Here is a 72,089-nt window from a genome sequence, read left to right on the forward strand (position 1 = left end):
TGGTTTAAAAGATTTGGAAACACAAATAGAAAAACAGACAAATAACCCCGACATCAATGGGAGACAACATAAACCTTGAGCTGCCTTCATTACTAGTCGTTGAACATGCAATGCCAGCCCCGGTGACCCCACACGCGTGTCCTAGTGCTTGCTTTGAAGGAACAAACATGTACGCTACGTTATGCCAAAACAGTTGTAAATGATTGACAAAGGTGAAATCAAACTCAAGATGTCCATTGATGTTGACAATTGAGATTGATAAATGATTGAACATACGAAGATGATAGAATAATTCAAGAACCATTTAGCGGCTTACAATTCAAGATTCTTGATATTTCAAGCTTTTTAATCATATCTAGTGAACCTTTAGAATTTATATCATGTTGATCTAATGCTAAAAAATTAAGACAACTCATTGATACCCCACTAAAATCTAAAATCTATGAGATTTTAGTCATCATTTGAATTCAATAAACTTTGGGCTAAAGAAATATCAAGTGTTTCGGGAAAAATAGGTTTAAAAACAAAAACGTGGACGGCAGGATTCGAACCTGCGCGGGCAAAGCCCACATGATTTCTAGTCATGCCCGATAACCACTCCGGCACGTCCACTTGTTGTGAACTTTTTACCATACCTATTTACTAGAATCTTTATGCAGTGAAACTTTCAACTATTTTACATCTCACAGTTCTTAAACTCTATCAATACTTTTGCTATTTGTGAGATTTATGGGGTTCGGTTGTTATTGTTGCATTCAACTATTTTACGTATTTATATCCCGGTATTTAGTTTGATGATATTTTACGAGTTTATGATAATAAGTTAATAAACTCAAATTGAAAAGGTTTTAACTAACTAATTGGACATTCGAGTCACTTAGCCCGAGCTAAATCAAATCTAATAGAGTTTTTGACGAGATTGAGAATGAATTACGGCTCCAGAAGCTATACGTTTATTTAGTTATGACAATTGCATTTACAACATTCAACTTAATTTTTGTATCCAACATGCATCTTATTATACAATTCTTGTGTATTATTATATTGTCGTATGATTATTTACAATCGGGTAAATTCTTAAAATTTCATACTACAATCAGGTAAATTCTTAAAATTTCATATTGATTATGTCGTTCTCAACGTCTAGTTGATACCATTGTTATCATCGAAAACCACTTTCTAAGCTTTTGGATTCGATTTTACATCTCGTTTAGAAAAAAAAAAAAAAAAAAAAAAACTACTAATGATCGGTGTCATACAACACAAACTTTATATCGTTTTGTTTGTATCTCCAGTGAAAAAGGAGTAGTCAGGGTACGACAAAGCAGACCTGTTACATAAGCGAATACATATCATGTGGGTTTGTACCGATCCACTTTCGAGTTGTCGAGTGACGATTGCTCCATCTATTAAGAAAGGACGTGAGGTGTACTCTTTTATCTGATGTGCGCTATAATATTGTATCCTTTCAAGCTGTCGAGTGACGATTGCTCCATCTATTAAGAAAAAGGACATCAGGGATACTCTTTTCTCTGATGTGCGCTATAATATTGTGTCCCATTCTAGGAGTGTTATTCTAAAAAGCTTTTATTGGTATTGCATATTTGAAAGAAACTTTAATCATGTAATCCTTACAAATTATACATAGCAATAGTTAGTGTTGATAACGTCGTTTAAGCTCTCGTCGGTTTGATTTTGCAGTCGGCTTTTAATGAAAAAACAATACTCTTTGGAAACACAAATATAAGAAAGATCTATCCATCTTTAAAAGACAATGCATGTTCTTAAACAAAAGCAGCACATAACAAACACTACTACACTGTTACATAAAACTAGAAGTCATTGTGTTGACAGTGCAAAAATGCAGACATAAAATCTCAATACAATAAAGATAGTTTTATAGGAAAAGAAAGATCAAAGCCTCTAATCAACAAAGGCCCATCACACCGAATTTCCATATTTCGTCTTTTTAAATCAGAAGTTTCTCAATCGCATCCTGCAAACCAAACGAAAACACTTTAGAACATATTCACGCAAAAAAAAAAAACAGAAGCGCGTAAAAAAGGAAGATAAGACGAACCTTGAGTTGTTGTATTTGGGATCTCAATTGACTGCCTTCGTTACTGGTCACAGAACATGCAATGACAGCACGGGTGACCCCACATGCGCGTCCAAGTGCTTGCTTTGAAGGAACAAACACGTACGGTACGTTCTGCCAAAACAGTTGTATATGATTAATAAAGGTGAAATCAAAATCAAGATGTTGATTTGTGTCGACGTTTAGGTTGACATACAACGACGACAGATGAATTCAAGGACCAATCAGTAGCGTATAATTCAAGATTCTTGATTTTTCATCATTTTCAGTTAGGGCTGCAAATGAACCAAACGTTTGGCGAACAGTTCGTGAACCGTTTGACATGAAGTTTGTTTGTGTTCGTTTATTAAACAAACGAACACGAACAAGAAATTTCGTTCCTTTAGTTAAATGAACAAACATGAACAGAGGTCTCGTTCGTTCATTTATGTTCGTGAACGTTCGGTAACGTGTTTGATAGTTCATTAAAGTTCTTATTTTTCATATTTATTTAAATACTTAAAAATTCCGACAAATTAAATAGCTAATAGGTGTCAGTGTATTATATATTATGTTCACGAACGATTGTTTATGTTCTTTTGTTTCCATTTGTGTTCATGAACATTAGTTTGTGCTCATTTGTGTTCGTCAACGTTCGTTTTTTGTTCGTTGCCTAAAATTAACAAACAAGCACAAACGAACACGAACAAGTTCATTTCCTTAACAAACGAACACAAATATAAAATATTATATACCTTGTCTTCAGCAAGAAGGGGAAGATGAAGAATAATTTCGAGAGGCTCAGCATCGGCCGCCATCACAACAAACTCAGATATACCCCTGTTAAGAGTCTTTGTAGCTGTAAATCAAAGATTAAAACAAAATATTAGTGTAATAAATAAATAGCAGAAACTAAAAGATAACACTCTGACCAAACCTAACTATCTATTACTTAAAAGATCCAAACATAAAAAATAATTAATATTCATTCACCAAGAAAAAAAGATTCAAATTTCAAACAAGTACAACATATAGCTTTCATATATATTTTCCATGTGTTATTCAACAATTTCTTTTTAACAATGAGTTAATTATTGTTTTCGTCCTTGTGGTTTGTCAAAGATCACTATTTTAGTCCATTAGTTTAAAAATTGCGATTTCAGTCCCTGTGGTTTCACTTTCGTAACCATTTCAGTCCCTGTGGTTTCATTTTGTAACCATTTCAATCCATTATTTTGTTAAGTACGGGACTGAAATTGTTACGAGGTGGACTGAAACGGTTACGAAAGTGAAACCACAGGGACTGAAATCGGAATTTTTTTAACTAATGGGCTGAAATAGTGATTTATGACAAACCACAAGGACGAAAACAGTAATTAACTCACTCCATAATTATCAACTTAAATCTATTTTTTTTTACAAATTAATGGACACAAATTCATCCAATTATAAACAACTAAAGCACAGTTTTTCAATCAACAAATTACCATTTTCTACTTTAAATGTTTTATTTTTAATTTTTTTATTTTTTTTAGGAGAATCCTTAGTAATCTCATTCATACTTCTCAAGTTAGACGGGCAACACGCTGCTGCTGCGCCGCCACCCCTTTCTGAATTGCAAACCCTAATTAAACATTTATATACTTTCCCATCTCAATTAAACATATCAAAACCCTAAATAATTATATAAAAAAAAACAAAAAACAAAAATTGAAAAAACAACAAACGTTGACCAAACAAATACAAACATTTGACCTACACAAAATCTCCAAAACCACATACAAATCAACTTCCACAATGAAAAGTAACATAGTAACATACCCATATAATTAAAATAACTAAAATCACCAACACATATGTCAACTGCTTTTAAATGGCTAAAGATTATACCTTCATTAGCACCCTTTTTAAGCTGCTTATAATTAGCAGCTTGTTGAACAAGATCCAATATTGTTATAGTAAGCTGAGCATCAGCCAGTGGGTACGCTTTCGGGTTCACAGCTTCTCCTGTCTGCAACAACAAATCAAGATTATCAAGAACAAATTCAAACTCTAATGGATTAAAACATGAAAAATTGGTATAAAAATATGAACTTTTTGAGATGGGTACCATCGTTTCGGCGAATTGAAGCAGGGAGGCTATTAGGGTTTTGGGGTTTTACACTTTTTTTGGGTGTATAAAGGAGAAGGGTGAGAAGGGTTTAAAGGGGATGCTTTTAGGTTTTTTTGGGTGCTAAGGGTATTTTAGTCTTTTTGTGATAATATGTTGATTGGGTTGTGACGGTGTCGTTTTGTATCTATCGCAATTTGGCAAGTTGTTCATTTGATTTTGATTGTTTGGTTGTGGTTCTTGTGATTGAAAAACTTTTTAACTTTAAACAAGTCGTTTTTAAGATTGAGAAACTTTTTTAACTTTAAACAAGTCGTTTTTAACTCTTATATGAGTATTTATAAGAATCAATATTATAATAACAACCTTATGTTAAATTGTTGTAGATGGTATCTCTGATACCCTTGTTTTAGAATTGAACATTCTGATGAGTTTTTTATAATGTTTGCAACATTTAGGGCATGTTTGGCTAAGCTTATTTAACTCAAAAAAGACTTTTTGTTAAAAAAACTTATTGACTTGTGACTTTTTGAAAATGAGTTTTTAAAAAAAGTGTTTGGATCAGCTTATTGGGTGGGAAAAGCCAAAATTACTAAAAAAGACATTCTTCATATTGAAAAGTTGTTTGGTAGAGGGTAAAAAAAGTTGTTTGGTAGGTGGTAAATTTGTAATTGTGTTGAAAAGCTATAAAAAGTCACAAATTTCTGACTTTTCAAAAATGACTTTTTCTCCCTACTGAAAAGCTGTATTGAAAAAGACTTTTCAATTAGCCAAACACAATTTTAACTTATTGACTTTTTGAAAAGCCAATAAGTCAATAAGTTGGCTTAAAAAGCTTAGCCAAACATGCCCTTATTATAGATCGAGAAAACGAAAAAACGACATAACATCATCCTCCAAACCATTTTCAACTGAAACGGTCTCCTTGCATTGTTGCAAAGGTTTAGAGTCAAATATAAATTTATAGCAACACTTTGTATCATACTTGAGTTATAATATGATTATGAGTCATACTTCAATATTTATATGTAACTAGGTTATCCCCCGGGTGCTATCCGGGTTGGAGAAAACTATTAAGATAAATATTAAGTGTACAAATAAAATAAAATACAAAGTCTCATGTTACATAAATTAGTGATACAGTGGATACACAATTTAAAGATAGTCGAGTCCCTTTGAAGATGCATGTCCTTCGAGTTACCAAAACCTTTCCCTTAGTAAATTGAGTTCCCTCTAAAAAAAAGAACCAAATTATAAGTGTTTATGTATATAATATAAACTTTAGTGTCGATACTATATAATATAAACTTTGGTGTCGATACTAAGCTTGCCTAAGTAGCATTGCCTAGGTACTGTACCTTTTAAGTCAGTCTTGTACTTTGTCTCATATTTATCGTCTTTTAAAATGTAAGGCATTTAATCTGTATATTAAGAGACCAAAAGATGTTGTAAACTATTTAAATAATATGTACATAAAAAGAGTAGCCACCACATACCCGAGACCCCAACACGCCTGCAGCATCCAATAACAAAATCCAGTTAGTATCGATCGTTTTGTTCAAAGATTCAATTTTGACCCAAACCCATGTTACATACCAGCACAGGAAATAATGGGGATGTGATCTTGTTGTGGGATGATTTGTATTTATGAGTATCCAACATAAGAAATGCAAAAAGTGCACTTGCAAGACTCATTTTGTAAAGGTTTTTTTTCCGCTCTTTCTAACACCACTTGCTTCAACTCAAGTCCATTTTGGTCATAACCCATTTTGACCCGAACCAACTGATGTTTTTTAGATGGTCCATATCAACCAGAAAACCTATTAACCTGTTCCCAAACCGATCGTTTTGCCAGGCTTACTACAAGTTATTAACAAATCCTGCATGAACAAATGAAAGCTTACAATTTGAAAAATAATGGAAGCAACTGTGATGGTCCAAAACCGGCCAGCGAATGAATCGGCTATAAAGGCCCCGAGCAAAGGCGTCAAACTAAAGTTTCATGAATTTGGGAATTAATAAAGTGATGCACCAATCTAATAAACTATTGCAAAACGAAAATCACAAAGTTTTTAACAAATCGAAAGTGCAGGAAAACAATTTAACAAAGCTTCAACCTGCATCAGGATGCAGCGTATCTGGATCACCGGTACCCACAAGAATGTTAGTGACACCCGTCATCTGGAACGACATGTACGCATAGAAGTAGTATGGTGCAAACATAACAACCGAATCCCCATCATCACACAGAGTGAGAACAATATTCACAAAGGCATACAACAACGGTATAAAAAACTTTGTAAAACGCCTTGAAAGAATTTAACTAACATCAATTCAACCTTAAATACCTGATTCGCGCCAGCAGTAACCATCACTGAAGATTTGCATATATTATTTTCTTCACGCAACTGCAATAATAAAAAAAATATGAATATAAAGGGGATATTACTGCATTTCATATAATTGAATAGTTGACATTTTGACCTTTTTAGTCAATGCTTCCCTAAGCTCAGGAAGACCTTCATCGGCACCATAACGACTAATAGAAGGCTCCCATACAAGTTTTTGCACCTTCTCTAAAGCCTATCGGGGTGGTTGCCAGTACACAACACCCTGTATTTACAAGAAAACCAATTGCAACAGTCATATAAATTTTTTCTTTTTTTTTGGAAAATTCAACTGTGAAAGCAACAATCTGGAAACACTGAGTGCTCATCTGAACAAATTAGCTTTAATTTCAATTCAAGTTTTTTTTTATATTATGCCTCAAGAGTGAAGACGCTAATTTATTAAAAAACTTATTTAATTCTTCAAGAATTCTTGGTAGATGGGTCTCCATGATTGTTATAGCAATATGGAATCCATTTGACAAATTAAAGATGTTCTAAAACTTGGAGCTCAATTATGTCATTGAATTTTGTGAATTTTGGAAAAACAAAAAGTTTTTGAAATAAAAAATCAATAATATTCATGATAACAATCAATACAAAGGGGAAAATAAACCTGTATTTTCAGGAAAACTAATTGCAAAAATGCAGAACTTTTTCTTAAAGTTCAGGTGTAAAAACAACAATCCTGCCAACATAAAATTCAAATTTAAACCCGATTGGACCGTCGATGAATCCTTGATTTTAGTCGATGAATAAAACCTATAAAACAACATAATCATAATAACAAAGACTAAAAAAACCTATTTTTGCGAGAGACTAAAAATGAATACCAAATCTGACCGGAAATAAAATATATAAACCAAACTCACCTGAATGACGGGTCAGGACTAAGGAGTCACCGGAAAATACCTATGCCATCGAAAAACTCGTTTGTTCTACCGAAACCGAACACAAACATCACCAATCCTATAATTACACCTCATGATCAATCAAGATACACCAACACACAAATTTAACATAAACCACTCTAATACTCACTGATCTTATTCCAATTCTTCAAATCTATTTAAAAACAACTTAAATAAAAAAAATAGTCAATTAGATTTGATTCAAGATTCGAATTCTTTCTCGATCCTATTAAAAGACGAAATAAACACTAATAAGATAACCAAATAGCTATAAAACGACATAATCATAATAACAAAGACTAAAAAAAACCTATTTTTGCGATAGACTAAAAATGCAGAATTGAAACATTGAAACCCTCTCAGCCACCATAACCATGGAACACGATGACATCAGCAGCCTCCACATTCGATCTGTAGCAGCACCCGATTGGACCGTCGATGAATCCTTGATTTTAGTCGATGAAGAAAACCTATAAAATGAAATAAACGAAAAGAACAAACGAAGAACAATCAGTAATGCCAATCTGCAAATGATTATGGTTTGTTTCTAGTTAACTTTCACTTGTTCTAGATCAAATCCAACATTAAAATCAAAATCAGATAAGTAAACCACAAAATCGAAGTACAAAATAGAAAAAAAAAACGAAGAACCATGAAAGACCACACCGCAGAAAAGAAATCAGGTCGCCGGATTCGGAGCGGAACCCTAGCTGCCGCAGAACCGACATATGCGGATTTAAGGATAATGAATTAGCAAAGAACCAAAACCCCCAAAAATGTAGGGATTGAAAGCGTATACTAACTAACCTAGATTGATCTTTCTCTTCTATTAAGATTAGAAAAAAAAAACTTATTGTGAAAACACACGAGAGATGAACATTAATAGTTTGCGAAATCAAAGAATAAATATATGAAATCTGATAGAACTCTAAGTTGGAAGAATACACAAACCGTGAATCTCTTGTTGATCTCTTGATTGCAAAGTTTTGATACCTAGGGTTTAAAAAAAGAAGAGAGTGTACTCAGCTCTTTCAAAAACGCTGATGATCTGGTTATGTAGAGAGAAACTAATAGAGATAATGATGATAAAAACGAAAACTTACATTGATGAGATTAGTATTGTAAGATTGATAAATATTCAACCAATTGATCTTGATCGGTAGGAAATGTGAAGGAGAAGATGCTCTAGGGTTTCAATTAATTTATGTCTTCTCACCATTCATAAAACGAAAACATTTTGAAGAGAAGATCAGTTGCTTGGAATGGAGATGGAGAATGGAGATGGAGGCTCTCTAGGGTTTTGGAAAAGAAACATAGATATCGTACAAATGGAAGTCGGGTCAAAATTAAAGGAAATGGATCCCGCGGTAACCCATATACACGAATTTTTATGACCCGAATTTTGGAGCCAAAACCAATTTCTAGATTGCCTTAGGTGATGCCACATCATTTTGCAAGCCCCCATATCATGACACATAAGCCCTCATTTATCATGTTTATTATATATAATAGATGTGTGTAATGATTAAACCACAAGTTTAATGTCAAAGAGCATCACCGAATTGAAGTGATTGTTAGATATTTTACTGTAACCGGGATTGACTTGATGATCAAAGCGAATTATAATACACATCAAGCAGGTTAGGAGGTGCGGGAGTGCACACTTGTTTGAGTCGGTTAGAAAGTGAGCCGGCTCGGCTCGTAACGAGCCGAATTGGCTCGCTTTGGCTCGCTTGATAGCTCAGCTCGACTTAGTTCAGATTATTTTTTTATAATATATTTATTTTTATATACATTATAATATATTACAAAAAACTTATTAATATTTATATGTATTTAGGCTTGTGATTTGATATCCATGTCATATTTGAATCTTAATTACCTTGGTAATGAACTAATATTGTATTTCACTGAAATTTAAAACATATTTTTCATTGTTGAACATGATTTTGGCTTGTAATGTATTAGGATAAACTTATTTTGAATATGTTTTTTTTTTGAAGTATTGAAAAATATTTTAGGCTACTGAATTTTGAAAGCAGTATATTATATTTTTCTTTTTAAAATCGAGCCAAACCAAGCTGAGCCGAGCCAGCTCGGTTTAAAACCAAACCGAACCCGAGCTTAGATTTTCAGCTCGGTTTCAAATCCGATCCCGAGCTTACCCTGGCTCGGCTTGGCTCATGAACAGCCATAGGTTGGGTGCTCACTAGCGTCTTAGTGACCCCAACTTTCTTATTAAACCCGATTTGTTGAGATTATTACATATTTTGAGCAAATTCATGTACACGATTTTCCATGGTTATATGGAAATGTATGCTTGAAGGAAAGGCATTGTACGGTATGTGATAAAACATAATTAGACTAGTGGGTATAGAGAGCCTTATTCCTAAGGGGATGGACCGTCACATCGGCGCCACGTAGGAGTGGCTTGGAGGGGATGGACCTCAGGGGTGGGGGATGAACCTCTTTATGTATATATATATGTATGTATGTATAGTTATATGTGAGAGAAGGGAGGAGAAGGGAGGCCCGTCGAGATCGTCTAGAGGGAGCCGGAAAGGACGGGACGGGGCGAGGGGGCGGCGTGGGGGACCTGTGCCGGGCCTAAGCCGGCCCCCATACCGCTTGGTCTTATAGGATAGCATTGACTATTTGTGTTTGACGCTTGATTTACATAAGCAACATTCAATGTATTGTGTGATGTTGGTTAAACCTCTTATTTAATAATTGAGAATATCATTTAATCTAGAGGATATGAACATTTACCTAGACCATGAGCTTCACCTAAGTCGGTTTGTAACTTGCCCGGTATTGTTGAGATCAAAGGCTTTCATTAAAATCAAAACGGGTCAAGATTTACACGAGTTTGAGGTTTAAGGACTTTGTTTGCCCGTTTGCAAGTTTTTACAAACACTTCACATTGTTTGAAACCCGTAAACTGATATTCGGAGTGGGAGTTTGATAACAATTACCATTGCAAGGCAAAAAGGTTAAAAAAAATTGGTGTAACTAGTGTACGAATACGCTGGGCGTATCCGTACACCGACTTGTAACTAGCATGTGAACAGATTCTTTGTTCATTCCTTCACTTGGTCACTTTCAAGTGTATCTTTTGTGAAGTAACTTGATGACACTTTGACATGACTTTCTTAAAATCATTAATAAATATATATTTCTATACCTTTTCAACCTCAAAGTAATTATAAAAAAACTTTGAAGAACTTGTAAAATCGAGTTATAATGAATAAATACATAAGCATTGAAAACATAATAATTAGTAAATTTCAATCATTGATGTTGCATACGTAATGTTTAGATGTATATGTCTATAAAAAACACGGTCTTTTTAGGTCAAAACAATCATAATCCTATATAATTGTTTTCTTATAGATAAATTAACTAGGTTATAACCCCGTGTATTACACGGGTTGAATAAATGAATGTTATATACTAATTGATAAAACAATATATATTTAAAAACCTCCTTTATTGCATGTGTTTCAATTTTGTGTCTAGCATTATATATACTATGGTAAAAGTTTAAAGTTTATTAGAGATAATTACATAATCGAAAAGACTAAGAGCAAATTTGTATATATTACAAATAAAAAGTAGGTGACTGTCATATTATATAGAAAATCAAATAAATAATATTATAAATGAGAAATATACATTAAATTTAAACTAATAGTTAAGTAGAAGAGATTAAATAAAATAATATTTAGTAGGAGATTATCTATAATTAATTATAAGATATTAAACTAAATAATAATTATCCATAAGATATTAAAGTAAATAATATTTAGTAGGAGGGTTACAGAATGTCCCCCTTGTTGGGCTAGGCTAAAGGAAAACTGTTTCGGCTGGCAAGATTGTGTTGAAGGCAGAATCAAAGAAAGTTTCTAAGCAATGAAAAAGCTTGTGTTGAAGATCAACATTTGTTCATTTCCCTTGCCTTTAATACTTTTTGGTTCCCTTGCTCCTGAAGTTGTCGGGTTCCCTAGATAAAGTGAAGAATGTCGTGCAAAACAATTTTCAACGTCGAGGAATCAAAGTTTTGTTTTCGATAGAATTGGATTTGCTATTAAAAAAGGAGTTACGGCGCAGATTGTTGCATGTCTACATGCCATTCTTTTGTTATTTTATGTATCTATATAAAATTATTACTTATCGGTGAATTAAAGAATTAATTTTAAAATAAAGAAAAAATAAATTATTAAAACTATTATATTAATTTACTGTTGTAAAGATTAATAATATTGTGTTTTTAAATACATATTTAAAATTAATAATATTATACATCTTATCTAAAATCTAAATCTATTATTAAGCTAAAAGATATATTACGTAATATCTTAAGTTGATTAATATCAAAACTTAATAATATTGCTTTTTTAAATACATATTTAAAAAAATAGATTAAATTAAAATAGTTATCCATAAGATATTTAAATGGTATAGATATAAAATTTGTATAGATATAGATTAATAATAAAAATTTGTATTAATTTAGATTAAATATTATTATTATTAGTATTATTAATATTTTTAATCAATTAAATGAGAGAATGACAAGTGTCCCAAAATAGGTTTCTTTTATTATATAGTATAGATATGCCAAAACGTGTTTATTATTCATTTAAGCAAATAATCGTGGGAATTTTACAATCACCTATATGACTTAGCGGTAGAGAAATACGAGACAATTAGACAACTACATAATCGTGCTTCATGCATCATAGTTAAAACTATATTTATACTTGTTTATAGAGTTCTTTTATGTCTTTTATCATTTTGGTTTGGTATTTATAAAACCATATGTTCATGTTACACATTTCTCAAATAAATAATAATTTACTCTTTATTAGGGTTTTTCACCGGGTCAGTTATCGATATAATCGATTTGTTCAGATTTAAACTTTGTTTTTGTCCCTAACGAGTTGACGCTAATCCGCGCGTTGCGGCGGTATGTTGATTATGAATGTCATATGAGAATGTGAAAGTTCTTAAGTTAAAAAAAAATCTTTATTTTTCAATCTCTCTCTCCGACCTACAACACCACACTGACACATTTTACTTTAAAAGACATCAAGTGTTTTAAAGATTGTCCAAACTTTGCCGACAAAATTGAACCGAATATGTTTTAACCCAGGCCTAAGATGTTACATTTTGTAAGTAGAAGATTACTTGAAAATGTCATTGGTGAAAATTTTGGATAACGATTGCTATGGTTGTAAATGAAGTTGGTGAAAATGTTACATTTTGTAAGTAGAAAATACAAACCAAAGGTATACAATACCCAATTTAGCTCGACCCCCTTTTACCCATTCCTGACCTGTGTTGACCCTTTCATCAAGCAAACTCCAAGCTTGAATGTTCCTGGTGATTTTTAATTCCCAACTCTAACTACACATTCGCAAGACTTTCGATACTCCAACTTCCAAGTTGTGGATTTTTTCAATTCCACCTAGCTTTCCCGTCTGGATGATCACACCTCTGATCTGAATATCATCATTTGTCCCGTTAAGCATCTATTTTCTAAAACCCAATATCACCCTTTACTAGAAGTTATAATGTAATTCATGGTTAAAAAGTCAAATAGACTTAAACTAAAACAGGTTATCATACGTGGGTTTACATGGCAGCTGGTTTAACCAATTATCCCATTAAAAAACTGTCAAACCATTTACAACTTGTTAACTCGTTTGACACGATTACATAAACAGGTTATACAGGTCATGTTCGGGTTACACAAATTTAAATGTGCTTAGGTTAGGGTTGGTGTTAACAAAATAATATGGGTCATATGCATATGTTCTGGTTCGCCATCTCAACCAATGCTACCCCTATTCGTACCTGTTGGTGCTCCGCTAGGAACAACTGCTAAGGTGCGTAGATCATAGAAGATTGGCGTCTAAATTAAGGAAAAAGGAAACTTATCAAACTTCAAATCAACACTAAACACCATTTCGATCTAGTGCGTAGATCAATATACATATGTTTCTTTTTCACAATTAAAATAATAGAAATAGTTAATCAAAACGTATACTGCATATGAAATGTCTATAAGATTCAGAATCTAAGGTTATAATTAAGTTTTTTTAATAAATAAAAAATCAATAGCATAAGGCTTTTGTAACCAAAACAGTAAAGCAAATATCAATTTATGCACGTATATTTACCTAGGTCTGTAAATCCATATGCATATGCAATAAAGAAGTAAGTATGCATAAGCAAAAGACAAAATCATTTAATTTCTTTTAAACCAACAATAAAATCATATATGACACACTCAAAATTTATTTTGAGTCTAGCTGCTCCATTTTCACTTGTCGAGAGTTATTTGATCCACTCAAAAATAATATATCATGTGTGTTCAAAATCTAAGGGTGTGTTTGGTTCCTAGTAATACAATGAAATTTAACGGAATTGGAATCTGAATTCCATCTCAAAAGATGTTTGGTTCACAGAATTTGATAGAATTGGAATCTTAATACCAATTTTTCATGTTTGGTTTACAATGAAATTGGAATTGGAATTTGGCACGGATTCCTTCAAATTCCTTTAATTAAAGGAATTCAAAATCCTTCCTATATGTGAAGGAGTTAAAGTAAATTCATTGGAATCTTTGACTATTTCGACCCGCACCGTTTCGATCCAAACCGTTTCGACTCGTATTGTTTCGATCCGAACCGTTTCGACTCGTACACCGTCAAATCGTTTCGATCCGAGCCGTTCGACCCGCACAGTTTCGACCCGTACCGTTTTTACCCGAACCGTTTCGACTCGAACTGTTTTGAACCGTTCCAAATCCAATTCCTTCAAATTATAATTCAATTCCTATACAAATTCCAATTCCAAAATATTATGCGAACCAAACGCCCGCTAAGTCTTCCAACTAATATGCATAAGCAATGTCTTGCAATTCCATTATTCAAAACGCTAATTATCTGAATCGATAAACGCAAATTCCTTTGGCCACATGAAATCATTTCTTTGATTATCTAAATCAACATGAAAACATACGTAATCGTACACACATATTAGACATACACATAGTAAACACCAAATTAAACAATCAAGCATCAAAATCGGACATAAGTATCAAACTCAGACGTTTATACATCAAAACCTAACAAATTAAGAATACTTACGTGCGAAGGATATATAAAACAGAATGAATAACACTTTAATAATCCAGAACATTAATTTGCTAATTGCAAACAACGTTAAGTTGCTAACAACCACAATTCTGTGAACATAGACTTCGATGAGGGAAAAAAACATGCAAACGGATACTTAACCCTAATTCAATTCGTAATCTCCAATCCAGACCAACCCAAAACTATTCTTTATCTAATTCTCTATGTGAACGTCAATCACGGCAAACACAAATGTGAATTAAAAAATTGGATGAATAAAAGTGGCTATTGGCAATCAATCAATTCATGTGAAACCAAGATGAGACTAAAAGAAACATACCACTTTGGTGTACAACGGTGAAATGAAAACCTAAAAGCCAACAAAAGCATGGAGAAAATGGAATTGGCGGTCGAAGACAGAGGCAAAGTAGAAGAGCATATCAAGGATGGATTATATCAATAAATGGAAAAGATGAGGGGATTCTGTTAGGACCAAGAACACGATTCCACAAACACAAGAACAAACTGCAACAAGCACACACACTCACACACTCTAAATCACAAGAACAAGAACATAAGATTTATAGTGATTCGGTCTAATCTGACCTACATCCACTCCCACAACTAGTTCTCTTCTTTATTAGGTGCTCAAAAGTTTACAGACTTGAATGAGAAGTATTTATATGGGTAACAATTAGGGTTGTTGACTTAGTCATACTAACAGAGAATACTCCTACTAGCTGCAGGAGGAGTGTAACGCATAACACCCCTGCTAGATGCAGAAGGAGTGTAACAAAGAACACCCCTACTAGTCAAATCATCCACAACCCAACAATCTCCCACTTGGAGGCTTTGACAACTTCAAAATGCACTCCATGCAACTTCATATTCATAAGTACCTTTGTAAACATTTCATCTTCACTAGTTGTGGGCGGCCTTCTCATTGGTTAACCTGAAGGCCCGTTGAAGCTCCCACTGAGCTTCAACTCATCAGTCACTACTCGTGACTCGTTCTCTGTCCCTATCGGCTCCCACTGACACGAACTGCCCGATCCTGGAACATCCTGAGAACAAACACTCTCCGAATAAAGCAGATAATCAACTGGAGAGACTTTGTCAGCTAGAATACTGGTTCTCTTAACCCACTGTCGTCTGGTAACTCTGACTGAAGCAGAACCCGTGCTCCCACTGCCACGAATGCCCCTGACTGGTTTTACTAAACCTTTTCTAGCACGTTCAACCTGAATCTGACCTGTGACTCTGGGTTTGCCATCTGCAAAGCAAACCTTCTTCTGCCCACAAGATTCTGTGAACCGGATCTTGGTCTTCTTCTGAACTGGGAGAACCTCTCCCTCAGGCGGTACACTGACCATGTACAATGAGCCTCTCTTCTTGCCACGTGCAATTACTAAATTTCCCTTAGTTACCTTCCACTGTCCACTACCGAACTTAACCTCGTGACCCTGATCATCCAGCTGCCCGACTGAAATAAGCATTTTCTTCAAGCCTGGAATAACTCTCACGTCTCTTAAAGTCCACGTAGATCCGACTGGAGTAACCAAGTCAATATCACCCATGCCTGTGACATCTAAGACTTCATCATTTGCAAGTCGTACCTTGCCAAAATCCCCAATTTTAAGATTCCTTAATGCTTCACTGCTGTGGGTAGCGTGAAATGAAGCACCCGAATCCATAACCCAGGAATCCACACTGCTCTCCACATTAAAGATCAAAACTTCATCATCTGAATGGTCTACTGCAGCATTAACTTCTTTCTTGTCGTTTGGACATTGATTCCTAAAATGTCCAACCTCTTTACAGTTCCAACAGGTCACATCATTTCGAGCCCTAGACTGGCTCATCTTTCTGTTCTTGCTGCCATTACATCTGTTATTCTCCCTTCCTCTGCCGACATGCATTAAATCACCCGATGATCCACCTGAATTTCTTCTTCGGACATCTTCGCCCAGAATAAGATCCCGCATCTTCACAAACGTAAACTTGCTCGTATCTGAAGAGCTCGTAACAGCAGTTACGGTTCCGGACCAACTATCGGGTAATGAGGACAATAACAATAGGGCTTGAACCTCATCATCAAACTTGATGTTCATAGACACCAACCGAGACAATATCGAGTTTAAGTTACTGATGTGCGCTGTAACTGAATCACCTTCCCTCATCCTAGTATTCACAAGCTCTCGAATAAGATAAACCTTGTTCGCTGCAGAAGGCTTCTCATACATGTTTGATAATGCTGCCATGATTCCTCTAGCTGAGGTGTAACACCTCGGAAATTTACGTTCAATAATGCATTGACACGTGGCATAGGCTTTGGATATGTGAAAACATACTTTAGAGGGACTAAAGTTAACAAACAGTGAAACTATGGAAATATAAGGGTCCAAAGTGTCAACAATGGAAAAATAGGCTCTACAATAACCCTACATGGTGTTTATAATCCTAAACGGATATATCATGGATCATATAAAGCGGAAAATGAAAGAAAGTGAGGAATTGCAAACTACAGGGGCTAATTGTGTCAACATGTTGAATGTATACCTCTGAGTGATCTTTTGGCAAACCCGAAGCTTTGTAATGATAAAATATACTCACTAGAATATGTGGTAAAAATTTCATGAAGTTTCGTTATCGTATGAGAAAGTTATGATCAAAACCGTGCACGAAGGGTTAAATGCGTCAACGTTGAAATTCGTGACTTTTCGGGTAAGCACAAAGTTAACCAAGGACTTTACCATGTTTGTAAATGTCCCAAGGTCCTTAAAAATCAAGTTTGAGGGTCTAATGAGCAAGATAAATAGCCAAAACCTCGTAACAAAGGACCAAGGACCAAAACATGAACAATTAAAAGGTTTTTTGTGGATCAGAAGGCCCAAGCGGCCCGCCTGGGAACCCTTACGCGGGCCGCGTGACCTGCCCAGCGACAGAAAACAACCAGCTGCTAGTTTCAGGTCTGATTTCGAGTTGTAACCAGCTGTATCCAACTCCAGAGCCTCACCAATGGGATTTCATGCATTTAGGGGCACTTGGACTCATCTTACAACATCCCTAGACCCTTGTGGCAGCTCCTAATGAGATCAAAGTTGCATAAAAGGGGTCTTGAAGCTTGCAACATTCAACACTTGCAATTACAAAAATTCACAAGACCATCTCTGGAGCTCTCTGGACATCAAGCCAACTTTCTAGTGATCTCTAAGCTTTATTAGGACTCTTGTAAGTGTTCATACCCTTCTCTAATTTGTTCTAGCTTAGTTTATTAACCGAAAGTCAATCCGTCGTAAATTTAGTTTGACTTTGTGATTAAACGAAAATGGCTCAGTCATTTCTCGAATTGAAAGTACCTACAAGTTGGTATTTATGTGGGTAACAAACCCTCAAAAGGGTATTTTCAGATTCCCACTCTAAGCATGATGATTGTCGAGTCAAAGCTTTTCTTAAAAAGTCAACAGAATGTGTTTTTGCAAAATTTAGTATAAATAGCAATGTAGGTCACATGCAACATGTTTGATCATCAAAATAACTTTGTAATTAATGTAAGAACATGTTTCATCATGATCAACTCGACAATTTTCAGTTTAAACCCGGATCGGAACCGAAAGTCTCATAAATCGACTTTTTCTTTGACTCTCAATTCTGATCCGTGTATGCATGTTTGAGATCTGCCTTAGAGCTTATTTTGGACCATTTTTATATATGTACAACTCTCTGAGATTTTACAACTTGGTTCAATACTCATCCGATGCATATGCATGTTTCCGATTTATGTTAAAAGTTGACTATTATACCCTTTTTACTATAAAACGCGATTTTTGAAAAAGTGAAAGAGTAGAAACGTTTGTTACTGATTTATAAGCATGCACTTAAAATTTGACATCAGTTTGAGGTCTAGATTAAAAGTTATGCTCAATATCGTAATTTGAAAGCTTTATGTTAAGTAAACGGCGTAATTAGCGTATAGCCTATTTAAACCCACTTTTTGATATAAAACTTTTTACCCACTGATGTAACATAATATTTTGAGATTTTTGATGATTTTTATTTAATTTTTGGCTGAGCATAACATAGGTCTCTAAGTTTAATTCGGTTAATACCGATTTTGCCCTTTTTGGCCATAAAATGAATTCTACAAATCCTTTTGACCCCAAACCTTTTTCTACTGATTTCATTTGTTGAATAAAATATTTTGAGCCTTCTGGAATGATAAAAATCTCAGCTTTCTTTTAAAAACCCGGAAATGGCTCCAAATCGGCTTTTTAAGCGTTTTTAACGCATAGTATGCACTATAATCAAATTAGACACATAAGGTTAATACCTACTGATGTTTTTAGCATATTTTTATATAATAACAGTAAGCACAAGTTTTTGAACTCAGGTTTCCAGTTTTGACCATTTGAGCCCCTGTGAAATTACCAAAATACCCCTAAGGGGCATAGTTTGGGTTTAAATGATAAGTTTCGCATATGGGTCGTAACCTACTGTTATAACATGTTAAATTAAGTGTAATTGCTGTATAAATCAGACCTGTAACTCAGATTACAAATGTAACTCTTTTATAATCTTTTAAATGACCAAAATGCCCTTATGAGGCGTAAATTGAGTTTAAATTCGTATGGGGCATAATAAGAGATATCTTACTAATAGTATAACATATTTAAGGCATATTATCTCAGGAAACTTGCATATGACTCTTACGGTTACCCGTAACGCTCTTTTAGCGTTCGGTTCGGTTTATGTAACTAGTTTGCATAAATTGACCGAAACGGGTCAAACATTATCATTTTTGTCTCAAAATCCAGAATGTATTTAGCATACCCATATTATACAAGTATCCAAACTTTTCGGGTCTAAATCACGTTCTATCCGGTCTTCGCTTAATCATGTGTTTGAACCGTATCGTCCTTAAAACTAACCGGTCTAAGCTTAGGCTTAAAAAAAGATCCGTTAGGAATCTAATAAGTTATTATAAACCTCTCTCTTTCAGCTTTCTCTCTCATCTCTCTCTATCTCTAAAAAATCAAATCAATTATATTTTTTAATTGTTTTTATAAATAGTGTGGGGCCCCATCCTTCACCCCCATGGTCCATCCCTTTTAGGCCCATCCTCACTCTCGATGATGTGGCGGGTGACGCGGCGACCCATCCTCACTCTCAATGATGTGACGGGTGACGTGGCGACCCATCCCCTTGGGGATAAGCCTCATCATACCGGGTAGCCTAAGAGTCCCATTAAAAGGTAAACAAATAGCCCTAACTTCTTAATATAGAAAAAATACGGACTATAATTTTCAATCGTGAAAGAGAATCATTGATTTTTTTTCAAGGGATACCACTTTAATTCATTGTGGCTTTACGTTGTGTTCCCGAGTTAAGTTAAGAGGAGAAAAGAAAGGATTCTCTCATTTTCTTTTCTTTTCACTCCATTTCTTTCCAAATTGGAAAGATTAAGTTTAGGCAAAAAACCTCTCATTTTCTCTTCTTTTCTCTCCTTTAATAAAACTCTGGAACAAAACAAAAAATCATTTCTTTCGAAGTCTTTTTTTTCTCTCATTTAACAAAACGAACACAGTGTTGGGCAATGGAAATTCTGGATCTTAAATATGTAAATTTATAATATTTGAAGAAAGATAAACAATGGGCCATCCACCACCGCCACAATCACACCACCATAATTTTTTTAGTTTTTAGGGTGATCAGGGCACTCGCGGGGAGTGGGTGCGGTGACCCAATTCACCGCTCGGGAACACCGACGCCATCGGTGCGGGGAGGGAGATCGGGGAGGTTTCACCGAAGAAGGAGAGAGGAGATGGTGGGGCCACCCTCATTTTCAACCAATCAATGATTTTCCTTTTTTTTAATAAAAAAACAAGTCACCTAAGAGGTGAGTGCCGCCATCAAATTGGGGTGTGAGGAGAGTTTAAGAGGGAGTTGACGTGGCATAACCTGATTGGGTGTGCGTAAGAGAGGAGACTCCCCTGAGAGGGGAGTGCCCCTCTCACCCTTAGATTTTGGTTTCGTCTCTCTCTCCAGAACTTTAACCCAACCCATAAATATTCTCCCTCATGTCTCTCTAGATCGGTTCGATGATATGTATATACAATCTCAAATATATATATTTTCAATTTCAATCTCTAAAACAAATCTCTCTTCAATGTCAAAAAGTATACATCTCCCCTCTTCATATTCTCAGGATTTTTATGCACACATAATCTAAACACATACCTCAAAAAGGGAACCAAAGGCGTCGGAGAAGAAGCGAGCACCATACCACCGCCACGGCACCACCACCGCCACAACACCACCTCCACCGAAAAAATTGTTTGTGGCTCCCATCCGTAACCGTCTAAACTTCTTTGCGGCAACCAAAAAATAATTGTAAATGTTCAGACCGACAAGTGTTATATAGGGTTTGAAACAGTGGCAGAAGGCATAGAGAGGAGGTGCGACGGTTGTTTATCAACGGAAACGACGGTTTATGAATGGCTTTTTTGGATGACGGGTTTTGAATGGTATTGTCGGTTATGTAACGGCGTGTTCACCATCATCATAGTTTGACTTTATTTTCTGGTTGTTTAAACGTGTTAGTAATCTTATAGTTGGGTTGTGTGGAAAGTCCGATTGTTGTTAAGGATGATCGGAAGTTATACCGGGACGTATGGTGGTGGTGGGTATGTTGTATGGCGGTTACGGTTTTCGTTAAAAGCAACTTTAGTTGCTTTTTGCGGGGACATTACTTGAACGGTGAGATTTGCAGGGACATGACAGTCCAATAGCCGGCTGTGGCTTATATTAATTCAACAGCCTATTAGTTGAACGATGTGTTTGAATGGACATGACGAGGTGTTTTTGTGGTCACGACGGTTACATAAGCCGGTCGTGACCCAAGTTAGTTTTTGTATAATTATATAATATAATATAATTGATATCCGAAATGACGAATTCGGCAATGCTCTTATTGACCCTAACAAATCAAATTCATTTTGGATCATTTTCGATTAAAAACCGAACAAACCAAACTCAACCAAACAAATTTTTTGCCCATCACATAATACAAATTACAAAAATCGATATCATGCTTATACACACAAGTCGACCATCAATTTCAATATATGCACACAATACATGGATGCATCTATTAAGATATACATACACTTCAATTTCAAAATATATGCTTCTATTAAGACATACACACATACACATCAATTTCAAAATATATGCTTCCATTAAGACATACACACATCAAACCATTACATACAACATCAATTTCATATACCCATGCTTATGTTAGGATGTTTTAATAAAACACATAATACATGGATGCTTTTGTATCAAACCACATATAATTTAACACATAAAATATTTAACAAAACCCAACATTTAATCAATTAATTCGGTTAAACCGAACAAATCAAATAAAAAAATCATATCCGAAAACCGATATGATATTCGAATTCCCAATTCAACTTCAGTTGTAACTAGGGATACAAACAAACCAAACGTTTGGCGAACAGTTCATGAACCGTTCGGCGGGAAGTTCGTTTGTGTTCGTTCGTTTGTTAAACAAGCGAACAAAAACAAGAAATTTCGCTCGTTTAGCTAAATGAACAAACATGAACAGAGGGCGCGCTCGTTCATTTATGTTCGTGAACGTTCGGTAACGTGTTCGTTTGTGTTCAATAGTTCATTAGTGTTTTTAGCTTTTATATTTTATTTAAATACTTCAAAATTCCGACAAATAAAATATTTAATAAGTGTCAATGTATTATATATTTTGTTCAAAAACGTTTGTTTTTGTTCATTTGTGTTAATGAACATAAGTTTGTGCTCATTTGCATTCATCATCGTTCGTTTTCATTCGTTGCCTAAAATTAACAAACAAATACAAACGAACACGAACAAGTTCATTTCCTTAACAAACAAACATGAACATAAAATCTCATTCGGGTAAGCGTTCATGAACAGTTTGTGAACACATATATTTCTTAACAAACGAACACGAACAAGGACTTGTTCATGTTCGTTCGATCCGTTTGCAGCCCTAGTTATAACCAATATAAATTCACCAATCAGATTCAGTGGGTACAAATACGATTCGGTTTTTGGTTTTCACACCCCTACTATAATATTCTAACAATTAAGAAAGGGTACAACATCAATTTCATATACATATGCTTAAGTTATGATTTTCAAGTAAAAACACATATAATTTAACATATACATAAGATATTGAGAAAAATGCCCGGATAGTCCCTGTGGTTTCACCTTTTTTCACCTATAGTCCCTATCTTTCTAAAACTACTTGAATAGTCCTCAAGGTTTTCCATTTTGTTCTCGGATAGTCCCTGAGTCTAACTTCAGTTACTTTTCTCTGTTAAAATGATGTGAAATGACAAAAATACCCTTTCCTTTAAAAGGCCAAACCACAGGGACTATCCGAGCATTTTTCTCTTATAATTATATATTTTTAATAAAAACCTTTTAATTAATATTTTTAATAAAATCTTTTAGTGAATATTAATAATTATGTAATGATGACCTAATTATTAATTATTAATATAATATAATTAATTCAAAAAACAAAACGACAATTCCACTGTCGTTGTCTTCTTCGCAAAACAAGTCCCAAACCCTAATGTGTTCAGCCGCCGCCGACAAGGTGATGACGACGATAAAGTGTGGTGACCGGCGATGATGACAATCAGAGATGATGAGATTGACGGTGACGGACAGTGAATGGCGGGTGGTGTTTATGAAGAACTGAGACGAAAGTGGTCGGAGAAGGAGGTCGATGTTGAAACCGATGAGAAACAGTGATGACGACGATGATGAACGGTGGCGGATGTTGCAGGTTGGTCGGAGATGATGACCGGAGACTTGCAAGTGATAACGATGAAGGTCGCGGGTGTTTATGGAGGTCCGTATGAAGGTGGTGGTGAAGATGAACGGAGATGATGTAAAGTGATACGGTGGTGACGGAGATCGGTTGTTCAGACGCCGCAAAAGGAGGTTGATGGTGATTATCGATGAAGATGAAGACCGAGATGAACAGTGAACGACGATAGAGAAGGTGACTGAGATGATTTTCCGAGTTGCAGGTTTGGCGGAGGTCGACGTTTACGGTTGCCGGAGATGATCGATGAAGGACGGAGATAATCTGTGTGTTTTGTAGTTGCCGACGATAGAAAATATAGAAGTGATGATGATGATGATGATCGACGATGGTGAAGACGCCGGAGGTGGGTGACGGTGGTCGGAGACAAACGGAGAAGACAAACGGAATATGGTGGTGATGAATGATGGAAGGAGATAGTCCATGTGGTTTGGCATTTTAAAGGAAAGGGTATTTTTGTCATTTCACATCATTTTAACAGAGAAAAGTAACTGAAGTTAGACCCAGGGACTATCCGAGAACAAAACGGAAAACCTTGGGGACTATTCAAGTAGTTTTAGAAAGATAGGGACTATAGGTGAAAAAAGGTGAAACCACAGAGACTATCCGGGCATTTTTCTCTAAGATATTTAACAAAGACCAACCTTTAATCAATTAATTCGGTTAAACCGAACAAATTGAATAAATAAAACTCATATCCGAAAACCAATTTGATATCCAAATTCCAATTCAGTTCGGTTTCTAACCGATCAGAATTCACAAATCAGATTAAATTATTTGGTTACGAATAGGGATGGACATTTTTCCCAAATACCCATACTGATTTTAGGTATTCGGTACATGTATTGGTACCCAAATTTATTGATTTGGTATTTAGTATATTTGGTATTGGTACGGGTAAAAACGGGTATCGGTACTGAATTTTATATAGTACTTTAAAAAAATATATTATGTTTATTTCGTATTATGGTATTTATGGTATTCGTATTGAATTTTTCTATTTGGTACCCGTATCGTATTGGTACTCGTACCAATTTTACCTATTTGGTAATCGTACTATATTGGTATTCGCGCCGATTTTACATATTTAGTACCTATACGAGTGCTCAAAAACTAAAAAAAAAAAAAACAAAGTGGTACCATAACGGGTATCGTACCGAAGTACCCGTACCCGTACAGTACCAATATATATTCGGTGCGTTATTTGGTACCCAGTTTTGTTCAAATTTAGTAGTGCTATTTTCGGTACCGATACGAGTACGAATACTGTATCAATCCCATCCCTAGTTAGGGATAAAATTGGATTTTAGGTTTTTTCACACCCATGCTATAAAATTTCAACAAAATCAGTTTTATCATAAAACCGAATCGAACCGAACCGAAAAAGTAACTTCAATCATCTTTGTAGTTTGGGATTCTTGATATAAAATTAGGTCATATCGTCAAATATGTATCACCCAACGACTCACTTGTCGTCAAACCAAGAACACTAACCTTTTCACCAAACTCCCACACTGTTCTCTCTCTCTATATCTCTGCAATTCGTATATATATATAGAGAGAGAGAGAGGGACCATCAAGTAAACGAATGAGTGAATTGGGCTTCTGACTTCCATTTTCAACAAGCAACTCGCCTGGTAATATTAATCTTCAACCCCTCTGTTTTTATTTGTAAAAAAAGCAATTTGATTTTTCAAGATTCTGAATTCTTCATAGCCTTTCATCATTTAAGATTTAATCTTTTTATCAATTGATCAAAACCCACTTATAAATTTTATATTTTTAATGTTCATGGTATTCAATTATTCATCAACAAATGGATTTGTGCCATGGTATCAAATTGGGTTCCTTAAATTCCTAAAAAAGATTTAAAAAGATTGAATCTTTATCACTTTTATCATATGTATGAACATAAACAATCAAAACCCTGGTTTAAAGATTTATTTTTGTTCATGAAATGCATCACTAAATTGGGTATTATATTATATTTCTAAAAAAAAGATTCGATTTTTCCATTTTTCCAATTTGCTATGCTATCATTGGCTTTAGTAAAGCATTATTAAGCATATTCTTAGCTTTAAAGCACATCCATTGTCATATATTTTGGTGTTTTTTTTACTAATTATTGTTTCGTAATCATCTTCTTGTAGACAAAAAAAAAAAAAAAACACCTTTGTGGGGTTTATTGCTATCTTGTTGGTGAGTTGAATGGATTCAAGAAGTTTATTGGAGAATAATGGAGATGGGTTGTTCCCAAATTCAGGAATAGGGTTTCTTTGGTGTCCTAGAGATGATAATTTATCTCAATCTGGAGCCTTTTTCGCTAGTGTTGGGCAAATGGGTAGGGGCAGTTTTGGAAGTATAAATGATAATGAAGGTGTCAAACTTCCATGTTTATCGAAGGTTGTTTCGACACCCGAATCCAGATTTATGGTTCTTGAGGTACCGAAAGTGGAGGAAAAAGGGGCCTTTTTGAAGAAGAAAAGTGGGTTGAAGTTGAAGATCAAGATTGGGAATCCGTCGTTGAGGAGGTTAATTAGTGGTGCGATCGCTGGAGCGGTTTCGAGGACGTGTGTTGCTCCGTTAGAGACGATAAGAACTCATTTGATGGTCGGGAGTGCGGGGCATTCTACTACTGAAGTTTTTCAAGATATTATGCATACCGAAGGTTGGACTGGCCTCTTCAGGGGTAATTTGGTCAATGTGATTCGTGTCGCCCCTAGCAAAGCAATTGAGGTATAGTTTTTTACCTTATATTTATAATCTTCACATGTTTTTTTTTTTTTTTTTTTTCAAAGTTCGGGGGGTCGGCCGCCCCCTCCCGTCCCCACTATCCTTCGCCATGATGATCGGAAATAGAAAATCAGTTGTAATGAACTGTGGTGTAGAGATGGCGTTTGAATCTGTTTTTGCTGCTTGATCTTTTAATAATCATTTAGTTCATGTTGATGTTAAATTTTGATCATTGAAGGCAGTTATAGATACAAAAAAATGTAGAACAATGGTATATAATTTGTGGGGGTGCAAACGAGCCGAGCCGAGCCCCTGCTCGAGCTCGATTAACTTATGAGAGCTCGAGCTTGGCTCGTTGGTAGTTTCTCAAGCTCGAGCTTGCTCGGGATCGGCTCGTTTATTATCTATTAATCAATTTATAAAATAAAAATAATATAGATAATAGACTCATTTAGGAAGCTCGGGCTCATGCTCATTCACTAAAGAAGCTTATTTTTAGGTTTGGGCTCGGCTCGTAAACATGTTTGAATAAGCTTAGCTCGGCTCGTTTACCAGACAACTTTAAATAAGGGGTAAATGTTATTAAATATTGATAAAAACTAATATTATACTAAGGCTCAATAAGGCTCGACGAGCCTTACGAGCTTCACATGCCAGGCTCGAGCTCGGGCTTGATAAACAAATAAGCTTTATTTTAGGGGCTCAATAAGGCTTGGCTCTTTTTGAGCTTTTTCTCGAGCCGCTCAGCTCGTTTGCACCCCTGCTTGAGATTTTGATAGTTACTTCTATAGCAAGTTGTAGCTAGAACTAGTATGAAACCAAACTGTTGAAAAAAGATTATCTGTACTCTTGGTTTTAAAATGCGCGCATAATGCGTGATGCGCCCAATGCACTAATGAGAGCGCGTCACAACACCTGATGCGATGCGTTTACGTGATGCGAGAATATTGCGCGCATTTCGCATAATGTGCTCTGATGGACGCAACATTGTTTCTTATGTTTTTTTCCAGATTTTATGAACTGTATTCGGTTTTTTCCATAATTAACATCTTAGTATGCTTGATTTGAACCAAAAAACACAACTCTTATCTTCTAATTACGTCAGTTGTTTTGCTTTAAGTATGTTTTTATAAGTTTTTATGTATAAATAATTTTTAACTATTTTTTTTATAAAGAACGCATCACGTACGTGATGCGCTCGCATCGCGCATCACGCATCAGATTTTTAGACTAAACGCATCGGAGCGCCACGCAATTTAAAACCAAGTCTGTACTCTACATATGCAGTTTATGAGTATTTGGAAAGTGATTATGTGCTTAATGCAGTCTTGAATCCACTATATTCGGTTTTTAGATTTTGGATAACCTGCTTCTTTAACCCCTAAATTGCTGCCATGATATCCTGGCGGTCTGCTACTCTCTTTGAGTGGCCAATGACGGTTTTTTTCCCACTTTTACACTCTACATTTTCATTATTATGATAATTTTAATGCAATCTTGTGCAGTTATTTGCGTACGATACTGTCAAGAAAAGCTTGACTCCTAAATCGGGAGAAAAGTCAAAGCCCCGTATACCTGAGTCATTAATTGCAGGTGCTGCTGCTGGAATTAGCTCCACCATATGTACCTACCCTCTTGAATTACTCAAGACCCGACTCACGGTCCAGGTAAAAAAGTCAACCCTTTTTTACTGACAAATCGGAAAACTTTCATCTAGAGGTGGCTATTTTGACCGTTTACTTGTAAATTGGTCGGTTTGAACTTTGAGTTGTGTTTTATCTCTAACGGGTCAAATGAAAAACTTTAGCTAAAATGGGAACACGTTGAACCGGCTGAAAGTTGACCAAAAGTCTATTTGAGTAAAATGCCATTTTCGTCCCAGTGGTTTGGTCAGTTTTGCGACTTTCGTCCAAAGGTTTGTTTTTCCGCAACCGGATCCAGAAGGTTTGAAATCTTGCCATTTTCATCCGGCTCGTTAACTCCATCCATTTTCTCCGTTAAGTCAGGGGTGTTTTCGTCTTTTTTGTTAACTTAAAGGGCAATTCGGTCTTTTGAATACTTGCACATTATGCTAAATGCTTGTACATAAAGTGAAAAAGACCATATTGACCTTAAGTTAACAAGAAAGATAGAAATACCCATGATTGAACGGAGAAAAATGGATGGAGTTAACGGGCCAGATGAAAATGGCAAAATTTCAAACCTTTTGGATCCAGATGCGGAAAAACAAACCTATGGACGAAAGTCGCGAAACTGGCCAAACCTCAGGGACGAAAATTGCATTTTACTCGGTCTATTTTTAATGCATACAATCTTTTAATTCATTTTCTTTATAAAGATAGATACTACTGTCGTGATAATATTGTTTTCGTAATTATAACAAACCATAAATGTTAGAAGCTAGAGCTTAGGGCTATTGTAACATGTACACAAAAAAATATGGACTTCTGCTAGATTGCACATAAGTCCCTCAAACGTAATTGCCGTAATAACTATACAAAAAGTGAAAAAAAAAAAAAACGCTTTTTAGAAAAGTGATCTGACCCGCCTATTTTGTCACGTTGTGTTTTCTTTAGAGGGGCGTGTATAAAAATCTTGTAGACGCGTTTTTAAAGATTGTGAAAGAAGAGGGCCCCGCAGAACTCTACCGAGGTCTCACACCAAGTTTAATCGGTGTAGTCCCGTATGCTGCTACAAACTATTTCGCATACGATACATTACGGAAGACATACAAGAAATTCTTGAAAAAAGATGATATTGGAAATATCGCAACTTTGTTAATCGGGTCAGCGGCTGGTGCGATTTCAAGTAGCGCCACTTTCCCACTTGAAGTGGCCCGAAAACATATGCAAGCAGGTGCTGTAAATGGGCGGGTCTATGATAACATGCTTCATGCACTTTTAACAATTCTTGAAAAAGAAGGGGTTGTGGGTTTGTATCGTGGGCTGGGCCCGAGTTGTGTAAAAATAGTTCCGGCTGCTGGGATTTCGTTCATGTGTTATGAGGCGTGCAAGAAAATATTAGTCGAGAAAGAAGATGATGAACCGTAGGTGAAGTCGAGAGATATGGTTGGTTTTGTTTTGTTTCTTGAAAGATAATAAAGATTTAGTTTTTGTTCATGGGATGTTGGTCTAATGATCCATATGTGATTCAAAGGGATACTTGGATGTTAGATCATTGATTTAGAATGAGAAATTTACATTTTGGATTAGTTTTTCATTTTTTTAAGTTTTCTAAAAACCTATGTTTGAGTAGGAAAGCGTTTAAGCTCGTTTTCTGGCTTCCATGAACGGGTTGGTTAGTAGTAGTTCGGGTATTTCTGATGGTGGTCTATTCAGATGGCGATGAGATTTCAAATGGACATACCATCATGAGCCCGTTGCGTCTTGATATGAACAAGCGTTTGCATTCTTTTGAGTTTACAACGGCACGTGTACAATCATCATTCTCGTTTTCTGGCTTTTGAGTTTCCACCGGCCCGTTTTCTGGCTTCCATGAACGGGTTGACCTGCACATTTTGACCCCCCCCCCCGGGTTTTATAGAATTTTTTGGTATATACGTTTTCGACCCCCTAGTCGGAAATCTCAAGCTTCGCCACTAAATACGTCATCAAGTCATATGATCATACATGGCTTGATCATAAAAAAGCGGCAAATGAATAATGCAATGAATATATATACTTTGAACGTTACCAAGTATATACTATTGCTAAATTCGAGTTGGAGATGAGATTTAAAATCTGTAATCCATGAACCCAGGAACCCTCTGGATCCGCCACTGCTCGCGCCCTTGAATAAGGATTGTTCAATTCGATGTATAGGTCAAAATGTGTAAATTTTATGACCATGTCTAGTCAAAGCTATGTTGTCTCATGCAAATCACTCGGTCCATACATGCTAAACATGTTAGCAACTTTATCTCTTTAAGTATTAAAAGTTTAAAACTACAAATGTAGGTGCGTATAAAAACATATCGCATGTCAGAGAACACAACATAATATTATCAAATGGTCAATCGAGCGTAAGCCAATGCGTGTGAAAAGGCAATGAAATCTTCCGTACATGTTTTTAGTTTCGAGAGTTTTGTCTTATATTTGTAAGCAGTCGTGTAATAAATGTAGTAATTGTTAAATCAACTTAAAGTCATATGAGGGCATGTTCTCTATTTATAGCAAGTCATCAAATGAACTGTGTAATGAATGTAAGAGTGGTATCCAATACGAGGTTCTCGACTATGTAACGTCCCAAATGGTCGTTCGGCTATGATGTAGCGTGACAAAATGTAGCTTAGCAAAGATGAAGATAGCCCAATATGTATTAAGACTTTATATAACCAACAAGATATCTTCTATGGAACTACTAATCAAACAAGATTGGATGTGTTTGCAATTAACCAAAACAATTTAAATATCTTGATATGTTTTACAACCCAACCAAACTAGTGGTTACCAGAAGAAGCAATCATGAGTTAACAATACCCTTAGCCTTTTGACCACTATAATAAGGATAAACAACTTTTACTGAATATCGGTACCGTACTAATACTAACTGAATAAAAGCAGTACGGGTTCCACACTTCTTTTTGGGGTTTTCAATTTCAGTATTAGTTGTTTTTGGCATTTGGCACTACCGCTACCATATTGTCATAATCGGTACAATATTCTGTTTATATTTTTACTCTTGATATCCGTACTTTTCAATACGGTACTGCTACAATACCATTCTTGTCCCTGTTAAAGAGATACTTGGGTGGTGTTTGGGATTCCTTATTTTCCCCCAATTTTTAACTTATTGACTTTTATAAGTTAATAAGTTGGTAAAATAGTGTTTGGCAAAATGAGAAAGACTTTTAAAATCCCTTTTAGTTTACTCTTGATAAGACCGTGAGGTATGGTGGGGCGTGGGTTGAGGGCATGGTGTGACACGTGGACTATGGGACACCCAAGACCAAAAGCCAATTTCAAAGGGGTATGGTGGGGCGTGGGTTGAGTGGCGTGGAAAAAAAGCCAATTTCAAAGGCTAGTGATCTTGGCCAATGAGGTTCCGCCATGTCATGTGGTAGCCCCGGCCTTAAACTCCCGCCCAAGAGGCCACGCCCAAACCCAAGCCCACCCGAGGTGGTGACTTGGGCGTTTCTTTCCAACCCCCGCCCCATGCCCCCTAGTCTAATGGGCTTTTAAAAAGTCCTTTTATGAACAAAATCCTCATTACAACTACTAGAGATATCTGCCCGCCAACATCCCCATTTCATCTCCAACTACCCAGCAATTACTCCTCTGTTCATCAATTACACCTGTTCTCTGTTCATCCGCAAAATATAGTAATTGATTGTCGATCGAATGTTGTGTTCATCTGTGCCAACATCCTCATTCATCATTAATCTTCAATTTCTTCAACTACACATCTCTGTTCTCATTAAGCTTCAATTACTCCCCCATCTACCACTCTTACATCTGCCCTATATCTACCAACAAACATCAAGCAATCGACACAGCAGCTTACCAGCGACATCACATCAGCAGGTTCGATTTGATCTGTTTGTTTTCTTCGATTTGATCTGTTTGTTTTGAAGATAATTTAGTTAAGTGTTGTTATATGTGTTTGTTGTTCGTGTAGTAGTGGTGATGATTGACGGTTATGAAAGTAGGATAGTTCGTATTTGGAAGAATTAGGTTAATAAATTGAAGTTTTATGACAAAAACTGTGTTTAATTAGTAGTTGCTGTTCTGTTTAATTAGACTAAAGGGTATGGAGAGGATGGGCTTGGAGGGGATGAGCCGCCACGTAGGCGCCAACGTAGGCTCGGCTTGAAGGGGATGAACCTAGGGGGTGGGGGATGAACCCCTTTATATATATATATATATATATATATATATATATATATATGTATAAATGTATGTGTGTTAGGAGAGAGGAGAGAGGATGGGCTAACCCGGCTGTGGGGAGCCGCTTGAGCCGGGCCGGACATGAGGGGGGTGGTGTGGGGGACCGGTGCCGGTCCTAGCCGGGCCCCATACCCATTAGTCTTAGTGTTATTCACTGTTGTAATCAAATGAAAGCACATTGAGTTGTTATTTACCAGTCATGAAACCTCCATAATATCCTTTCTTGTTCTAAATATCTAAATTATTCACTGTTGTAATCAAACGATGCAATATCTAAATTTGTTTAGCATTTATGCCTTAAGTTGCTATGTTTATATATCTGCCTTTTATCTTACTAAATTTTAATACATCAATAGACAATGACATGGGCATATATTGATATCAATTTGTTTAGCATTTATGCTTTAAGTTGCTATGCCATATGTGGCCATATGCTTGAGAGTACTACATTAACTGATGTTTATCGAATTATCGGCATTCAGTAAATGGATGAAAACCGTCAAAAAGTCGTTGGGTGTGAAACATCATCTAACAAGAATAAATCGAGATTATTGTGGGATGATTTTACGTTCAAGCAGTTTGTCGATGCATGCTTGCTTGAATATAGAAGAGGGAATAGACCTGGTACAAGCTTTAGTAAGGTTGGGTGGGCGAATATAATAAACACTATGTACGAGAAAACAGGCAAAACCTTTGAAAGAAAGCAAATAACAAACAAATGTGACAACATGAAAAAAGAATGGAAGCTTTATGACCGCTTGATGAGGCTTGAAACTGGGATTGGTGGGACGAGAAGCTTCATCGATGCATCGCCCGAGTGGTGGGGTGAGAAAATAAAGGTATGTTATACTTTTACCATCTAATAAACTTATAATCAAAGACATAATGTTAGACGTATTTGTGTTTTGTTGTAGGTAGATCCCAACTATGCATTTTTTTTATGTTTTTTAGTAATCTGAATGTAATATTATTATGTTCTAATTAGGAAATTATAAAATATGTAAACAAATTTTATGTTATATGTTTCATGAAGTTGTTTTTCAATATGCAAGAGAGAAAAAAATTAAAAAAGCTAAATCAAACACTTTTTAAAGGATGTCCTTTTTGGTCATTTTACATGAATAAGTTAAACCAAACACCTTTTAAAAAAACTACTTATTGACTTATTGCCTCATAAGCTAACCCAAACACTTTTTAAAAAAGTCATTTTCAAAAAGTCATAAGTTAATAAGTCCTTCTCACGAAAAGTCCTTTTTAACTTAAATAAGCTAACCCAAACACCCCCTGAATCTGTCACTCGATCGATTCATCTTTATTTAATTCAAACCACAACTCTCTTCGCAACTTGCTATTGGGTCACATAAAGCACCCATCTTGAGGTTTGTTACTTTTCAACTTCTTTATTTATTTCCAGTTTGCATAAATTAGGTTCAATTTGAACTTAGCTGGTTTAAGGGAAAGCGGGTTTGTAGCAGGACAAGCTATAAGGAAAGCAGAATCAAAAAAGGTGGATAAACACGCTAAAGCATGTGCTGATAACCAACATGTATTTGTCCCCTTCGCCTTCGACACCTTTGGCTCCCTAGCTCCAGAAGCTATCCGTTTGTTGACTAGGGTCCATAAGGTTGTCCATAACAGTTGCTCATCAACAGGGGGGCAGGGGTTTGTCTTTAATAGGCTAGGGTTTGCTATTCAGAAAGGGGTAGCGGCGCAGCTTGTTGCTCGCTTACCTGCGCTATTGATGTAAAGTAATCAAATATATGATTTTAATCAAACAAAAAAAAAAAAATTTGAACTTATAATATAGGTTAGACTGAAATAACATATGAATGAAGTTTAATTTAGTCGTGAATAATGGAATACCCTTCACCCACAAAGGATAAACCTATGGGCTTCTCCAAGAGCTCAGATGGATAGTTCTGCAGCTTTAGATGGGTTTAGTCGACCCGTTTAACGGGTTTTCCGAGCTTATGAACTTCAATACTTATGCTGGATGGTGTACTAGTCCTACTACTGTATATTAGTTTGGATTACTGCTGATTTAATGAACTGATGAATATATATTACTTTGGATTAGTTCCGATTAGATGAATTGATGTATATTAGTCAGGATTAGTAGCGATTTGATGAACTGATGTATATATATTACTCAGGATTAGTTCCGATTTGATGTATATTAGTTAGGATTCGTAGCGATTTGATGAACTGATGTTTTATATATTACTTAGGATTAGTTCTGATTTGATGAATTGATGTATTTTAGTTAGGATTAGTAGCAATTTGATTAACTGATTGTATAAGTACCTATTTGATGAATTGATGGATTAATGTATGTTAGTAACAATTAGTACTGATTTGATGAATTGATATATATTACTTACTGTTAGGGGTGCAAACGAGCCGAGCTACTCGCGAGCTACTCGAGCTCGGCTCGAAAAAAAAGCTCGAACGAGCCGAGCTTAAACGAGCTCGAGCCCAAGCCTAAAAACAAGCTCGTTTAGTAAACGAGCCCGAGCCCGAGCCCGAGCCCGAGCTTCGCTTATCGAACTCGAGCCGGCTCGTGAGCCTTAACGAGCTTTCTTTTTATATATTTTTTATTAGTATATTAAACATATATTTAAAGAATAATATTTACCAATTATATAAATATAAAAAAATAACTAAAGTCTATGTATAACAATAATTATAATTAATAAAAACTAATTAATAAATACTAAACGAGTCGAGCTCGAGCTTGAAAAATTTCCTCTGAGCCGAGCTCGAGCTCGAGCTTTCATATGTTAAACGAGCTCGAGCTCGAGCCTGGGCTCGGCTCACTGTTAATACTGATTTGATGAACTGATGTATGTATATCGGTTAGGATTGATATCGAGTTGCTGGATTGATATATATTCGTTACGATTGATACCTGAGTTGATGAAATGATATAATATTAGTTACTATTAGTACCTAATAGACGAATTTATGGATATTAGTTAGGATTGATACAGATTTGATGAATTAATATATATTAGTTACGATTATTATCGATCTGATGAATTGGTATGCATTCGTTACGATTAGTACTCCTTTGATGAATTGAGTCACATTAGTAAAAATTAGTACCGATTTGATGAATTGATATAAACTAGTTCCAATTTGAAGAATTGATATCTTGGTTTTAAAAAGCGAGAGGCGCACAAAAGCGACGAGGCCTAAAATCGAGGCGCAAAGCGCAAAAGCGGTGGGCTTTTCGTACCCGAGGCGCAAGATGTTTATATAATTTTTTTTATATATCCCATACATATCATATAGGTTTTTAGCTTCCTTTAACCAAAATATAGCTATAAGTAAGGCTTTTATGCCATTTTACTTACATGTACAAGTCAAAAAACCCAAGGTACAACATTTTTATACAGTAAAACGCCTAAGATACATGAGGCGCGCGCCTCAGGCCAAAAAGCCCACAAAAACATCAAAAACTGCGCCTTTTGGTCGCTTCCTGTAATTACACAAGGCGCTGAGCGAAAAAGCCCCAGGCCCTGCGCCTTGTTGCGCCTAGGCGCGCTTTTTTAAACCAAGATTGATATATATTAGCTACGATTAGTACTGATTTGAAGAATTGATATATATTAACTATGATTAGTAGTATTGATTTGATGAATTGATATATATGTATTAGTTACGGTTGGTACCAACTTGATGAATTGATCTATATTAGTAATCTTTGCTTATCTACTGAAACTCCCTTTAAGTGGCAGTCTGAATATATGTAACAAAGAAAGTATCTTTAGATTAATTGCCAGATTACATATTTTTACTACACAAACACATGAAGATACCTTAATGTTTGCTGGTTGCTGCTATTAATCTTACCGTATGATACATATCGCAGGGCAGTTAGGTATATATGGAGGGTATTGAATCAAAAGCACTGGCAGAAAATGTCGAAGGTGAGGGTGTATGCATACCACAGAACAGAACATGTGTAGTTTAGCCATTTTTCATAAATCTTTTTAATATGGTAGTTTAAAAACCGATTATGAAATAAATTAATTAGCTGGTTATAAATATATCTGAACATCTATACACAAAGGATTAGCATGTTTAAAAACAGAGCAGAATTCTATTCTTTATGCGCTTCAACAAGTGAAAGGAACTTTTTATTGAATAGAAATTCAAATTTTTTTCTTGTATTTGTAAAAACATGATATATTAGAATTTTAAAAAAAAGTTAGGGGTACAAAACGATGGCGACCTGTCATATAAAAGCAGTTACATTCGTTATGCCTTCAGCCTTTGACCGGGTAGGAAGCTTTTGACCGCACCGACGGCGACCTGTCGTATAACTCCCATTTAACCTCACATATCCATCTTTGTTATTTCTTTTGGCTTTAAAATTTAACGACAATCAGAAGCCATCACTTCCGGCTGCTGTTCCCGCTGCTCCAATCACAAAACAACCTCGCTATCGGTCATCTCCTCCTGACTACTTTCGAGTGAACCACGCAGGTCGCAGGAACCAGATCTTCCATCCTGTGCGATTCGGGTAGCTAAAACAACTCTATAATTTCATTTTCCAATCCATCTAGTGGAGATTTAAATTTGGGCTTAAGATTTGTAAGGTAGCACTTAAAGGAATTTGAAAATAGTTTAAATGAAAAAAAGTGTGTTTCATCTTAAGCTGTCATGTTTTTTATTAATGTTAATGGATGATTATATTTTCGAGCTTGCCTCGTTGCTAATTACGAAATTACAGGAGTGTTCAGGTCGATATTGCAACCCACAAATCTATGTTATGAAGGTGTGTTTGTGTGGAAGTTTCTTATGTTACAAGATCTCAAGATGATTTCTTTGATGGAATAGGTGGTCTCGGAATAAGGTAAATATTGCTGTTTACTGTTAATCTGAATTTAATTTATTGTGAAATCTATATATAATCTTTACACTTTGTTGTGGTAAATAAGACTAGTTTAAGATCAAAATACATCATGTAGTTCGTAGAATATATATATATATAGGGAGGAGCTCATGCGAGAACCACCCTTATTGTGAGAACCTTGAGAACCAATGTGAACACAACCAAAAATAGCTAAAAAAAACCTAAAAAAAACCTAAAAAAACCTAACCCCCACCCCCCTCCCCAAAAAACCTAACCCCCCCACCCCCTCCCCCCAAAGCTAAATGCTAAAAACTAAAACCCCCAAAAAACCTAAACCCCCCCGCCCCAAAAAAAACCTAAACCCCCCTCCCCCACCCCCCAAAAACCTAACCCCCCCCACCCCCACCCCCAAGCTAAAATGCTAAAAACTAAACCCCCAAAAAACCTAAAAAAAATCTAAATTTGTTTTTTTTAAATATTTTTATGCTCAAATCGCTACTTTTACTGGGAATTTTTTTTTTTCAAAAAAAAATTTAACTTAATTTTTTTTTGCTTCAAAAAGTAGCGATTTTTATATAAAAAATATTAAAAAAAAATTTTGTGTGATTTTTTGTTATTTTTAGGCATTTTTGGTGTGTTCACATTGGTTCTCGCGGTTCTCACAATAAGAGGTGGTTCTAAAAATGATCTTCTCCCTATATATATATATATATATATATATATATATATATATATATATATATATATATATAGGGGACCGCTAGAATGAGAACCACCTCGAGTTGTAAGAATCGCGAGAACCACACAATCCGGGTCACCGTTGACCAAGATTTTTTTTTACAACTAAATGTGTGTATTATAAACACATCCGTAAAATATATATATATATATATATATATATATATATATATATATATATATATATATATATATGGGTAGGGAATTAAGATGTCTGTACAGAATATAACATTATTGATTGGGGATAAAACACTATACATCTGTAAATGCTATAAAACACCAAAATCGAAGTAGGGCGCAGAAAGTAAACAACTGTATTGTATCTGGGGAAGGTATCTGGCGATTTCATGTATTTATAATTGATGAAGAATGATGCGTAGATGATAATCTTATTGGATATTGCAAAAAAATTCAAAATTCGAATCAATCCCTATAAAAACTCATCGCCAGTTTTTTTTAGCAGTTATCTTGGAAATCTATTAAATGATAAGAATGTGAAATTACCAATATACCCTTTTGAATTAATTAGGATAAAGGACACTTGTCATTCCCAAATTATTTCTCACACTTCTCACAAAAGTTCCTCTTTGTACAGGATCCTCTATATATATATATATATATATATATATATATATATATATATATATATATATATATATATATATATATATGATTCTATGTATGTATAAAAGTTAAATCAATTTTTAAGGTTAGCTCCTAACCTCAACAATGGACGTAACTATCAATTTACTTTCAAAGGAGATAACTGTGAATCAATAGTGACTAAACTATAAAATATAAAAGTATAGCTGTGAAAGTACGAAAACTAAAATCTTCTTTGTAGTTAATTTGTTTTAGAAAAAAAAAGATAAACCAGCCAGTTACATTTACGTTTACATATGTGTTTAAATGTAAAACAACTATTTAACAGTAGAACATCAACTTCCAATGAATTTTGCGGCGGACGAACTATGGCAATAATATGTCAACCTGACAGGATGGATTCCTACTCATAACCTGGGTGATCAAAGGCCTAACCGGGTGTTCTAAAACACTAGAACACCATCAACCATTTGAGTTTGTAAATGTAAAGCAACATTGGAAACAAAGAAAGATCAAAGTCAACCAACAAGTAGTATTTAAAACAAATCAACTTTCACAAAGAGAGATAAATGTACTTAACAAAGTCAACCAACAACTATTTAACACAGTCAACCAAAAGACGATGACAGAAAACATAGTCAACCAAAATATGTAAAGTTGGAGTAAATCGGATCACAAAATGCCAACTTTGGACTTGATCGGATCACAAAATGCCATGAGCGCACCTTCAATCTATCTATACAACAACAAGCATTCTCTTCATCCCGAGAAAAATTTCGAAAAACGGTAACAACATCATTTTTATTTACACCTGCGTAAACAACAACGTAATCGCCCGTATTGCCATAAAAAACCCTTAAGCCTCTCCTTAACCCGACAGGAGTAGTCGGAGACATGTTATCAAACTGGAGTCTTCGAACCGATCCGTCCACAAATTGATCAACAACAAACCCCTTCCGACTCCTGCGAATACGAGGACCATACCCCAAACCCCAACGAGATGAAGTATCACGTCACCCGCTACGGCTACGTTTCTCCTCTGTAAGATCCCGCGAATCCTATGGGTTTCAACCGGGTGGCCATCTTCATGTTAAACTAAAACGACACCAAGATTGTGGTCAGGGTTGTTACGAGGCAGCGTTCGAAGGTGAGTAAACCTCATGATTATGCCACGGTGGGCGACATTGTACGCTTCACAAAAGTTCGATCGAAAAATAGACTCTGGAGGGATCTGCAACTGGACCGTGTTTGTATGAGATCTGACAACTGTGATTTAACTAAAATCTTAGAGATTAGATGGTTTGGTAGATTCATGAGTAAAAAGGGTTCGTTTTCCATTGCTGAAACCCTAGTTGCTTGAAACCACGTAAAAAGAGAAAGGAAACTTATTAAGTGGAAATGAGATGGTAAAAATAAGGTAAAGATGTGAAGACAAAGGTGGAAGATGATAGATCAGGGTCAGGTGTCTGTAAAAACATTACAATGGAGGAAGATAAAAGAAGTTGGGTGTTTGGGAATTGATTTTAATAAAAGGAAATGCTTTTTCTGGTTGGTTCCCCCTCGGGCTCCACTTTCAAAGTTTGAAGAGATCGTCGAGTAAGTGGTTTCTTTTAAAATTCTAGAAATGATAATGAATCTCGAAGTGGGTCAGTTTGGTTATTCTAAACTGTATTGTTTTTAACAGGAAGTTTAGAGAGGCTGTGAAGATAAAACTACCGTTTGAGATCGTACTATTGCAGTACGTGTCTGTTTACTATATGATAATAATAATTGCATTCTTCTTTTTACACAATTAAACTCAAGTCCCTTCTTGGTTTAGATGAATTAGTTCATTAACGGGTTTATACTCACAAGGCTTAGGTGCCAATTGCTATCGACGTTCAAGACGAACCACAATGCACTTCGTTACCTCGGACAATTAAATCCTAACACAAGACAAGGCATAAATACGCATATTCATTTCACAACGTCAAATTTCATATCCCATTCGACAATTTGCAAATTCAATACAAACGTAAGACAATCATCCAATGTTTCAAATGCAATTCAAATTGTCACAAACCAAGTATCAAACAAATAATAAACCCTAAACCTTACAAAAGTCTACACCGGGGTGAAACCGAGGTGATTAGCCGCTCATGGTCAAAAAGACGTGATCACCGGATGATAGAAACTTGAGCTTGAACATCTTGAAGCTTGAATGTGATGGATATGGTGGGTTAGGGTTTGTAATGAATGGTGAAGGTGAATGGGTGGATGGATCAATGATATGATTAGGGTTATGGTGAAGATGATGATTGATTTAGTTGATCATTTGATGATTGATTTAGGAATGAAAATGGTTGGTGAAAGGGCTCCAAGAACTTGTTTCAAACTCAAAACTGATGTGTAACTCCCGTTTGATGGGTCAAAAGTTGTTTTAATTCGTCCAAGATCAAGAAAAAACGAAAATTCGCGTCATGGCCCAAATGAAGCCGTCGCCGACGGCCTGTTATGGCATCGGCGACGCACCGTCTTTGTGTGATTCTCCGGGGACACACTAATCCGTTGTTTACAACGTTTTGGGGCGACGGCGATATTCAAAAGGTGTCGCCGAAGGCCAGGAGTGGCGTCGACGACGGTATCAGCATCTATCACTTACTGTTTTTCCCAATCCTTGATCCCGGTTGACCCGTTTCGCGTCATGGTGGTCCGTTTTTCACCCCGGTGGCCCGTAAAGCTCCCAAATGGCTCATTTCATTAAACCTGCAAAACACAATTTTTAATCAAACGTAGGCTATTCGGAATTAAAAACTATGTAAAAACATCAATTTAAGCAAATACGAACACCGGTTTTCGAACACGTATCAATGTTTTCGGGCCGATTCCGTAATGTATCGTCTGTGGGTCCATCTTCTTTCACAATCTTTAATAATAATCATGTTTTGGGTTGGCAATCTTGACAAGAAGGGACTCGAATGTAATTGTGTAAAAAGAAGAATACAATTAAAATCCATTCCCAAACACCCAGCTTCTTCTATCTTCCTCCATTGTAATGTTTTACAGTCACCTTACCTTGATCTGTCATCTTCCACCTTTGTCTTCACATCTTTACGTTATTTTCCCTATCTCCTTTCCACTTAATTAGTTTCCTTTCTCTTTTTTACGTGGTTTCAAGCAACTAGGGTTTCAACAATGGAAAACAAACCCTTCTTACTCATGAATCTACCAAACCATCTTATCTCTAAGGTTTTAGTTAAATCACACTTGTCAGATCTTGTACAAACACGGTCCAGTTGCAGGTCCCCCCGGAGTCTACTTTTCGATCGAACTTTTCGTGAAGCGTACAATGTCGCCCACCGTGGCACCATCATGAGGTATACTCACCTTCGAACGCTGCCCCGTAACAACCCTTTCCACAATCTTGGTGTCGTTTTAGTTGAGCATGAAGATGACCACCCGGTAGAAACCCTTAGGATTCGCGGGATCTTACAGCAGAGAAACGTAGCCATAGCAGGTGACATGATGCTTCATCTCGTTGGGGTTTGGGGTATTGTCCTCGTATTCGCAGGAGTCAGAAGGGGTTTGTTGTTGATCAATTTGTGGGACGGACCGGTTCGAAGACTCCAGTTTGATAACATGTCTCTGACTACTCCTGCCGAGTTGAGGAGAGGGTTAAGGGTTTTTTATGGCAATACGGGCGAGTACGTTGTTGTTTACGCGGATGTAAATATAAATATAAATGGTACTGTTACCGTTTTCCGGAATTTTTCTCAGGATGAAGAGAATACTTGTTATGTGTGCAACTTGGTTAATAATCTTGAACCTTTAAAAATGATGGATCCAGGCAGATTGGTAGTTCCATTTTATTCTCCACCGATTCGAACCGTCATATTCTACCATGATGGACTACGTGTCTTTGTCATAGGTCCCCCTATGTTGGTTCACCCTCCTAATCCGCCCTTACCACCCGGGATGGAGCCCGATGTTACCTTGCTTCACTCGGTAGTTGGCTACACTGCGATAATTGATTTGGTTTTTAGCCAGGATGAAGAGACTTATGGGTTAAGGAGAGTATGCCTCTACGAGTTGAGGGAAGACTTGAGTTCATGGAGACTGATTTCTATAGTCCCTCCTTCTATGTTGCCATGATGTTCCGATACAATACAACAATGCAAACGTGGACCGTCGAAACAAGGTATTTATCAAAAACATACTCGTTCACTAATTAGTTAATTAGTAGTAGGTAAGTATGATAATATTTAAGCAAATGTTAATTAGTCATTGTAATCATATTCAATATAAAAGTAATCTCGGTTGGTTACCCAGTTAAAGATGTTCAGGCCGAGGGTCTTTAATTGGTAATTTCAGTTAGCTTTTTAGTAACTATCATAGTTTTAAGGCCTACTAATCATCAGTTGTTTTTATTGTTGTAGATATAGATTGAAGGTGCGCTCATGGCATTTTGTGATCCGATCAAAGTCCAAAGTTGGCATTTTGTGATCCGATCAACTCCAACTTTACATATTTTGGTTGACTATGTTTTCTGTCATTGTCTTTTGGTTGGCTGTGTTAAATAATTGTTGGTTGACTTTGTTAAGTACATTTATCTCTCTTTGTGAAGGTTGATTTGTGTTAAATACTACTTGTTGGTTGACTTTGATCTTTCCTTGTTTCCAGTTTTGTTTTACATTTACAAACTTAAATGGTTGATGATGTTCTAGTGTTTTAGATCACCCGGTTAGAGGCCTTTGATCACCCAGGTTACGAGTAGGAATCCATCATGCGGGGTTGACATATTACTGCCACAGTTCGTCCCCCGCAAGATTCATTGGAAGTTGATGTTCTACTGTTAAATAGTTGTTTTACATTTAAACACATATGTAAATGTAACTGGCCGGTTTATCTTGTTTTTTTCTAAAACAATTTAACTATAAAGAAGATTTTAGTTTTCGTAATTTCACAGCTATACTTTTATATTTTATAGTTTAGCCACTATTAATTCACAGTTATCTCCTTTGAAAGTAAATTGATAGTTACGTTCGTTGTTGAGGTTAGGAGCTGACCTTAAAAATTGATTTAACTTTTATACATACATAGAATCATATATATATTTTTAGAAGAACATTTTATAATATGATGTAAATTAATTATTTAACTGTTTCCATAACCTATTAAATACAATATATATATATATAGGGAGCCGCTAAAATGAAAACCATTCCCAGCTGTAAGAACCGCGAGAACCACTCTCAGCCAATCACATTGTGCCAACATAAAGGGTATATTGGTCATTTACCCCATATGTCACATCCTTCCTCTCTCATCTGCTTTTCTTTTAAAGTTGCAGAGCATCTCTCTCCTCTTTCCTGTTCTCTCATCGTCTCTCTCCCTCTCTTTGAAGTTTGCATACCATTTTTTAAGCTCCCCAAGTTGAAGTTGCAGACCATCTCTCATCCTACCTGTAGATCCCAAAACGTATCCGGATCACAGTGGTTGGTTGTTTTAGTCCAAAACACCTATTGATTAAGTGCTTGAACTATGAAAAGTCAAGAAAGATCAAGAATGAAGATGAAGCTAATGGATTGATGAATACAACTAGTGTTGTATTGAATCCAAACAATAAGATATAGCAATGAACAACCTTGGATATCAGATTTAAGCACAATATAGAGATGTAATGTAAACAACACTTGATTCACCAAAGAGCCAAAAGCTTGGCTAGGTTACAATGCTTGGGGTATTTATAGTAGACTCCTGACTTGCCAGCAAATTTATAAATTTGCTGGAATCTTAACTACACCAAGTCAGGATTACAACTTCTAGACAATTACAAAATAACCCCCTTAACATTCAAAATACCTACAAACTACTATTTAAACTAATCCAGCACAAGTATCAATGATCTCATAAGCTCTAACAATATCCCCCTAGATCGTTGCGTACTTGTCTTCTCATTCTACGGTAGTAACCATTGGATTCTCAGTAGCTTGCTTTTCGGGCTCTGTTGGATTTTCTTCAATAACTATTGTTTCTGGTGGTGCCACGGTCTCCGTCGGTGCTTCCGGAGTTTCTTGAGTAACATTAGCTTCACATGTTGGTTGGTCCTCCTTAGTGGCCTCATATGTGGATGAGACCGGAGGTGTTGGTGTTGTTTGTGAGGTTGTGGTGGTTGGATCAGCTGTTGAAGCAGAACTTCCTTCCTTCGTTCGCTCATGCTTCTTTTTCTTTCTTGCTTCTTTCTTCTTCTGTTCCTTTTCCTTTCTTTTCTCCATTTTATCTACCATATCAAGCATTTCTCTCTTCAATCTCCAGGCGCGTTCTACCGCTCGTTGAAACGCTGCCTCTTCCAGGTTAGCATTGCCTGCTCCAACATTAATACAGCTAGCGTTTAACATGGTTAGATCTGAGAGCCCGAACTTAAACACATCCATCGGATCCAGAATGCGAATATCCACATTGTCATTCGACCTGATCACAGCTTCGCCGGTTTTACTGTCATAAAACCATTTCTTGAAATCCTTTAGAGCGACAGAGATTTCTTCTGGAAGCTTAATTCTAGTGACAACTTTAGCTGGGTTGATTACCCACGTCACTTTTCCTTTGCCTGTAACAGGATCGATGGTGGTTTTTGATACTCTGCGTCTAGGGCGCTGCGTTGTGTGATTTTGAAAACCTTTGTTACATTCTTTGGCGATTATTCGTTCAAAATCCTTCCCAATTCCTCTGTCTTCATGGTTTAGTAAATCTAGACGCCCAAGTTTTCGTAGATCCCACCTTGGAAGAGAGAAAAGATCAAATCCAGTTTCAAAGTACTGAATTACTCCACCGCGTCTCTTTACCACGAACATTCCTCTAAGATTATCATACATCCAACTGATAATCTTATCAGTAGCCTCAGATTTTTTAACTTTTATAACTTGATGAAAATCAGGAAGTCGTTCTCTTTCCTTTTTGAACCATTCAGGGTGCTCCGGAGCGAATGTTTTTCCATTTTCTTGCTCGTATAGAACTTCATCCTCGAGCCCCCATTCAACAAACTTTGATGGCATGTCTTCCCGATCTACCTCTTCTTCCTCACTTTCATCACCTTCCGATATTTTGTCAACCGACTCTAACCGCTTCTTCTTTGCTTCAGCCTCTTTTTCTTTTCGGGATGTTTCTTCTTCAATAAAAGCATCAAAGTCAAAGATCTCGTCGAACGTGAACATTGGCTCGATTTTCATTTTCTCACACATCCCTCGCATCATCCTGTACATTTTCTCCAGCCCTGCTTGCTGGAATCTGATAAATTTGGACTGCTTCGCCATGTACGCAGTCATATCTTTGTTTTTCTTCCTCTGGTCTTTAATCTTTTCCCTGAGAATGTTGGTATCATTCACATGATTCTTTAATAAGCAGATTTCTTTTGCCACTGACGGCCCGGAGTCTTTGATTAATTTGTCGTACAACTCTTGGAAGGGGCGGAGTCTTTGCGGAGCAACCGGAGGCCTTGAAATCCTTGTAGGCTTGACTGGAGACACATTTGATGGGCCTTGACTTGCTTGGGCTTCATCTGGATCAACAAGTATGGTGTCAACAAAATCATTCATTGTTTGAATCTTTTCAGGTATCGTTTCAGGCCTTTCAGTGGGAGATATTTCTTTACGCTTTAAACTTTTCTCTCTTTTCTCCTTCTCTTGCATAGCATGAATTGCTTTTAAATCTTGGATGTGTTGACGGTGCTCTTCAGATTCAGCTGCTCTTATGCTTGCACCCATTAAACGTTCAGAGCTTTCTGTTGTCTTTTTCTTCTTGGGCGGTTCCCCTTCAGCAGGTTGTTTTTCTTTTCTTTTTCCTTTACCTCGTTCTTCTCTAGCAGCTGCTTCGGCCTGAGCCTGAGCAGCTTTCTGCTGTTTTGCGTTAACTCCCTCTCTGTACTTCTGATAAGCTGCCTTGACGATTGGTAATCTTTCTGCTCGATACATCCAATCATGCAGCAACACCCATTCATTTGTTTTTATTTCAGTATACTGTCGGCTGGTGGGGACATGAAACTTGTAAACGTTTCCATCATTCGGAAGATCCTTGTGTTGATCTTTGATGAGCATTTGAATGAATCTAGGGTACATCGTCCACGTAGCTCCGTTTGCATTTTCGCGCATGTAGTTGAATATTAAGCCAGAGAAGTTGAACTTCTGATTTAGGCATAAATTCAACATGGCCGCCGACCATTCCAGGTTTAACCCATCAAATCCACCTTTTCGATGAGCTAGACTCATAGAAATCACATGAACGATAAATCTCCAATCTCGGGTGAGTCCACCCCTCTTGATTTCTTTCTTATTGCGGAAGTCTCCAACATAGCCCATTCCTCTAAAACCATCAAGAACATCATCTTGACTAAGACTTAACGGATCTTCACTGTTGTCTTGAAACCTTAGAACCTGACGAATCCTGTCTTCAGTCACTTCCACTCTCTTGTTACGAACAGTTGAAACTATTCCTGGTTTGTTGTTGATGGATTCCAGCTTCACGTTTTGCCAGAAGTCTTGAATGTGTATGGGGTAGACTATAACAGATGTCTCCACAGCGTATCCGATCCTGCTGTTACGTACCCATCTGGTTACGTCTTCAAAATCAGTAGGCACTTCATCTAGATTTATGCTTTGATTGTGCTTAAGCGTTTTATCCCATTCCAGATTCTTCACCATACTGCACATTACACAGAAAACGAGGCAAGTTAGAATGGGTAATTACACGATAAACTATACAGAGAATGGAATTTACAAGGAATATACACAATTATATTAAATATTTAAAAGAAATAAGTTAATTAAAAAAAATTAAAAAAAATAAAAATAAAATTAAAATAAAAAAAATGTTAAGTTCGCTGCCAAATCAAGATATGTCTTCGCTGACCCTAGTCATCGAGACAAAACACCAGATCATCGTCTAAGTTCGCTAGCGAACATAGCGATGACAAGGTTTTGTCTCGGAAGCGACTTGCCAGCGAAGATCATAACCTACATCGCTATTCGGGCGATTTAGATTATGTGGCTGGGTGCTCGAACTTGCGTTCGAGACTGTTGATCATCGCTCGAGAACCGAGCTCGTATCTTCGCCAAATTCGCCAGCTATCCGGTTAGTCACATTCTGATTAGGGTTTTATTTCGCTGGCGGATTTAAACGATGTACAAGTTCTTGTCGTCCGGAAACGATTTACCAGCGAAGGTATCGATCTAGATCGCTGCTCGAGCGAAATAGATCGTTCGCTGGTTGCTCGAACTCGCGTTCGAGGCTTTTGATCTTCTCCCACCTAAAATCGCTGACTTCGCCATATTCATCAGCAAATTCGCTGTATTCAAAAATTTCTTGATAAACCCTTTTAGGCACACAACTGTTCATAACCACCCTTTCACCCATGAAATTTGCCCAAATCTTAAACTTATGTAACCAGCATATATCAGATTTAACACAGATTTAACATTTATATCATATAACATGAATCTAAGATCTTTAATTGCATCAAGAACAATCCGATAACCCATATAATGTCAAGATTCAAGAGAAAACCCACAATATATATCAGGCATAACCAAATGATCAGGCAGAGAGTGCATCGAAACAAGAAATGATAATCGAGATTTATTGAAGGAGATTACCTGATATTCTTGATAGGATATGAACCTTGTGTTGAGTTAATGAAACAAATCGGAGTTTGATAGAGAAGAAGAAGAGACCGGATATGAGAGGATTTGAAATGAGTTTGAAATTTTAACTGACAGTAAAAAAAATATTTATATTTACGAATTAGGATAACCAGCGAACTTATAAGTTCGCTGGTATCTTAATTTCGCCGCCAAGTGATGATTTTCAAACAATTTCATTTTCGCTCGTTGATTTCAAACTTTCTCGAAAAACGTGCCCATTTTTTATTAAAAAGCTGTTTATTTTCAAATATTTACAATAATGTTAAGAATTTGGCCATTTTGACTCCGAACTTCAAATTTCTTGCTTTGGGAGGATTCATTTAACGCAGATTTTCTTGAAATATCTGACGCTTACCGAACTTACCTGCAGAAGATCACATTGCCAACACTCGCCAAATTCTTTACATATTATTATTATTATGTTACTAACCAGGGCACAAGAAAAACTGTCAGTATGTTTGTCCGCTTAAATCCATGCATCCTTCTTTCAACATACCTTCGGAGAGCGTGTTTTATCATGTTTTCGGTAATATTGACAAGTCTTCGATGGCCCCCACACAAGCTATTGAAAATAGAATCATTACGCCCTCGTGAGTCCCACATCAGGACATACCCCCGCGATCAAGGTATGCACAAAGATTCCTCATAACGGGTGAGTATATTGGTTTCATTCTCTTCAACGATAGAACGGAGATCAGGTCTGTACTTTCGTACAACAGAGATTCCAGGAGCTATCGAGGGTTAAGATAGATAGTTCGGTGAACAGGTCAGTACCACCGTACAGCAGAGTTACCAAACTGATCTATCAAAGTATTTGGCCAAAGATGGCACTTATTATGGATTTTGGCCAAGAATGGCGCTTATTAGAAAGGGTTAGGCCTTTTTTTTAAGGCACTTATTATTAAAAGAATATCATAGCGTCTAGGTCAGCATGTATCTGGATGCAGCAGAAGAGCAACTATGATATCCTCCGAATGAAATACCAATACAAAGACCCGAAATCTCAGACTTTGGCAATCTGTCAACGCAAGATTCAAGACCATTAAGCCATATGCCGCAACGTGTTACCCACTGAGATGCGTAATGCCTGAGAAAAGCCAGAATTCTTGTGTAGACATTATGTTTTGCTCCCTAACAGCAGTTTACTCGTTGGTGTTGCTGAATCTACCGACACGTCGTTGCTTGGTACCCTGATTTCATATTGTATTCTGTTCAAAGAAATGACAAAGTGTTAGCAATTTTCTATCACTTCCTCTAACAGGAATCTGACATGAGCATCTGTTTCAAGGATTTTCTGAATATCCCCCCTAAAATTTTTATTTTCGTGAGTCCATTTTCCCGAAAATAAAATTTTAACCAGAAAATCTTTTTGGTGGGCGACGTCTTTCGATACTTGTTTTATTTTCAACAAGCATTTTTTTTATATATCAACACAAGATTCATTTCCAGTCAAGGAAATTAACCATTTCCACTTACCAACTGGTTGAAACGAGTTTTGTCGAAAGCTTTCGTGAAGATGTCGGCCCATTGCTGTGTTGTATCTACTGGCACCATTTGAATATATCCTTTTTCATAAGCATCTCGAATTGCGTGAATACGAATTTCGATGTGCTTTGTTCTTGAGTGGTGTATGGGATTCTTCACAATTCCTAGACACGCTTCATTGTCGATGAATATAGGAGTCTTCATGATGTTGATTCCGTAATCCAGCAACTGATTTTGTATCCAAAGAACTTGTGAACAGCAACTGTAAGCCGCGGTGTATTCTGCTTGAGCGGTTGAGGTGGATACTGTCGTTTGCTTCTTGCTCTGCCATGAAATCAAACGGTTTCCCAGAAATTGACATCCTCCTGATACAGACCTGCGATCTACTTTGCAACCTGCATGATCACTGTCAGAATATGCAATTAAATCAAAATTACTATCTTTAGGATACCAAAGACCTAGTTTCGGAGTTCCTTTGAGATAGCGGAAGATGCGCTTTACAGCAATTTCATGAGATTCCTTGGGATTTGTTTGGAAACGAGCACAAAGACAAACTGCCCACATGATGTCTGGTCTACTGGCCGTCAAGTACATCAGGGAACCGATCATTGAGCGATAAAAGGATTTGTTTACTGGCTTTCCCTGAGGATCTAGAGTGAGTTCTGTTTGCGAGGCGAATGGCGTGCTTGCAACTTTGCAGTCGTTCATGTTGTACTTCGAGAGAATGTCCCGAATGTATTTAGCCTGATGAATAAGAATCCCGTCCTCCTTTTGCTTCACTTCTAATCCCAAGAAGAAATTCAGCTCTCCCATCATGCTCATCTCGAACTTTGCTTTCATGACCGTTTCGAATTCTCTGCACAGAGCCTCGTTGGTTGACCCGAAGATAATATCATCCACGTAGATTTGAACCAGCATAACATCCTCCCCTATCTTCTTGGTGAAGAGAGTCATGTCGATCGTTCCTCTGGTATATCCACATTCCAGCAAGTATGTGGACAGAGTCTCGTACCACGCGCGTGGAGCTTGATGAAGACCATAGAGTGCTTTATCCAATTTGAAGTAGCGACCTGGGAAGTGAAGATCTTCGAACCCTGGAGGCTGACATACGTAAACTTCTTCCTTTACTTTCCTGTACAGAAACGCACTTTTAACATCCATTTGAAAGACTTTGAAGTTTCTATATGAGGCGTATGCCAGGAATATTCTGATTGCCTCCAATCGTGCGACTGGAGCAAAGACTTCTTCGTAGTCAATCCCTTCTTCTTGTCGAAAACCATGTACTACCAATCGAGCCTTGTTCTTGATAACCACCCCACGATCATCCATCTTGTTTCGAAAGACCCATTTAGTGCCAATTGGAAACTTTCCTTCAGGTAGATCTACAAGTTCCCACACTTTGAGCTTCCTGAATTGAGATAATTCTTCTTGCATTGCCTGAACCCAGCTGGAGTCTTGAATAGCGTCTTCGATGTCACGTGGAACTGATTGTGATAGAAAAGCTGCGAAGAGACCTTTGTTGATGCTTGCCGACTGCCCGCGTGTACGTACTCCTTCTTCTACAGCGCCGATGACATTTTCAAGAGGATGATTTCTATTTGTCTTGTATCCGGCATTTGTCAGAGATTCAATCTGCTGCGGAAGGTTGGTGAAGTGTTCGTCCACGTAAATTACTGGTGGATCATCTTCTTGAGTTGGCTCATTCACATTCGCCTGTGAAGAAGAAGCACCATTGTCTTGGGTGTCCTCAGGCGAAGTGTCACCAGTTGTTTCATTTACAGCCAAAATAGGATCAGCGGATGATGGAGATAAGCGTGTGGTGAATGGAGTCAAGCCAATGTCTGACGAGTCAAACATTGGTTCAACTTGAGTGTCTTCGACTGACTCATGGTCTGGTACAATCTCCGGAATTTCAAAGTTGTTGAAGATCACTCCCACATCGTAGAACCAATCAGGAGTACTTCCGGTGTTGGTGTAATTTCCTTCTTGAAAGTCAACGTAGTAAGATTCAATTACCATCTTTGTTCGTTTGTTGTAGACACGGTAAGCCTTCTGTGTGGATGAATACCCCATAAAGTAGCAGATGTCACCCACTGCCTCAAACTTGACAAGATTTTCTTGAGTGTTTAAAAGAGTGCACGAACATCCGAATGGTCTGAAGAAATCTATAAGTGGCTTTCGTTTGAAGAGAAGCTCATATGCTGTCTTTCCATGAGGTTTCACAATGAGTACCCTGTTTAGAACGTAGCATGCCGTATTAACTGCTTCTGCCCAGAAGATAATTGGAAGCTTGGAGTCCACCAGCATGGTTCTTGCAGCTTCGATCAGCGTTCGATTCTTGCGTTCAGCAACTCCATTTTGTTGGGGAGTTCTGGCTGCACTATATTGAAGATGAATTCCTTTTTCTGCACAGAATGATATGAAGGTCTGATTTTTGAACTCGGACCCGTTGTCGCTTCTGATAGACTTCACTTTCAGCTTGGTCACGTTCTCAATCAGGGGAATGAATGATTTTAACACTTCAGCTGTCTCGCTCTTTGCTTCAAGAAAATATACCCACGAAAACCGAGAATAATCATCTGTTACAACCAAACAATTAGAGCTTTTAGCAAGACTTTTAACACTGATAGGACCGAAAAGATCCATGTGCAACAATTGAAGTGGTGCAGAAATCGTGTTCACTGCTTTGGACTTGTGAGGTTTCTTATGCTGCTTTCCCTGGGCGCATGCAATACATTTTTCAGAAAATGGAAATTCTTTAATTGGGAGACCTCTAACTAAGTTCAACTTAGAGAGTTTATTCATATTTTTGAAATTAACATGGCCCAGTCGTCTATGCCAAAGCAGTGACTCCGATTCTGAAGCTTTAGAAATTAAGCATGTCAAGTTGTCATTTGTCTTGGCATTTTTCATGTTGAGCACGTATGTGTTGTTCTGTCTTGGAGCAGTGAGCATGATCATTTCTGCAGGAACAACATAACCGGGCTTCAGGAACAAGCATTCCATGTCATTGAACATCACCGAGATTCCTTTATCACACACTTGAGAAACGCTCATGAGATTATAGCACAGCTCAGGAACATAGTTGACATTTTCCAGCGTGAGGGCCTCGGACACCACATCTCCTACTCCAACAATCTTTCCTCCCTTTTCGTCGCCAGCGAAAGACACGAAATCCCCATCAATAAAGCGGAAGTTTTTCAACAGTTCCCTCAACCCTGTCATGTGTCTTGAGCATCCGCTGTCGACGTGCCAGATGTATTCCATGAGCATTCGAAGCCATTTCTGGAGTTTATTCTGATATACACAAATATACAAATATACAGATTAGTTTGATTTAGGAACCCAGATCTGCTTCATTTCGAATCTATCGTGGTTTTGACCCACTTTGACCTCTTTTTGTTTCCAAAGATACGCAGTTGACTCAACCAGATTTTTAACAGATTTCTTAAGATAATTTAGTTGATGCGTGACGTTTGTAATAAAATCTTGCTCTGGTTTAGGAAACTTTTGGGTTTTACAGTGTTTCGCTGTATGTCCTAAATGACCACAGCGAAAGCATCTTTTATGTCTGGGTCTTTTGGTGTGAGAAGATGATGTATGTGATGAGATGTCACACCCCGATTTCCACGTGTCACCGGTGGGCCCGGTGTGGGGTACAGTGACGTAGTTGGCATCGTCATAGACAAACAACACAATATAATAATGCACAGCGGAAGCAGAATAGATACATTTCAACTTTTAAATAAAGTGCAATAAAAAATATCACAGTAGTTGAAACGGATCCATAGGCGGATCAAATAAAAAATGAGAATAAATAGTTCAACAGATATTTGTCGTCCGAGCTTGCGAGACTATAGTGGACGCTCTTAGGAAACAGCCAGCCTATTTTCGTATAGTACCTGCACTTAACCTTTTGGGAAAAATACGTCAGTTTACACTGGTAAATACAAATCAACCGACTCATTTTGAAAATGATTGAAAATTGATTTAAATGCACAAGGCATAAATATTTTTATTAACTTGGGATAATTATACAATATAAACTTGTGAACGATTTACATGCACTCGTATCTTTGGTGGCCCGGGATCTACTGTCCGGGCTAAGAATTAAATGACACACCACATTAAAGAGTTATACACGCCGAGTGTACGCCTACACCCCGTGCTCTGGTCGTGGCCATCTCGTAAGATAATGCCAAGGATATCCGGGACATGGTCAATAACCCCCCAAAGCCTAAAGTAAGACAAGACTGTTTAAACGAAGTCGCACAAGCTATTCAAGACTGTACACCCATAAGGCGCAGGACTTGTGCGCCCGATCAAGCGGTATTTTAAATACCGTACCCCAAGCCCGTATAGGGAAAATAAGTCAAAAATGTATTTACCTGAGCAAGTATGTAACACAAACGGTAAGTGTGGTAGCTTTTACTGGGCCTCCTAATCTGGAACAAAGGTTTATAATTAACCTATTAGATTCCTAACGGGTCTTTTATTTAAGCCTAAGCTTTGACCGGTTAGTTTTAAGAATGATACGGTTTACGCACGATTAAGCGAAAGACCGGATAGAATGTGATTTAGACCCGACAAGTTTGAATACTCGTATAATATGGGTATACTAAATACATTCTGGATTTTTGAAATAAAAATGATAACGTTTGACCCGTTTCGGTCAATTTACGCAAACTAGTTACGTAAACCGAACCGAACGCAAAAGGGCGTTACGGGTAGCCAAAAGAATCAACTGCAAGTTTCCTGAGATAATATGCTTTAAATATGATACAACATCAGTAAGTTATGTTCCATATTGCCCGGAATAAGTTTAAACTCAATTTATGCCTTAGAAGGGCATTTTGGTCATTTAAAAGATCATAAAAGAGTTAAATTAGAAATCTGAGGTTCGGGTCTGGTCCATACAGTAAACATACTTAATTTAACATGTTATAACAGTAGGGTATGACCCATATACCAAACTTAACATTTAAAATCAAACTATGCACCGTAGGGGTATTTTAGTAATTTCACAAGGGCTAAAACTGCCAAAACTGGGAACCTGAGTTCAAAATATTATCCTTACTGTTATTATATGAAAATATGCAATTTACATCAGTAGGTATAAGTCTTATAGGTTTAAAACAAGTATGACGCTTACTATGCGCTTAAAACGCTAAATATGCGATTTAGAGCCGTTTCCGGGTTTATATATGAAAGCTGAGATTTTTATATTTCCAGAAGGCTCAAAATAATTTATTTAACATATAAAATCAGTAGGAAAAGGTTTCGGGTCAAAAGAATGTGTAAAACTCATTTTATGGCTAAAACGGTCAAAACCGACATAAGCCGAAATAATTAAGCGATCTAAGATACGATCAGCCAAAAATTAAATAAAAATCATCTAAAATCCCAAAATATTATATTACATCTGTTGGTAAAAAGTTTCGTATCAAGACGTGGCCAGAAACGGGTTCTACGCGAAAAGGGCCGTTTATGTAAATTTATAATATAGTTTTACGCTAATGGCCATAACTCACAATCTGGACCACCAACTGATCCGAAATTTTCGGTGCAAGTTTATATATTAGAAATACAGATTTCTATCCTTTCACTTTTCCAAAAATCACGTTTTATATCAAAAAGGGCAAAATAGTCAACTTTTAAGCATAATCGGAAACATGCAATTTAATCGGCTAAGTATAGACTTAATCAACAAAAATTCCAGAAAGTTTTACCAAAATAAAAATGGTCAAAAATACTTTCCAATACAGATCTCGAACATGCATGTACGAATCCGAATCGATAGTCTACGAAATAGTCGTTTTATAGGACTTTCGGTCCCGATTCGTATTTATACTATAGATTGTCGAGTTGATGATGATAAAATACATTCTTATATGTATTACAAGTTATTTATGATGATCAAACAGATTGCATGTCTAATATATTAACATTCAAGCTTATTTTTGCAAAAATCACTTCTGTTGACTTTTTAGAATCACGTTTGACTCGACAATTAGCATGCATATAGTGGGATTCAGATAGTACCCTTTAGAGGGTTTGTTTCCCACATAAATACCAACATAAATCTGGTTTCAATTCGAGAAATGACTGATTGAAACTTGTTTAATCAGAAAGTCAAAGTGTATGATCAAACAGTTTGACTTTTAGCAATAATCAAAGCAAGAACGGATTAGAGATCGAATTAGAAGCTTACCAAGGTCCTATTGATGTTAATCTAACACAAGAAATCGGCCTTGATGTCCAGGAATGCTCCAGAGGTGCTTGAGAGCTTTTGCAAGTCTTGGGTGTTCTTGTTCACAATTGCAAGTGCCAAGAAATGAGCTTTGGATCAGATTTAAAGCTGAATTTGGATGTTTGCAAGGAGGTTACTGTGGCCTAGGCATGCATGGACGTCTATTGGAGCTCAAGGGAGGTGAAAACAGCTGGAAAGCACCCAAAATCGGACCCAAATCAGCCCAGTTCGCGACTTCTGTCGCTGGGCGCTGGGTCGCGGCCCGCGTAGCACCTCAGGCGGGCGCCTGGGGTCTGCAGATCCAAACTTGGCTCATTTGTTGCATGTTTGGTCCCTGTACTTTAGTTGCGATGGTTTGGCTACTTATCTAGACCCGTAAACCCCCAAACTTGGTTTTTAGGAACCTTAGGACTTTTACCAACATGGTAATGTCCTCGGAAAATTTTGCGCTCAACCGAAAAGCCATGAAATTCGACGTTGACGCTTTTAGTCCTTCAAGTACGGTTTTGGCCATAACTTTCTCATACGTTGACGAAACTTCACGAAATTTTAACCACATATTCTAGTGAGCATATTTTAGTTTCTCAAAGCTTCGGGTCTGCCAAAAGTTCACTCAGAGGTATAAATTCAACATGTTGACACTTTTGGCCCCTATAGTTTGCAATACTTCACTTTTGTGCAATTTCCGCGTCGTATGATCCATGAACCATCCGTTTAAGGTTATAAACATCATGTAGGGTTATCATAGAGTCTATTTATCCATTGTTGACACTTTGGACCCTTACGTTCCATAGTTTTCACTGTTTGTCACTTTTAGTCCCTCTAAAGTTTGTTTTCACATACCGGAACCTTATGACACGTGTCAAGACATTATTGGACGAAATTTTTCGAGGTGTTACATCCTCACCCCCTTAAAGAAATCTCGTCCCCGAGATTTACTGAAACAAATGGGGATATTTTTCTTCCATCGTGGATTCCACTTCTCACGTGTATTCGGGACCTCTTCGGGCATCCCATTTGACCTTTACAATAGGTACGTGCTTCCTTCAAAGCTTTTTTCACCTGTCGATCCTCAATCGACAAAGGTTTTTCTACGAATTTCAAACTTTCGTCTATGTGTATATCTGTATGCGGTATAACAAGTGAATCGTCAGCGAAACACTTCTTCAAATTACAGATGTGGAACACATTATGAATGGCGCTAAGCTCTTCAGGCAAGTTTAACTTGTAAGCGACTGATCCGATACGTTCGATAATCTCGAAAGGTCCTATGTATCTCGGGCTCAGCTTGCCTTTCTTTCCAAATCTCATCACACCCTTCCAGGGCGATACTTTAAGCAATACTTTTTCACCTACATCGAAGTGAAAATCTTTGCGCTTAGGATCCGCATAACTTTTCTGCCTATCCCTGGCAGCTTTCAAACGATCGCGAATCTGAATGATCTTGTCTGTCGTCTCAAAGACGATATCTGGTCCTGACAACTGGACATCTCCAACTTCGGCCCAACAAATGGGCGATCTACACTTTCTACCGTATAGGGCCTCAAAAGGCGCAACCTTTATGCTGGAATGATAGCTATTGTTGTAGGAGAATTCAATCAGTGGTAGGTTCTTATCCCAACTACCACCCAAGTCGATCGCACATGCACGAAGCATGTCTTCCAAAGTTTGAATAGTACGCTCACTCTGACCATCAGTCTGAGGATGATAAGCCGTACTAAAATTCAAACGAGTGCCCAACGATTGTTGGAAACTTTTCCAAAAATGCTACGTATATCTAGTATCTCTATCGGAGATAATAGATATAGGTATACCATGTAACGCTACGATCTTATCGACGTATAATTGGGCTAACATATCTGAGCTATACGTCTCTTTGATGGGTAGAAAATGAGCTGACTTAGTCAGTCTATCTACTATGACCCATATGGTATCATTTCCCTTCTTCGTCTTCGGCAACTTGGTGATAAAATCCATTGTCACCATTTCCCATTTCCATTTGGGAATTTCAGGTTGTTGCAGCAAACCTGACGGCTTTTGATGTTCAGCCTTGACTTGCGCACAAGTCAAACACTTAGCCACATGCTCAGCTACTGACTTTTTCAAACCAATCCACCAGTAGTTTGACTTCAGATCCTGGTACATCTTATCAGCTCCAGAATGAACGGAATATTTAGAGCTGTGGGCTTCCTGGAGGATAACATCCCGAAGTCCTCCATAAACTGGAACCCATATTCGTCCGTTTAGTCGTAGCATTCCATCTTTGTCGTAGGATAACTGCTCCTCAGTTACTCCTAACTTTTCTGCAGGATAGTTAGCTTCCAACACAGCTTCCTTCTGTGCAGCTAACACCCTTTCATTCAAATTATTCCTTATCTCAATGCGCTTGGCATTGATTCTGATTGGTTGCACCCTTTCCTTTCTACTTAAGGCGTCGGCAACCACATTTGCCTTGCCTGGATGGTATCGTATCTCGCAGTCGTAATCATTGAGAGTTTCCATCCATCGCCTTTGACGCATGTTCAATTCCTTCTGATCGAACAAGTGTTGAAGACTCTTGTGATCCGAATAAATTATGCACTTGGTTCCATACAAGTAATGTCTCCATAGCTTCAATGCAAATACAACCGCACCCAATTCCAAATCGTGGGTGGTGTAGTTCTTCTCGTGCACCTTTAGCTGTCGAGAAGCGTAGGCAATGACTTTGCCCTTCTGCATGAGTACACAGCCCATACCAGTATGTGATGCGTCACAATACACCACAAATTCTTCTATACCATCGGGCAATGTCAATACTGGCGCATTGCTCAGCTTCTTTTTCAAAATGTCGAAGGATTCCTGCTGCTTAGGGCCCCAATCAAACTTAATCTTCTTACGAGTCAGCGAAGTTAGGGGCGCAACAATTCTTGAGAAGTTCTCAATAAAGCGCCGATAATATCCTGCCAATCCGAGGAAACTGCGAATCTCAGTAGGAGTCTTCGGCTCCTGCCAGTTCATGACTGCTTCTACTTTAGCGGGATCTACTTGGATACCACGCTCGCTTACAACATGTCCAAGGAATTGGACTTCTCGAAGCCAAAATTCACACTTTGAAAATTTGGCATAAAGTTTCTCTTGATTCAGAAGTCTGAGAATACAACGAAGGTGTTTCTCATGGTCAGCTTGGCTCTTCGAGTAGATAAGAATGTCATCAATGAAGACGATGACGAACTTATCTAAATAAGGCTTGCAGACACGATTCATGAGATCCATGAACGCGGCTGGTGCGTTTGTGAGCCCAAAAGGCATCACTAGGAACTCGTAATGTCCATAACGAGTCCTAAACGCTGTCTTGTGTACGTCTTCCTCCTTGACCTTCAACTGATGATAACCGGACCTCAGGTCGATCTTGGAGAAATAACTTGCTCCTTGTAACTGATCGAACAGATCGTCGATCCTGGGTAACGGATATCTATTCTTGATAGTAACCTTGTTAAGCTCACGGTAATCGATGCACAGACGCATCGACCCATCCTTCTTTTTAACGAACAAGATTGGCGCTCCCCAAGGAGATGAGCTAGGTCTAATAAAACCTTTAGCTAACAGATCATCCAATTGCGTCCTCAACTCCTTCATCTCCGTTGGTGCCAATCTGTACGGTGCTCTTGCTACAGGTGCAGCGCCTGGAATGATGTCTATCCGAAACTCTACTTGCCTATCTGGTGGCAAACCAGGTAGTTCTTCAGGAAATACTTCAGGATATTCCGAGATAACGGGAATATCTCCAATCTTCGGCTTCGGCTCATCAATGGTAACTTGTGCCATGTAAATGACACATCCCTTCTGCATGCACCTGGATGCCTTGAGCATGGACACTTGCTCCGGCAATCCATGCTGGGTGTCTCCTTGAATAGTAAGTGACTCACCAGACGGAGTCTTAACTATTACTTGCTTTCTGTTACACAGAATCTGGGCTTGGTTACTCGACAACCAATCCATGCCTATCACTATGTCGAATCCAGCTAGCTTAAAGGGAAGCAAGGATAACGGGAAAGAGTGATTCCTAATGGATATAACACATCCATCTAGAACAGTCGAGGCGGTTTCTATAGTTCCATCGGCTAATTCCACCTCATATTTCACACTTAAGGTTTTAACAGGAAGGTTCAGCAATTTACAAAACTTATCATCTACAAACGACTTATCAGCTCCTGAATCAAACAAGACTCTAGCAAATACATCATTTACAAGAAACGTACCCGTAATGACGTTGTCGTCAAGAACTGCCTCCTTGGCGTCCATTCGGAAGACTCTCGCATTAGTCTTCTTCCCATCATCAGCTTTCTTCGCATTCTTTGGGCAGTTGGGCCGAATGTGCCCTTTCTCGTTGCAACCAAAACAAGTTGCATCCTTCATCTTCTTGCAATCCACAGCTTTATGATCTGTGGACTTGCAGATCCCACAACGTTTCTCGAAAGACTGGGACTTAGACTCCTGCCTGCATCTCCCAAAGTGATGCCTCCTACAAACCTTGCATTTGGGTTTTTCACCCGACTGATCCCCTTTCTTGAACCCCGACCCTTTCCTATGGTCGTTGTTTCCCTTGTGTCGTTTCTCAGATCTTCGTGAGGTGTCGTCCTCACGTTTCCTTTTGTTTTCCTCCGAGCTCTTCATAGCTCTAAGTCTGACGACATCTTGAGTGAGGGAGAGGGATAGATCAGCTACTGATCTAAATGTAGTAGGCCTTGAAGCCTTGACGCTTGCCTTTATCTCCGGTGCCAGACCCCCAATAAATCGAGCGATCCTACGCGGCTCCGGGGTCACTAGATAAGGCACTAACCGGGATAAGGTGTTGAACGTAGTAAGATACGCTTGACAATCGAGATTCTTCATGACTAGAGACACAAAATCTGATTCAATTCTTTCAACCTCATGCTGCGGACAGAAATTCTCCTTGATCAGTGCTACAAACTGATCCCATGTCATGCTATACAGAGCGGTCTTTCCAGTAGCTTGTAGAAGCGACTTCCACCATGCTAACGCGTCTCCCTTGAACGACGGGGACGCGTACTTCACAACATCCCTATCAGCACACCCGCTGATATCAACCACAGTATCCATCTCATCAATCCACGTCATACAATCGACGGCTCCCTTTTCCCCAGTGAAATCTCTGGGCTTGCAAGATACAAAATACTTGTACGTACAGGACTTGCTGTACGTATCATGCTTCAGCTTAATCTCTTGCTTTGGGACGCTGCTGTGGTTGGAGGAGTGATTATCATCCTCAGCTTTCTTCGGCTCACTCTTTTTAGAGGGTGGCTTACTATGAGCCTCAGAATGAGTCTTGGGCTTTGCGTGCGTTTCTGTTCGGGTCCTACTCCGAGTACCACTAGATTCCCTGAATTGCCTATCCATAGCTTTGGCAACAGCGTTATCTATCAGTGCTTGCAACTCTGCACCGGTAACGTGAATCTTTGCATTATCTGAGTGTTCCCCAGAATGACTGTTGGTCTCCTCCGATTTGGCCATTGTAGCTTTAAGCTACAATAAAGGACAAGGTCTATTTAGAAACCTAACAGTATCATCGTTCTAGACGATTTATTAACCATGGTATCAAGAACCTTAACAGTTAATTTGGTAAATTTCATTCAGGCTCTTATTAGCAATCAAGGAATGAAAATATATATATGTTGGCTCCATAGGCCTAGTCACTACGGACAATTACTAAATTATAAATTTAGATTTTTTATAGGATTATAAATTGTATAATTAAACAAATAATCCTTTACTAGACAGAGGGTCATAAACCACAACAGTCACTATATGACATAGTCATAACCCGTAGGTATCAAGTCATTAATAGACTTGTATACAGATATCATCTGTAGATAATTTATTAAAAAGGGTGGCTTGTGTGATTCTAACGATCACGCTTAGCCAGGAATGTTAACATGTTTTCAGATGTTAACAGGGAGTTGAATCTTTTCAACCAGGTTTTACCATCACGGCCAGGCCTGTTAATAGGGCATTCAAGCTAGGTTATACCTTACTAAGATTCTTATAAAATGGCAAATCAAATAAAAATTGATATTTTTCCATTATTTTAATATTATATTCATGCATTTAAATAAAAATGAGAAATTCCAATTAACCATTTCAAATTTCAAATAAAGTACTAGTACATCTTTGCCCTAAACGGGACTTTAATTCAAATAACACGAATAACATGCCCGCGCAGGGGTTAAACAACTAACAACAACGATAAATAAAATAAAACAAACCCACGCAGGGGTTAATAGAACAACATACCCTCGCAGGGGTAGAATAAGGGAAATATACCCACGCAGGGGTAAAGTACAGAATAGATGTCCACGCAGGGACATGAGTAGTGAGATAACAATCAAAGGATTCAATGATCCTTCTTACTCTTACCCTTGAGTAAGTCAAACACCTTCTTGAACATGCCACTGTTGCGTCGGCGATCAGCTCGCATCTCGTGTTGCAACTCACGTCGCATACTGTTAATCCCATGCATGATTTCTTGAACCTGCGGCGGCGACATCATAGGCGCCGGTGGCGGTGGCTGGTACTGCTGCGGCTGCGGTGGCTGTGGCTGTGGCTGCTGGTAACCCGGAGGGTATCCAAAGGTAGACTGCCCAGCAGTCCAAGTGTCTCCCAATGGACCACTAGGTGGGAGAGAGCTGTAGTTTACAGCTTGCCAATAAGGGTCTCCTGTGTAATCGTAACCCTGAGGGAAAACCTGCTCGAACGGGTTAAACTGGGCTGCACTAGCATAAGCCGGAATCGGCTCTCCATAGTTCTGCGGCGGCAGAGGCGGAATCGGTACTGAAGTGACCTCCGATACGGGATGCTGAGACTCCCCCGTCTCGGACTCCTCGGAAAGAGGCGTGTAGCGGCTGCTACCAACATGTGGAGGGGTGCCTATGCGAATCCCTCCGCGCGTAGACATACGCGCGTTCCTCCTGGGCCTCTGAGGCGGAGGAGGTAAAACTGGTGGCGGCGGTGGCGACGGAGTGATCACGTCGCGCCATAGGGCCTCAGATAGGTCCTGCTGCAGAGGCGGCTGCTGCTGAAGCTGCTGCTGCTGAGAGTGGTGCTGCGAGTGCACCGGCGATCCCTGGTGAGACTGGAGCATCGGAGAGTTGTGGCGGCTGGGGGTGTAATACCAATCGTACTGCTTAAATCTCTCCTGAAAGCTGTCCACACCATTGTAGGGTGATCCCCTAAATGGTGACCCATCCGATATCTCGATGGGATGGTTGGGCGTACCTGACGGTGGCAGTGAAGGGTCCGTGTCTTCATCAACTTCCATCTCGTGATCACCAGGAAAGTGGTCCTCCGGTCCTAGTGGGTTATGACCCACTGGCTCATCCACAAAAGCATCAGGGTTATACAGACCCTGGTAAACTGGTGCTGGGTATTGGTGAGGCGACTGATGGAGCGGTATGTAAGATCCATGAGAACCATGGGGCCCATTCTCCGAGTGAGGCCCAAATGATTGGGGTAGTGATGGCGAAGTGCTCATAGACACCGAGTGTCTAGCCGGCTCGGCGAATGATCCCCAAAGATCATTGGCTGCAGTGCGGTGCGTAGCTGATGGAGCTCGTCTGTGTGAGGGTCCTGCCTCATGGTCGTGAGATGTAGCGAATCCTCCTCCTAAGTTCTTTGTCTAGACTCGAAAATCGAGGAATGTGCAATTGTGTAACTGAGATTAAACACATTAGGATAGTGTTTAATTCACTCAGCGTTGGCTCTGATACCAACCTGTCACACCCCGATTTCCACGTGTCACCGGTGGGCCCGGTGTGGGGTACAGTGACGTAGTTGGCTTCGTCATAGACAAACAACACAATATAATAATGCACAGCGGAAGCAGAATAGATACATTTCAACTTTTAAATAAAGTGCAATAATAAATATCACAGTAGTTGAAACGGATCCACAGGCGGATCAAATAAAAAATGAGAATAAATAGTTCAACAGATATTTGTCGTCCGAGCTTGCGAGACTATAGTGGACGCTCTTAGGAAACAGCCAGCCTATTTTCGTATAGTACCTGCACTTAACCTTTTGGGAAAAATACGTCAGTTTACACTGGTAAATACAAATTAACCGACTCATTTTGAAAATGATTGAAAATTGATTTAAATGCACAAGGCATAAATATTTTTATTAACTTGGGATAATTATACAATATAAACTTGTGAACGATTTACATGCACTCGTATCTTTGGTGGCCCGGGATCTACTGTCCGGGCTAAGAATTAAATGACACACCACACTAAAGAGTTATACACGCCGAGTGTACGCCTACACCCCGTGCTCTGGTCGTGGCCATCTCGTAAGATAATGCCAAGGATATCCGGGACATGGTCAATAACCCCCCAAAGCCTAAAGTAAGACAAGACTGTTTAAACGAAGTCGCACAAGCTATTCAAGACTGTACACCCATAAGGCGCAGGACTTGTGCGCCCGATCAAGCGGTATTTTAAATACCGTACCCCAAGCCCGTATAGGGAAAATAAGTCAAAAATGTATTTACTTGAGCAAGTATGTAACACAAACGGTAAGTGTGGTAGCTTTTACTGGGCCTCCTAATCTGGAACAAAGGTTTATAATTAACCTATTAGATTCCTAACGGGTCTTTTATTTAAGCCTAAGCTTTGACCGGTTAGTTTTAAGAATGATACGGTTTACGCACGATTAAGCGAAAGACCGGATAGAATGTGATTTAGACCCGACAAGTTTGAATACTCGTATAATATGGGTATACTAAATACATTCTGGATTTTTGAAATAAAAATGATAACGTTTGACCCGTTTCGGTCAATTTACGCAAACTAGTTACGTAAACCGAACCGAACGCAAAAGGGCGTTACGGGTAGCCAAAAGAATCAACTGCAAGTTTCCTGAGATAATATGCTTTAAATATGATACAACATCAGTAAGTTATGTTCCATATTGCCCGGAATAAGTTTAAACTCAATTTATGCCTTAGAAGGGCATTTTGGTCATTTAAAAGATCATAAAAGAGTTAAATTAGAAATCTGAGGTTCGGGTCTGGTCCATACAGTAAACATACTTAATTTAACATGTTATAACAGTAGGGTATGACCCATATACCAAACTTAACATTTAAAATCAAACTATGCACCGTAGGGGTATTTTAGTAATTTCACAAGGGCTAAAACTGCCAAAACTGGGAACCTGAGTTCAAAATATTATCCTTACTGTTATTATATGAAAATATGCAATTTACATCAGTAGGTATAAGTCTTATAGGTTTAAAACAAGTATGACGCTTACTATGCGCTTAAAACGCTAAATATGCGATTTAGAGCCGTTTCCGGGTTTATATATGAAAGCTGAGATTTTTATATTTCCAGAAGGCTCAAAATAATTTATTTAACATATAAAATCAGTAGGAAAAGGTTTCGGGTCAAAAGAATGTGTAAAACTCATTTTATGGCTAAAACGGTCAAAACCGACATAAGCCGAAATAATTAAGCGATCTAAGATACGATCAGCCAAAAATTAAATAAAAATCATCTAAAATCCCAAAATATTATATTACATCTGTTGGTAAAAAGTTTCGTATCAAGACGTGGCCAGAAACGGGTTCTACGCGAAAAGGGCCGTTTATGTAAATTTATAATATAGTTTTACGCTAATGGCCATAACTCACAATCTGGACCACCAACTGATCCGAAATTTTCGGTGCAAGTTTATATATTAGAAATACAGATTTCTATCCTTTCACTTTTCCAAAAATCACGTTTTATATCAAAAAGGGCAAAATAGTCAACTTTTAAGCATAATCGGAAACATGCAATTTAATCGGCTAAGTATAGACTTAATCAACAAAAATTCCAGAAAGTTTTACCAAAATAAAAATGGTCAAAAATACTTTCCAATACAGATCTCGAACATGCATGTACGAATCCGAATCGATAGTCTACGAAATAGTCGTTTTATAGGACTTTCGGTCCCGATTCGTATTTATACTATAGATTGTCGAGTTGATGATGATAAAATACATTCTTATATGTATTACAAGTTATTTATGATGATCAAACAGATTGCATGTCTAATATATTAACATTCAAGCTTATTTTTGCAAAAATCACTTCTGTTGACTTTTTAGAATCACGTTTGACTCGACAATTAGCATGCATATAGTGGGATTCAGATAGTACCCTTTAGAGGGTTTGTTTCCCACATAAATACCAACATAAATCTGGTTTCAATTCGAGAAATGACTGATTGAAACTTGTTTAATCAGAAAGTCAAAGTGTATGATCAAACAGTTTGACTTTTAGCAATAATCAAAGCAAGAACGGATTAGAGATCGAATTAGAAGCTTACCAAGGTCCTATTGATGTTAATCTAACACAAGAAATCGGCCTTGATGTCCAGGAATGCTCCAGAGGTGCTTGAGAGCTTTTGCAAGTCTTGGGTGTTCTTGTTCACAATTGCAAGTGCCAAGAAATGAGCTTTGGATCAGATTTAAAGCTGAATTTGGATGTTTGCAAGGAGGTTACTGTGGCCTAGGCATGCATGGACGTCTATTGGAGCTCAAGGGAGGTGAAAACAGCTGGAAAGCACCCAAAATCGGACCCAAATCAGCCCAGTTCGCGACTTCTGTCGCTGGGCGCTGGGTCGCGGCCCGCGTAGCACCTCAGGCGGGCGCCTGGGGTCTGCAGATCCAAACTTGGCTCATTTGTTGCATGTTTGGTCCCTGTACTTTAGTTGCGATGGTTTGGCTACTTATCTAGACCCGTAAACCCCCAAACTTGGTTTTTAGGAACCTTAGGACTTTTACCAACATGGTAATGTCCTCGGAAAATTTTGCGCTCAACCGAAAAGCCATGAAATTCGACGTTGACGCTTTTAGTCCTTCAAGTACGGTTTTGGCCATAACTTTCTCATACGTTGACGAAACTTCACGAAATTTTAACCACATATTCTAGTGAGCATATTTTAGTTTCTCAAAGCTTCGGGTCTGCCAAAAGTTCACTCAGAGGTATAAATTCAACATGTTGACACTTTTGGCCCCTATAGTTTGCAATACTTCACTTTTGTGCAATTTCCGCGTCGTATGATCCATGAACCATCCGTTTAAGGTTATAAACATCATGTAGGGTTATCATAGAGTCTATTTATCCATTGTTGACACTTTGGACCCTTACGTTCCATAGTTTTCACTGTTTGTCACTTTTAGTCCCTCTAAAGTTTGTTTTCACATACCGGAACCTTATGACACGTGTCAAGACATTATTGGACGAAATTTTTCGAGGTGTTACATGAGAGTCTTGAGCTTTCTGCTTTCTTCATTTTCTTGTCCACTCTGCTTTCATCTTCGGGATATTCTTCATCACTGTCTGAATCGAGTGAGCTTTCAGACGTGTTGTCCTCGCTCGAACTTTGTTCTTCACTTGCTTCATTACTTGAACATTCGAAGCTTTCATCACTAGTTGTTTGATCTTCAGTTGAATTTTCTGAATGCGAACTTTCTGATGTTTGTTCGTCTTCTGTGGTAGTGACGCTTGAATCTTCATTATCTTGGTCTTCAGTGACGCTCCTTTCTGATTCTGTCATACCTGTTCTGGAAGAAATAAATTCGGGAATTTCCTTTGTAAGGAATTTTCCAAAACTATTCCTTTTTAATTCTGGCACAAATGCAGGAGATTCACAAGCAACTTTATCATCACAACACGCATAATTCAAATCATGACATTCAGACACATAAGGTTCATGATCACGGGTCTCAAATGTAGGCACATGGCCCTTACAGTCATCCAAGGATTTAGTTCTAGGCACTTGGCCATTACAGTCATCCATCCTACTTAAACTATTACATTCATCCTTAACATTGTTTTTATTAGAACAATTCCAGACGAACCAGTTAACGGTGGAATAACTGTCGCCTGAATAACCAATTCCTATTTTTGACCCGCCGCAGTCTCCATCCTCATCGCACACATCTTCTTTACACTCAATGGGATCTGCATTGCTTTTAGAACACTTAGCGGTTGTCTCATTTTCATAAAATTTATTTTGTTCAACTGAGGCCTTTTCATTTATGAGATCATTTTCGGGATGAGGAGTAGGCATAGGCACGTAGTTTTTGCTGTGAGGTGGAAAGAAAAGTTTTCTTTCATTTCCGTGCCTATCCTTATATCCAATCCCGTCTTTCACAAACGTTGGTCGTTGGCAATTTTTGATGTCAGTAAAGGCCTTTTGACTGACATTCCATTTATCTATTATAATTTGAAGTTTGTTCTTTTCGTTCAAAGCTTTTTCTAATCTTTCTGTAAGATCATTAATGATAAAATCTTTTCTAAACACAAATTCTTTAAGGGTTTGCATTTCAGCCAAAGTTGAGTTCAACTTTCTCTGATATGCAGCCTCGTTCTGTTTAAGTTCGTTGTTAAATTTTAAAGCTTTGTCTTTTTGCCTTTCAAATTCCAGGTTTAAGAATTTATAATGTGCCACGACATCAACGCATGCTGTGGAGCATAACTTTTCTTTAAAACTGAGTGGAATACTATTTACCAAGTCCTTGTCAGCCTTCTCTTTTGATGAATCTGCTTTCATGGCTGTAGCATGGACCTTATCCTTCCCTTTCTCAGATGTTTCTTTGGCAGCATGCTTTTCTGCTTGATCACAAGGCTCCACTGAAGAAAGAATGCTTTTCAATCCCTTGTCAGCAGCATTGTCTCCAGTCGGAATTCCAGCTATCTGCCTCTCAAACTGCTTGGCAGATGATTCACCTGAGATCTTGGCCATCAGGGCTTTGTTAACTTGCTCCTTTGCTTCAGTGATTTCTTCACTCCAGTCATAGTCTTCAACGACTAAAGCCTTTGGCGTGCTGGGAGACGCATTGTTTTTGTTCTCTTCAACTGTGATTTGCTTAACAGCAGGAGTAGTTTCACTGTTTCCTTCTTTCAACAAAGGACAATCGCGCTTGAAGTGTCCTAGATTCTTGCAGTTGTAGCACCTCAGCTTAGATTTGTCAAAACCAGCTTTTCCAAGACCCAAACGCTTGCCTGTCTTGTCTTGAAATTTCTTTAACCTCAAAGTGATCATGGCCATTTGCCATTTCAGATCCATTTCTTCCATATCATCTGGATCAACCTGATACATGTCTTCAGCGGTGAACATCTCCTTTTTCAGTTCTCCAGACATTAGGGCTTCGTAGCTGCTCAGAAATGTGTTGAAGAGTGCCACATTTTCAGTGGATACTTTTAACGCTTGAGTATCAACAGTGATGGTCTTCTCAGCAAGTTGTGGGGCTTTTGATGCGCTTGCGGAAGCGTTCGCGTAAATTAGGTCAGAAGCTTGTGGAGTGATGCCCCCTGAAGCGAGAAATGCCACGTTCTTCAATCCAGCTGAAGGTTGATTTGACTTAGGTTGATATCCAGCAGTGTTCATCTCTCTTTTGTTAACATCCATTTCAAATGCTCTTAGGGTGTTAATCAGATCTGACAGAGTGACAGGATTAGGATTGTTGAGGAAATCCTTCTTTATCATCATGCATTGTAGGCTCCATTCTTTGGGGAGTGAATCAAGCAGCTTCTTTATTGCAGCACGATTTGTAACAGGATTTCCTGCCTTCTTCATTTTGGTCATCATGTTCAAGAAGCGACTAATGTGATCAGACAGACTTTCTCCACGAACTCCGCAAAACATGTCGTATTGTTTCTGCACCATATCTCTCTTGCTTTCGATCAGTTCTTCATTTCCTTCATAGTACTCGATTAATGCATTCCAGAGTGCATTTGCAGTTCGGTGTTCTTCAAACATGTTGCAATCGTTAGTTGATAGAGCCATGGTTAGAGCAGCGTGTGCGCGACGATCACGTTGAATGAGAGCCTTGTCTTCATCAGTGAAGGTAGTAGCGTCATGATTAGCAACCACCGCATCTCCTCGAACCACCGTTGGAATGTGAGGTCCAGCGGTAACAGAGAGCCACAGATTGTAGTCAGTGTACTCGAAGAACGATTGAATGCGAGTTTTCCAAGTGCTAAAGTCTTCCGCCCCTTTCAACTTTGGTGGACGAGTGGTAGTTCCAGTTTCAAGTTCTGCTTGAGCAATTGGACTTAGTTGATTTAGAGACATCTTTGCTTGCTTTAGACAAATGAGAGCTGATCAGATCTTAAATTCGCTGACAGGGGACTTAAATTCGCCGATGATCGATGATGATTGAAGACCTTCGCTAGCTATTCCGCTACCTTCGCTGGAGAGATAAGCAATCCTGCACGAGCGATCACGTAACTTCGCTGACAAATCAAAATACAGACAGATGTTAGGTTAATTTCACCGATAACCGTGATAAGAACGCTGTGGTTCGCTATCACGGCTCTCGAAGTCGCCTTCGATAATTTCGCTCAAGGGACGATTGACACTATTTCGCTGATGATCAACAATTTCGCTCGAACAATGATCGGCGAAATTGATGATTATGCGATAAGACACTCAACGATTTGGATTAATTCGCTATATTCAACGCTAAGTTCGCTGCCTTCAACGGATAATTTCGCCACATTCAAACATTGTTCGCTGGCTTCAAGTTAATTTCGCTGGACAGAGGGTTTAACACGAACTAAAACCCTCTAATCACTCAAAAACAGCCCAAAAACCATGTTTTGATGCACCAAAATGTCCAAAATAACTCCCTAATCAAGTATTAACAACAACCTATCGATTAAACACACCAAATCAATCCATTTTAAGCCCAAAAATTTGAAAAACCTTGAAACTTTGAAAAACCTTCAAAACAATGAAAAATCTCAACAAGAACACAACAACCAAGAGCACAAAGGCTCTGATACCAAATTGTAGATCCCAAAACGTATCCGGATCACAGTGGTTGGTTGTTTTAGTCCAAAACACCTATTGATTAAGTGCTTGAACTATGAAAAGTCAAGAAAGATCAAGAATGAAGATGAAGCTAATGGATTGATGAATACAACTAGTGTTGTATTGAATCCAAACAATAAGATATAGCAATGAACAACCTTGGATATCAGATTTAAGCACAATATAGAGATGTAATGTAAACAACACTTGATTCACCAAAGAGCCAAAAGCTTGGCTAGGTTACAATGCTTGGGGTATTTATAGTAGACTCCTGACTTGCCAGCAAATTTATAAATTTGCTGGAATCTTAACTACACCAAGTCAGGATTACAACTATAAATTAGGTCAGAAGCTGTAAAGGAAGAAGTTTACGTATGTCAGCCTCCAGGGTTCGAAGATCCTCACTTCCCAGGTCGCTACTTCAAATTGGATAAAGCACTCTATGGTCTTCATCAAGCTACACGCGCGTGGTACGAGACTCTGTCCACATACTTGCTGGAATGTGGATATACCAGAGGAACGATCGACATGACTCTCTTCACCAAGAAGATAGGGGAGGATGTTATGCTGGTTCAAATCTACGTGGATGATATTATCTTCGGGTCAACCAACGAGGCTCTGTGCAGAGAATTCGAAACGGTCATGAAAGAAAAGTTCGAGATGAGCATGATGGGAGAGCTGAATTTCTTCTTGGGATTAGAAGTGAAGCAAAAGGAGGACGGGATTCTTATTCATCAGGCTAAATACATTCGGGACATTCTCTCGAAGTACAACATGAACGACTGCAAAGTTGCAAGCACGCCATTCGCCTCGCAAACAGAACTCACTCTAGATCCTCAGGGAAAGCCAGTAAACAAATCCTTTTATCGCTCAATGATCGGTTCCCTGATGTACTTGACGGCCAGTAGACCAGACATCATGTGGGCAGTTTGTCTTTGTGCTCGTTTCCAAACAAATCCCAAGGAATCTCATGAAATTGCTGTAAAGCGCATCTTCCGCTATCTCAAAGGAACTCCGAAACTAGGTCTTTGGTATCCTAAAGATAGTAATTTTGATTTAATTGCATATTCTGACAGTGATCATGCAGGTTGCAAAGTAGATCGCAGGTCTGTATCAGGAGGATGTCAATTTCTGGGAAACCGTTTGATTTCATGGCAGAGCAAGAAGCAAACGACAGTATCCACCTCAACCGCTCAAGCAGAATACACCGCGGCTTACAGTTGATGTTCACAAGTTCTTTGGATACAAAATCAGTTGCTGGATTACGGAATCAACATCATGAAGACTCCTATATTCATCGACAATGAAGCGTGTCTAGGAATTGTGAAGAATCCCATACACCACTAAAGAACAAAGCACATCGAAATTCGTATTCACGCAATTCGAGATGCTTATGAAAAAGGATATATTCAAATGGTGCCAGTAGATACAACACAGCAATGGGCCGACATCTTCACGAAAGC

General features: G+C 37.9%; 3 protein-coding genes, 1 long non-coding RNA gene and 1 other non-coding gene across 34 annotated transcripts; 2 read left to right on the forward strand and 3 right to left on the reverse strand.

Moving 5' to 3' along the window:
• Positions 1-530: 530 nt before the first annotated feature.
• TRNAS-AGA lies at positions 531-612 on the reverse strand. The gene has a single exon. It is a non-coding gene; the product is annotated as a tRNA-Ser (tRNA).
• Positions 613-1,742: 1,130 nt separating this feature from the next.
• On the reverse strand, positions 1,743-4,343 carry LOC110886700 (NHP2-like protein 1). The gene is made up of 5 exons (XM_022134539.2): positions 4,188-4,343; positions 3,968-4,088; positions 2,833-2,936; positions 2,081-2,212; positions 1,743-1,996 (listed from the first exon to the last, which is right to left on the reverse strand). Exons 1-5 carry the CDS (start codon positions 4,188-4,190, stop codon positions 1,970-1,972), a joined length of 387 nt encoding a protein of 128 aa, XP_021990231.1. The 5' UTR covers positions 4,191-4,343; the 3' UTR covers positions 1,743-1,969.
• An 865-nt stretch (positions 4,344-5,208) lies between these two features.
• LOC110886701 lies at positions 5,209-8,822 on the reverse strand. Of its 16 annotated transcripts, none has more exons than XR_004870010.1 (8): positions 8,589-8,822; positions 8,437-8,478; positions 6,672-7,955; positions 6,536-6,595; positions 6,305-6,368; positions 5,784-6,067; positions 5,546-5,700; positions 5,209-5,420 (listed from the first exon to the last, which is right to left on the reverse strand). It is a non-coding gene; the product is annotated as an uncharacterized LOC110886701 (long non-coding RNA). The 16 variants fall into 16 exon arrangements; XR_004870009.1 differs by having other exon boundaries at positions 5,784-6,179; XR_004870011.1 differs by having other exon boundaries at positions 5,784-6,595; positions 6,672-7,262; positions 7,447-7,543; positions 7,796-7,955; positions 8,589-8,814.
• Positions 8,823-24,862: 16,040 nt separating this feature from the next.
• On the forward strand, positions 24,863-29,479 carry LOC110886699 (adenine nucleotide transporter BT1, chloroplastic/mitochondrial). The gene is made up of 4 exons (XM_022134538.2): positions 24,863-25,172; positions 25,686-26,271; positions 27,774-27,935; positions 28,845-29,479. Exons 2-4 carry the CDS (start codon positions 25,744-25,746, stop codon positions 29,316-29,318), a joined length of 1,164 nt encoding a protein of 387 aa, XP_021990230.1. The 5' UTR covers positions 24,863-25,172; positions 25,686-25,743; the 3' UTR covers positions 29,319-29,479.
• A 1,714-nt stretch (positions 29,480-31,193) lies between these two features.
• LOC110886698 lies at positions 31,194-42,997 on the forward strand. 15 transcript variants are annotated; one of them, XR_002562924.2, is made up of 6 exons: positions 31,423-31,790; positions 32,636-32,992; positions 36,028-36,681; positions 36,892-37,014; positions 42,263-42,532; positions 42,771-42,997. XR_002562924.2 is itself a non-coding variant. In XM_035978825.1 (2 exons), the coding sequence occupies exon 1, from the start codon at positions 41,530-41,532 to the stop codon at positions 42,484-42,486; it is 957 nt and encodes a 318-aa protein (XP_035834718.1). In that variant the 5' UTR covers positions 38,517-41,529; the 3' UTR covers positions 42,487-42,532; positions 42,771-42,997. The 15 variants fall into 15 exon arrangements, 1 of the variants encoding a protein (XP_035834718.1); XR_002562926.2 differs by having other exon boundaries at positions 31,469-31,790; positions 36,028-36,085; XR_004870017.1 differs by having other exon boundaries at positions 31,469-31,790; positions 36,028-36,085; positions 36,902-37,014.
• The last annotated feature ends 29,092 nt before the right edge of the window (positions 42,998-72,089 follow it).

This window comes from Helianthus annuus, chromosome 10, assembly GCF_002127325.2.
Source record: "Helianthus annuus cultivar XRQ/B chromosome 10, HanXRQr2.0-SUNRISE, whole genome shotgun sequence".
Classification (NCBI taxonomy): Eukaryota; Viridiplantae; Streptophyta; class Magnoliopsida; order Asterales; family Asteraceae; genus Helianthus; species Helianthus annuus.

Excerpts from the sequence above, each read along its gene's own strand:
- LOC110886700 (XM_022134539.2), bottom strand. Across the intron at positions 2,213-2,832 it reads CCCTTCTTGCTGAAGACAAG|AACGTACCGTACGTGTTTGT; the intron begins GTATATAATATT and ends CTGTTTTGGCAG. Across the intron at positions 1,997-2,080 it reads CCCAAATACAACAACTCAAG|GATGCGATTGAGAAACTTCT; the intron begins GTTCGTCTTATC and ends TTTGGTTTGCAG.
- LOC110886699 (XM_022134538.2), top strand. The coding sequence starts at position 25,744 with ATGGATTCAAGAAGTTTATTGGAGAATAATGGAGATGGGTTGTTCCCA. Across the intron at positions 26,272-27,773 it reads CCCCTAGCAAAGCAATTGAG|TTATTTGCGTACGATACTGT; the intron begins GTATAGTTTTTT and ends AATCTTGTGCAG. Across the intron at positions 27,936-28,844 it reads AGACCCGACTCACGGTCCAG|AGGGGCGTGTATAAAAATCT; the intron begins GTAAAAAAGTCA and ends TGTTTTCTTTAG.
- LOC110886698 (XM_035978825.1), top strand. The coding sequence starts at position 41,530 with ATGGAAAACAAACCCTTCTTACTCATGAATCTACCAAACCATCTTATC.